At 54.1% G+C, this 51049-nt stretch overlaps 1 protein-coding gene across 3 annotated transcripts; it reads right to left on the minus strand.

The window, feature by feature from the left end:
* Nucleotides 1-8030: 8030 nt before the first annotated feature.
* Nucleotides 8031-31824, minus strand: RBPMS2 (RNA binding protein, mRNA processing factor 2). 3 transcript variants are annotated; one of them, XM_056499476.1, is made up of 8 exons: nt 31518-31824; nt 20561-20638; nt 19871-19909; nt 19310-19372; nt 18389-18539; nt 17685-17833; nt 9505-9574; nt 8031-9266 (listed from the first exon to the last, which is right to left on the minus strand). In XM_056499476.1, the coding sequence occupies exons 1-7, from the start codon at nt 31575-31577 to the stop codon at nt 9512-9514; spliced, it is 603 nt and encodes a 200-aa protein (XP_056355451.1). In that variant the 5' UTR covers nt 31578-31824; the 3' UTR covers nt 8031-9266; nt 9505-9511. The 3 variants fall into 3 exon arrangements, 1 of the variants encoding a protein (XP_056355451.1); XR_008841277.1 differs by lacking the exon at nt 8031-9266 and adding an exon at nt 14938-15100 and having other exon boundaries at nt 31518-31809; XR_008841278.1 differs by lacking the exon at nt 8031-9266 and adding an exon at nt 14933-15100 and having other exon boundaries at nt 9530-9574; nt 31518-31809.
* Nucleotides 31825-51049: the final 19225 nt, after the last annotated feature.

Consider the following 51049-nt stretch of genomic DNA (forward strand, 5'->3'; position numbering starts at 1 on the left):
CCCCACCTGCCTGCTCTGATCCCCTTCTCCTTGAAGTACAATTTTATTGATGATACAGACACCTTTCATTCCAGAGTCTGCTAGAATTCCTCTCCAACTTCATCTCTAGCCTCCATGGGAGTCAAGCACTGTCCCAGTTCCTCAGGCTCACAGGTTGCACATTGTGGACTATCACCAGAAGCATTTGGACAATGATCTCAGATGCATGGGGTGATTATTGAGTTGTCCTGTGCAGGGCAAGGAGTTGGACTGCATCCCTTCCAACTCAGGATATTCCATGATTCTGTGATTCAATGATCTACTTGTTTGTTCAAACCACCAGAACAAGGCTTTCAGCCCAGGCTCTGCTCCTAAAGGCCTTAGTCAAATAAGCATCAGTGCTGATGTAAAGCCTGTATTTGCCCTAGAGGAATATTTTCTAAATTATCTTAACCAGCTGACCTGTTTCCCCCACTAAGAGTTTACATCTTTCAATAGTGACCAGAAATATCACCGTAGCAGGAGATCCTAGAAAAGGAGTAAAAGAGTGTGATGCAAGTGATGGAGAGAAGGGATATGAAAATCCATCCAAAATCCATGGGAGAGGGAGGTAGGGAAGGTGTAGCTAGGAGCACTCTCTGGGCATGAGCATGTGTGTCCCTCCACCCCAGAACTTGCACTGAGCAGGTTGGGTTTGCCTGTGTTTACCCAAGAGCTCTGCTCTGAGCAGCAGTGGCATTTCTGTGGGCAAGCCAGGGCACATCTCCTAAGTACAAAACAAAGACTGCTGAGTGCTTTGACACCAGTTGGCATTTCCAAGGAGTGTCCATCCTTGAGATCTGTTACTGGGCACAGCTTGGGCCCCACATGGTTTGCCAGGGTTCACCCCAGTCCTCTGCTCTTTCTGGGATGGTTTTGTGGCACAGCTGGTCCAAGGGAAGGTGTTCATCACTGCTCCTTTATCTCAGGGGAGATGTCTCCTGTCCTTGCATGTCATCACAGGTTTGGAGATGCTGTTCCTCACTACTCCCAGCAGTGCTCCACCATTTGGCTTTTCTTCTGGGGCTGTCCCAAAATGCTGCCTTGCACCCTGCCTCATCCATGCAGGGCTATCCTCAGAGGAAGAGACACTAAATTAAATGTAAGTAGTTACAAAAATACTATTTTCCACAGCCCACTGCACAGAGCATGGTGGCTCAGGGATGTTTTAAACCTGAACAGCTCTGCCCAGCTCTCCCCTCTCTCATCCTGGTGTTGGCTGGGATCAATCCCTCTCCATCCTTGGAGCTCCAAGGTCTGACATTCATGCCTGAAACTTTGCCCAGAAAGGAAAAGCTCATAATTCTGATTATTTCCACTGAGAAAAACATGATAAAACCTTTGGTGTTTTTTCAGTGCTCATGCCAAAGTGCTCACCAGCACTTGCTTTCACTTTCTATCTCAACAGCCTTCCATGCAAATTTGCTCTGATCCCATACACAAACACACACTGCTGGGACATCACCTTTTCCTCACCACAACATATTTTCTTTAGAAACCCAAGGTGTACTTACTGGCTTGGGATCTGTGTGTCTGTTTGCAATAATCTTTTTAAGAATGCAAACAGATTAAAAAGAAGTTGTCACCTTCCAGTTTTGTATTATATTATGCTTTTATTTAAGGGCAGGCATGAAGAGAAGAGAACAACAAAAAGTGCTCAAACACTCTGGAAAGGTTTAAACCTTCTGGAAAACATTGTCTGCATTCAGTGTTATATATTGAATCCCTAAAACAATAGAAAATTTTCACTCAGCTAGAAACATTTTTAAAGAAAAAGTATCTGTTCATCCTCTTTTATTGAGTGATAAATGACTACTGACTGTGGCCTGAGAGACCAGAGTTACCCCTCTCCCATGCAGTGTCCCCTAAATTGCAAGAAACAAGGAATTTTTTAGTTGGGGGCAATTCTGGAGGTCTCCAAGGATGAAGAGACCCCCTCCCCACTGCTCCATACCCTCCCCAGTCACTCTGCTGTTCTCAATGTAAATTTTTTCTCTTGGATCCAACTGGAATTCCTCCCATTTCCCATTCCTCCCATTAAATACTCACATAGTCTTTGAGATTCCATATTAATCACTTTAAAAAAAAATTATATATTGGATATAGGCTTTCCATGTCTGTTTAATAAAGCCAAATCCATCACAGGAATTCAGCATATCATCCCAAGAGATACCCTGGAATTTTTAGATTAGTGGCAAATTTTTCAGAATTTGCTTTTTTTTTCTTTTATCTTTTTTCTTTCCCCCTCCCCCCACCTTTTTTTTTTTTTTCCCTGCTTTTTTGTTTTTTGTGGTTTTTTAAGAAAAGAAACCAAGACAACAGGCACAGTGGTCCCTTGGGTTTCCAGGTAAAGGTTTCCTTGGTAAATATTGAGGAAGTAGGCTCATGTCAAAATGGTCTGTTCAAATCCAGTTACTGCATTTCAGGAGGATACTGGCACAGCCAGGCTGATCCACATGAGAAATATTTCTCTCAAATTCCCAAAAATTGCCCCTAAAGAGGCAACTACCTACAAGCATCAACTTCCATGGAAAAGCAGTATTTCCTTACTGATTCCCAGCCCACATCAATGTGCTACACCAGAGGGCAACCTAAAATTGGGGTATTTAATTAATCAAATTTTACCCTGTTTGGTCCTCATCAGCATTTAAGTGCTTGGGGCACAAAAGCAAGGCTGGAACAGGATCACAGAATTATGGAATTGTTTGGGCTGGGAAAAGCCTCTGAGATGATCCAGTCTGTTCTCCCAACACTCCTGTGTTCACCACTAAACCATATCCCCAAGTGCCTCATCCACACAATTCTTGAACATTTCCAGGGATGGTGACTCCATCACTGCCCTGGGCATCCTGTTCCTGTGCTTGGCCATCCTTTCAGTGAAGAATTTTTCCCTAATATCCATTCTAAGCCTCCCCTGGTGTGACTTGAGGCCATTTCCTCTCATCCTGTCCCTGTTCCCTGGGAGCAGAGCCTGATCCCCACCTGGCTGCCCCTCCTGTCAGGGAGTTGTGCAGAGCCAGAAGGTCCCTCTGAGCCTCCCCAGCCCCCTCAGCTGCTCCTGGTGCTCCAACCCCTCCCCATATTTCCCTGGGAAACTCCAGCACATTCTGAGTGACTCCAGTGGAGGGTGGGTAGGTCTTGCTGTCTTTCCACCACGGAGAGAAGAGCACTTGTAGCTGTGCCATGAGGGGGAGCACATTGTCACACACAGAGAGCCCTGAGCAACCAACCCAGCCCTCAGCACTGTGCCAAGGACAGCAAGAAACACATCAGTGGTGGGACCAGCCTGTAACTGCTGCTGTAATTGCCTTTAACCAGTTGCTCCTTTGGCTTTAACAGACTGGCACAAGCTGCCACTCTCCCTTTGCCTGCTGGAGCTCCTGTCCTGGGAAAGCAGCGTGCAGACTTGGAGCCCAGGAGAGATTCAGGAGGTCAGACTCACTCCTGGCACCCAGAGGAGCATGAAAGGAATGTGCCCAGCAGGTGAAGCCAAAGGAAAAAGCCCAGGGATGATGCCCAGGGGATGAAACCCACCAGGTGAGTGTCACTGGATGATGCCCAGTGGATGGAGCACCAGGTGAGTGTCACTGGATGATGCCCAGGGGATGAAACCCACCAGGTGAGTGTCACTGGACGATGCCTAGTGGATGAAACCCACCAAGTGAGTGTCACTGGATGATTCCCAATGGATGAAACCCACCAGGTGAGTGTCACTGGATGATGCCCAATGGATGGAGCACACCAGGTGAGTGTCACTGGATGATTCCCAATGGATGGAGCACACCAGGTGAGTGTCACTGGATGATGCCCAATGGATGAAACCCACCAGGTGAGTGTCACTGGACGATGCCCAGGGGATGAAACCCACCAGGTGAGTCTCACTGGATGATGCTCAGTGGATGAAGCACCAGGTGAGTCTCACCTGAAGCCCAGGAGATGAGGCATGCTCTCCATGCCTAGGGAGCCTGGGAAATGGAGGGAATGGGAGAGCTCTGGCTTCCCACAGCAGGACCAACACTCTGGAGACTCCAGCCCATCTGCATCCTGGGGGAAAAGCTGGGATTTCTCCCGACCTGAGCACCCAGGAGAGCAGCACATTTTAGATGTATCTGGAGAAACAAACCTTCCAGGTTTTCATCAGGAGCTGGTGTTCCCCTGTCCCAGGGGTGGCTGCAGCTGCTTCTTCTTGGTCTCCTGCCTGTGCAGCAGTGGCTTCTCCTCCCTTCAGGCATCCCAGCGTGTCCCGAGCCGCCTCCCAGTGCCATCTGCTGGCTGTCCCCACACAGGGGTGACACTGCTGCTCCTGCCCTCTCACTCGCCAAAGGAGCTGCGCAGCTTGTCACTCCACAGAGAGCCGAGTGTGTCATGGCTGTGTCATCCCAGGAGCCACCACACTTCTTCTTTTTGAGTTAAATGAGTAACAGCAGGAGCTATGCATGGGAGAGGCAAGCAGAGAGGGACAGCAGCAGCCTCAGGGGATTCCCAGACTCAGCTGGAACAAGCCAAGATTGGCCTGAGTGGTGACAGTCCCACCTCAGCAACACCCCCATCCTGTCCCGTTCCAGCCCAAAATCGGTGTATTTTTGATAACAATAACAGTGTATTTGGTGTATTTTTGATAACAGCTGACCTGAGAAAATAAAATATTTTCCTCTATAAACTTAATATAGTGCTTTTTTGCCTAAAGCATCTCTGCTCTCCCCATCCCAAGAGGAGAAGAAAGTGCAGGACAGAATCATGCAGGTTTTCCTCCTCTCTCCATGCAGACTGCTGTGGAGCTCCTGCTGGAGCGCTGTGAGTCCTGTCTCAGGTCTGGTATGCCACCTCCTGGCTTTCCTGCCAAACTGCCCTCTGGTGACACTGCAACCGGGAGTGTCCCATCACACCACCCCAAACAACAACACTGCTAAAGCCTGACTGGCTCAGAGCAGCTTTTGTTTGTGGAACTGACCCGATGGATTTTTTAACCGTGATGGAATTACTTCCTGTAATTAATAACCCATCAAAGCAACAACTTGAGTCCCAAGGCCTCTCTGGGATGTCATCTATCACTTTGGGGTGGGACCTGCTCCCCCTCACCTTTCCCCAGCAGTTATTTTTGGGGTGTATTTTGTTACATGATCCCTTTGGCATCAGTTGTTTATCACCTGTGTCATTCCACGGGGATGGGATGCCAGTTCCAGGTCTCTACAGACTTGTTGCTGCATTAGAGAATAATTGGTGCTTGGCAGGGAGAGAGCAGAGGTATTTTTGGAGCTGTGAGAGTGTGGAGAGAGGGCAGTAGTGGAGTCACCATCCCTGGAACTGTTCAAAGATGTGGTGCCTGGGAATGCTGGTTCAGTGGTGGACCTGGCAGTGCTGGGAATGGATGCACTCCATGGTCTTAGAGGGCTCTTCCAGCCTTCCAAAAATTCTGTGATTCTATGATTCCTGGAAATCAGCAGGGAGCAGTAGCTGCTCAATCCTGCTGCAGAACAGAGCTGGGGCTCTCAGACATTTCCTTACAGCTGAGGCCATTGCTCTCTGCCTGGTGGATAAACAACAGGCAGTTGGATAACAACATCAGTAATGTTCAAAATGATCTCCAGCCATTAAAGGCTTTGGCCTGAGACAGGACAGGAAAGGGGACAGTGGCAGCAGTGCTGGCACAGACCAGCAGATGAGAATTGCTGGGGTTTGACCCTTTACAAAAGCCTTTGAATTTTCTTCATTGCATTTCCTGAAGAAATGGGGGAAAGGCACCAATCATCACCTGCATGACTGAGCTGCATCTGGGGACCCTTAACTGTCAGCAGAGGTGTGTGGGACACAAGGGGAGCTGAGTGCTGTGAGTTGCCCCTGACTGAGAGACAGGAGCTCCCGTGACCAGCACATCACTGGATGGACCCAGGTGTGAGGTGACCTGAATCCCTTCCTGCCTCTCTGGTTGCAGCAGGGGCAGAGTTTTGGATGTGCCCATCCCAGGCTGGCTGTGAGAGTGTCTAATCACCCCAGTGGGAGTAGCTTATCCACTGCAGCCATGCCAAGAGGCCCTTCTGCATCACGGCAGCTGGAGTTTCTGTTCCCACTGTGCTGCCTCAGTGCCCAAACCACACACTGTCCAGGCAAAAAGAGTCCAAAAGCTCCAAGATTTATCTTTTGTCCCACCTTCAAAACAAGGAAAAGAGGAACATGACAAGAGCAGCCTTTTTGCCCTATCCATATTTTTTCCAGCCTCAGTCTCATCTCTATTCCCTAGTAGGTTTTTCCTTTGGCTATTGGCACCAAAGGAGCCAAGGGGCTGCACCCTCTCCCTGGTGATGCCAACAGCTTGTGCCCCACCCAGAGCTTCATCCTGTCTGCTGATGTGGATATTCTGGGGACATGCATCAGCTCCCAGAGCATCCCTTCGGGCAGCCAGGGTGACACACAGGTGGCTGAGCCATGGCACATGTGGCTGAGCCATGGCACACGTGTGGCCACACCCTCCAGCCAGGGAAGGGACCCCAGGGACCCTCAGAGCAGACCTGACCTACTTTAGCTCTGAGCTGAGCAGGTCCCTGAGTAAAAGCTTAGTAGAGCTGAGTTTAAATTATTCATGGCCTGGCCATGTTAATGCATGTGCTAAAGGCTTAAAAAAAGCAAACAAAAAGCCCACAAAACCCTGCCAAAAACAAACAACAAAAAAACACAAAGGGAAAAATTCTGCTCTATAATTTAAAGCCTTGTGTTATAAATTACTCACTACAATTGGGTAGATCAATCAATAAGGCAATTTATTAGTTTATTGATAAGGAATGGGCAAAGCAGCACTGGGGATATGGGGAGTCTGTGCTCTGCCAAGACATCTGTCCTATTCCCGATCACTGCCCCTTTTATAGGCAGATCCTTGGTGGGCTGAGGTCAAGAACCTCCACTGCTACAAGCCCCCACCAGGTCTGGACAAGGCTTAAACACGTTCTCAGGTCACACTCCTAGCAAGCAGGTGAGGGACAAGCCTGCTCATGTCCAAACAAGCTCACATTTTCCTTACACATAAAAGTGGGTACAACTAAAATAATAAAAATACATTTAAAAAAAAAATCAACAATTTACAAAGTGATTTAAACAAATATAATGAAATTAGATTTTCCTGTGTCTCATGTTTATGCTTTACTTTGGATTTAGTATTCTTGTTTCTATTGATGATAATGACACAAATCACCGTGTTACATCTCACACTTGCACACTGTGAGTGTTTCCACTCAGGGGCAGAGCCAGAGGGAAGAGCTGGCCTGCTGGAGCTGGGATTGGGGCAGGAATCCCAGGGGAAGGGGCTGGCAGCCCTCCCCTGGTGCAGGCAGCCCCCAGCCAGTCACTTCCCGCAGCAGCACGAGTCCATTCCCAGGCACTGGGGGCTATTTTTAGACCTGCCTTTTTTCTTTTACTAGTTTTTTTTCCTTGCTTTGGCTCAGCACTGCCCTCAAAGCGCTGGGGAGAGAGGAAAACACTGATCCCTGGGGTGGGAAGCTGCGTGGGAGGGATGTGGAGTGGCCATGGGGACTCCTGAGCACAGCAGGGACAGCCCGTGGCCCCTGCACGGAGATTCCCAGTGGGAAAAGCAGCCCCTGCCCCAGGACTGCCATGGATACAGATAAGGGCACAGAGAGGTTTGGGCAGTACAGGCAGCAGAGCAGGAGCTGGGCAGGCATAAGGCCAATGCTCCAGCCATGGAGAACGTTTGCCTTCTATGGAGATTCCTTCTGCTGGGATGGAGGAGAGGCTCTCAGCCTCCTCAGACCCTGGGAAAGGGGAACAAAACACCCAAAACAGCTCAGGGCTGCCCCTGCAGCAGAGCTCTGCCCCACCAACCCCCCAGCACACACCCATACAGACAGGGACTCGCCCTTCTCCCATCCCCTCTCTGGTCCTCAGCTGCATCCCAAAGCAGCCTGCATCCTTCCAGCCTGGGAAACAGGACCAGGAAGGGGCCAGGCCAGGCCTGAAGCATCCCACACCATTCCCACAAGAAAACACCCAAGAGCACAGAAAAAGTCACAGCAGCCTCTGGGTATATTTTTGTTGTTGTTGTTGCATTTCATATATTATCCAGTTTCACATTCTCATAGGATCAGCAATTATAGAGCAACTTATTCTCAAATCTTTTAATACAAGCGAGACAGCCATGGTCAGATAATACTTAAAGCACTTCAATACCAAGCAATAAGATGCAAAAACAAAAATTGCACAATTTCTTGTTTACTATGCCTGACTGAATCATTGGTACAGAAGACAACCCTTCTTTTTCAAGCTTTTAACTAAACATTAACTTATCTTACACGATTACAATTTCTCTTTAATAATAACAATAATTAATTGCACACAAACACACAAGAAATTCTTTATGATGCATAAATATTTCCTTATTACACATGGTACAAAAATACTCGTACTTTTTTTGTTCGGTATTCCCATAAGGATGGCTGATTATTTGGCAAGACTGGATGCTCTCCAATCAGAAGAATTTGGGAAGAAAAAAAAAATAAAAAGAGGTTAGATATTTTACAGCTGTTCTATATATAGAAGTCTGAAGAAGGAAAAAAAATATAATAACCCTGACTTTAAAACGAGCAGAATGGATGAGAACAAAAACCCAGTGCATCATACTTTAAAAAAAAAAAGAAAAAAGCATTTTTCAAATTTTTCTGGTCATCCTGGGGAGGGGAGGGTGGAGGTGGGAGAAAGGGTGAGACAAGGACAGTTAGTATTTCTCAAAGCCAAGTCTTCACCGAAGCAAGAGGAAAACCTTGATGGATCAATCTGTTGGGCCAAGACCTGTTGCTAACGGTTACACAAACGCTAGAACAAACAAACTTACATCACACAGACACAAGTTAAGTGTTTTAATTCATGCCAGAAAACATGCAAAACCCATTTTGCCTTTCGATTCCTTCGGCCCAGCTGCCCCCAGGGCAGGGTGAGCCCGGGGAAGCCCAGGACCAAGCCCCCAGCTGGGTTTCAGTGCAGCCAGATGGAGAAGCTCAGTCAGGGAGGACGTCCTGGGGATGGAGGGACAGAGAGAGGGATGCAGGCAGCACACAGCCCGTGGCTGGGGCTGCAATGGCTTCACAGTCCAGGGAAAGGGGTTCTGGCAGCCCTGGGGGCAGCGAGGTGGGGCCAGGCGCGTTGTCCGCTGGCCACGTACCGAATCCAGAGGGGGCAGAGCAATCCTCCCTGGCACGTCCCTCTGCAGAGAGGCAGGGAGCAGCAACACAAGCCAAGAGGAAACACTGTGGGAGAGGAGTGTGGTCAGCAGGGCCAGCTGGACCTCCCTGAGTGTCTCCCACAGCCCCTCCTCAGCCCAGGGCTCGGGGTCTCCCTGCTCCCTTCACCTGTCCAGGAACCCCAACCACATCCTTGGGCGTGGGGCTGAGCCCAAGCTCCCATCCCTTCCTCCCCCCAAGAGTCCAAAGCAGCCCAAGGAAGAGCAAGACAAAGACCTGACTCCAAGAGTAGTTAATTACTTACTAAGGAACTAACAAAACTGACGAGACTTCCATCCTTGCTGGGTAGCTTCAGAGGGAGGGTACCAGCGCATCTGGAAAAGAAAGCCACAGTGGAGGTCCATGATCCAGGATTACCTCAGCAGAGCACAAACCTTCACCTCCTTCAAGCCATGTGCAAGGTCCATGGAGCAAAGATGGCTCCAGGGTGAGCTCCAAACACTCCTTGAATAGCTGCACCCTCAGCCAGGCAAAGGAGGCAGCTCAAGACCACACATTAAACCCAGACACAAATCTCTCTATATATAGGTGGTTCATCCACTACAGCAGATGCCCATGGAGTTTTCCAGAAGTGACTCCATGGCAAGGACTCAGCAGAGCTACAAACCAGCAAGACTTGGAGGCTTCCCTGGCAGGTTCTTGCTGCCACATCTATTTCCCAGACCTGCTCCTTGCCAAGGAAGGAGCTGGATGGGCACCTAATAAGCAAACAAGGGACAGTAACTGAACAGACACTTTCCAGCCCCTTAGGAGACACAGTGAGCTGGCAACACCCAGCCCCCACAGCCTTGGACATCCAGATGATCCCATTTGGTCAGCAAGGCCAGAGTGTCCAGCTGGGCTGCATCAGCAGCTCTGGGCCTGAGAGCAGTGGGAGACAAGCCCGTGCCACTTGGCTGAGCACAGATCCAGCAGTTGGAATAACTTGGTCCTGCTGCTGGGGTACAGCAGCCACCCCCCACTCCTCCCTCCCCAGCTGCCAGGAGAGAAGCACAGCCTCAGCACTTCCAGGGCTCTGGGAACCAGCACAATGATGGACTTGGCTCTAAGATGGGGAGAAAGTGGCAGAAAATCCCCTGGAGCTCCATGTGGGCCATTCCCCTTGTCCCATCCATCCTGGTACAGCTATCCCCTCACCCAAGCCTAGCTAGATGCTTCTCTCCCAAGGATGTGCAGAGACATGCAGCAAACTGCCACAAGCTCAGCACTCCTGCCTGCAGTGGCCAAGTTCTCCCCCCACAGGCATGAGGGCTGCAATGCCAGGATCTGCAGCCCCAGGAGCTATGTGCCTTGAGTCCCTTTCCAGGAGATGGCTTCTAAGTGAGCCCTGCCAGGCAGCAGCTGCCCTGTCCTCACAGGAGCCTCTCCTCAGCTCAGAACAAGGCTTTGGAACAACCTGGTCTAGTGGAAAGTATCCCTGCACATGGGATGGGGGTGGAATGAGATTGGTTTAAGGCCCCTTCCAACTTGAACCAGTCCACAGTTCCATAATCTGCTGGACTCTTTCCAGACACCTTCACAAGGCAAGTGGGTGCCACTAAATCAGCTCCAGCTGGCCCCACACTTCATGGCACAGCATCCCAGTCAGTCCAGCCATGGGAATCAAGGGCAGGGACATGACCAAGACCCTCCTCCCCAGGGAGGGGTCCCATCTAGTGCCAGGACTGAAGTGCCACACAGAGTGTCTTCCCTTCTCCTTTAGCCTGGGAGAAGGACCTTTGCTGCCCTGTCAGGGCCACCACACTACACAGGCACCACCCAGGAAGGCTTGGAACAGGCAGCAGCATCAGTGACAACTTAGAGGGCCACCACAGCAGCTGCAGAGCAAGGACAGGGGTTTCTTGCTCCCCCCTGCCACCAGAAGGTGCTTGCTCAGCAAAGCCACATCTCCTGTGCAGCCCTTCTCCCTGGCAAGTGTCTCCCACTCCACACCCCTCCCCTTGACAGCTGGAAGCAGTTTCCTTCTGCCCAGCAGCAACAGGAAACTCCCACTTCATTCACAGGGCTGTAAATGCTTAACCCTGAGAGCCACCTCCACCCCACACAGGCTCAGTCAAGCAGCACAGCCAGGCCATACAGGAGCCAGTGCAGACCAGCCTGGTGGCCCTCCAGCCTGTCCTCAGAGCCACCTTCTGGCCCACCTGCAGAGCCTCAGCACCTCCACTTCCAACAGAAATCATGGTTTTCTCCTAAAACACACACTGTTTATAGCTCTGGTGCTAATCAACCACGACTGCAATGGACCACCCCTCCCTGCCTTCCTCCTGCAGGCCTGCAATGCTCACACACCAAACCCACCCAGCCCTGTACTCAGAGGGCTCAGCCTGGAGCCCTGCAGGAGCTCTACAGATGTGACAACTCTGGGAGCAATCCAAGGCTCTGACATGCTGGCAGGGTGAGGGAATGGTCTCCAAGTCTTTTAGCCTACAAAAAGATTAAAGCCTTGATGGGATGAGGCAGAACTCAGTAGGAGTGATGTTCCCAGAGCCAGCAGAAACCACCACAGTGGAGGCAGCAGATAGCCAAAAGGACACTCACCAGGCACCTGCCAAGGCAGCTTTCCCTTCACACCCCTCAAAATGCTACACCCATCAAGGAGGGAGCTAAAAACTAATGGAGATGTTCAGCACTGGGTGAGGAAAGCAGAGCAAGGGAGGCTTTTACTGGAAGAGGCACAGCTGTTTCTGGAGAGGCATTAGCTCACAGTTGGAAAGAAGTCTGGTCACACCACCAAAACATCTCCTGCTCATGGGGATGAGGCAGCCACTGCTGGCCTCCTCCTGCTGCCTTCAACATCTGTCCCAGAAAACAGCTGGAAAGGAAAAATGTGTGCCTCTGCCTGCCACCTCCCAGAGGCCAGGAACCTCTCCCTGCAGCACACCACCAGCAGCTGCCTAAAAATCACAATGATATTATAAATGGGGCAGAGAAACAGCCCATCACAGCTTCACCCTCCTTATCAAAACCTCCTCTGTCTCTCCCAATTGCCCTCAGAATTCAAGTATCCAATTCTCCACCATCCTCATGGAGAGGAAGTCCTTCAGAAGGAAAGAGGGGAAGCAAGAACCAAGTACACAGACCACCTCTGGCTTGGAGGAGCTGCTTTCCCTCCTTAGTTACCTCTAGGTCTGCAGCCAGCCCCAGCAACTCTTTGAGCTCAGATCTATCTATAGAGCTGGAATGGTCCCCAGGGACCAGAATGGCTCCTGGTGCAGGCAGGGACAAAGCACTCCTTGTGCTCCTAGGAGCTGGCAGGATCCAACCATCACATCCAAGAGCTGCATCTTGCTGCCAAGCTGCTTCACTGGTGCTGCTGAGATCCTCAGCCTGGCAGCACCTCAGGTCACTGGGTGCGAGCCCTGGGCAGCCCCTGCTGGTGGCTGGCCAGAGCTGCTCTGCTGCACCTGGAAATGCAGCCCATGGGAATGTGACCTGGGCAGGCAGGGACAGGCAGCAGCTCACACACTGCTGTGTGCTGGACACACACTGCTGCCCCAGCAGCAGGCACTGCACCCAGGCCTCCTGCTCAAGGGCCCCTCAGGGGGTGGAGCAGAGCAGCTTAGCCCACCACCAGCAAAACCAGATGCAGTGGGATGGAGCACATGCATGTCCCCAGGCAGCTCTGGAGGATCAGCACATCCCACACCAGAGCATGCAGGACAAGACAGGCTCTGATTCATCCTCTTGCTCAGGAACATTTTAACAAGCAGGCATCCATCCATCAGTCCAGTGCCTTGGACCCCTATGGCTCAGGGAGACACACCCCTCCCAGACTGCAGCAAACAAGCATCTCCCCTTCTACAGCAAGCTGTGTTGCTTTCTTTTGGATTGAGCCAGCCAGAGAGAGCAGCTGTTGGCCACCAAGTCTTTTCTGATGGCATATTAGTCCCTTTCACCTAGCACTTAGCAAGGACAGCTGCTTGGAGGATGCTCAGAGCATCTCCTGCCTGCTTTTCCCTAGCTAGGAGGGAACTGCTGGCTTGGGGCTGCTTGGCCAGCTGTGCCACCACTAAGTCACTGGAGTTTAGAAAGTTACCACAACCAATAACATCTTGAACAAGAGGCTTCACTTCTCTGGAGAGCATGGAGCTTGCCCAGAGAGAAATAATCCTGGGAAGTCCCTGCATGCAAGTTCTCCCCAGTTGGAAGCACCAACAGGCAACAAATTATTAAGGACAGAAAATTCATCATTCTCTCCAGTCTAGGGCAGGTCTGTCAGCTTAGCTGAGAGGGAAAGGGAGGTTGGATCTCTGCTTTCATCAACAGGATCAGCCTCATCCCAGTGCTAGGCAGTCCCAAGGTCCTTCCAGGCTCTTGCACAACCACACAGCCATGATCCAGGACTGCTCCCTCCACCCACCACTCTGGACAGGTCCCAGAACCAGAGACCCACCTCTGCTATCTCCTCAAGGTCTGCAGTGGATGCTTCAAGGGAACCTTGGGCAGCCCACTCCTAGAAACACTGGTATCTCTATGCCCTCAGGCCTTGACCTGTCTGACTGCCTTGGAAACACCTACCAGGGACTCCAGGTACCCAACACATCAGCTGTGTCCCAGCAACACCACCTGGCCATGCTTTTATGAGCCAACCCTGCATCCAGCCCCTGCTTCCCATGGCAAGTCCTGCTGAGAGCAGAGTCCTGCCCTCATGGGTGCTGCCACAGCATCTCTGCAAAAGAGCTCTGGAAGCATGGATAGCCCTGCCCACTCAGAGCCTGGTTTAGAGGCACCCCAAAAACAGTGGGGAGACACAATGCAGCCCAACTCCATCCAACCAGCAATGCATGGACCTGTCCACCAGGACCAAGCAGAAGACAAGCTGTATCATTGTCTCCATGCCTGTGGCAAGCTCTTCCCATCTCCCCAAGAGGCTAGCTCTGCACATCCTTGCACCTCACAGATTTCTCAGGGCAAAGAGAAATCTGGCCCTCATGTTCAGTAGTTTATTTTCTTATCATCACTTCCACAGAGATAGGAAAAAATCTGCTCAGAACCACTGCAGGGAGAACTGACCCAGCTCTTTTCCTTCAGTCAAGCATCAACCATCCCCCCACCAACCAGCCCCAGGCCCTTCCCTCTTCCCTACACCAACCCCTTTCCCAAGGCTGCTGATTCCCTCCATTACAGTTCACACAGCCTGAGTGAAGCCGAGCTCCAGGCAGGAACTGGCTCTGTTTCCATGACCAGAGAGGAAAGTGGTGAGATGAGAGCCAGGACTGGGGCAGGCTCTGGAACACAGTGACCGGCAGGTGCTGTTGTCTACGGTGCCCACTACAATTTAGTCGTGTGCTGTCACTACCACGTCACTCACCTCCCCCACCGTGTGCCAAGAGTGAGGTCAAGGTGGATTTCTGGTTGCCCTCAAAGGGTCAAGGCTGGGGAGTAACCAGGTTTCTTTGGGCTGAGTGGCAGGGTGGTCCCTGCCCAGCCCAGCCCGGCCGAGCCCAGCGCAGCGGGAGGAGCTGCTGTAAGACGGTGCCATGCTGAGTGCGCCATGTCATGTGCTGCAGAGTTGAGATGTGGGTTAGAAAGAAGGCCTGGCATCTCATTCCCCAGGCTCTGGTGGGTGGGTAGCGTGAGGCCCATGCACTCGGTTGCCAAGGAGGTACGGGCTACAGAGATGGGCAGAAGCTTGCAAATCCCACAGTGCACCTTGGAGGAGAGATGGTTACCTTACCAGTCCTTCCAGACGTGGCTGCCATCATGCTTAACACTTGTAGGAATGGAGCTGTGGCACAGCCACTCCACTAGCTGCAATAAGGCATCACTAGGGCGTCCCATCTCCAGGGACAGCTCTGAGCTTCGGGGCTAGCCTGCGCTGGCATCATGGCTGGAGGTCACTAGGGACATCAAAGGAGGGGTTTGAGACAGTGTGGGAAGGAGGGAAGGCAGATGGGACAATCTTCAAGTAACCAGAGTCCCCAGTGGGCCAGGGTCAGGCTGCAGGCACAGCTAGGGCAGCCTGGTGCCTGCCCAGGCATGGATGTGCCAGGAGCAGCAGCCATCAGCTGGGAGTGGCTTACCAAGGGCTCCCAAGGCCAGGCCAGCCTCTCACCACCTCCTGCCCCTCATCCCTCCTGCCAGCCCTCTGAGCAGCTCTTCAGGAGGCCAGGTCAGGCCAGCTCCTCTCCCCCTTGCTGAACTCAGTGCTGCAGGAGGATGAGCCCTTCAGGTTTAAACCTACTGTGACAAGATCTTGGTTTAATTACATCCTCCAACTCCTTGCCTGCCTCAAGGCTGGTCACCATGGAGCTGCTACAGCTCTGGCCATCCCCTGGATGCCCTCCAGCCAACACCAGTCACCAGGAGGAAGAACTGACTGGTACAGGGAATAACCCACAAGCCCACCACATGAGTGAGCCAGCCCCTCCCAGTGAGGGCAGAGGGCTCAGCACGTGGGGACTAAGGGCACAGCTTTCAGCCCAGCTTGTGAGCAAAAGTCATCTCCCTGCTGTGCTCCACCCTCAGCTCTGCAAGGGACAGGGTTCCAGCCCAGGGCTGCCTGCATGAGTAATATTTAACCCCACTAAATTTTATTGGTAACATATCCTGTGCCAGGACATGTCCCTGCAGGGTCAGCACTGGCTCAGCACAGCCAGGAGCAGCTGGGACTGCCTGGCAGCCTCTTTGGAAAGGAGCTGGGTCCAGCCACAGCCTGGAGGGTCTGCTCTGGCTCCCTAAGGCCCATCACCACCCATGGACCCCATGGGGCAGGGAGCTCTGCCTACACAGGGAGCTCCTCAGGGTCTTGGGTGAGGCCAGACAACCTCTTTGGAAACCAGCAGCTCACCAGCTGGAGGGCAGGAACTAAGACCCCAGAGGGAAAAGCTGTAGCTGGAGGCCTCCATAACACCCTCCATTCTTCAAGAGCAGAGTATACTCCCCCACTTTTCACAATAAAGTTTTGGTGTCTAACCCTCACAATCCAGGGTACCCTATGCAGTCACCAATGACCATCCTGGAAGAAACTGCAGTAGAAGTATCACCTCCCTCAACCACCTCAGATAGGCCAGAGGGATTGATTTTTTCCTGGTCCTCCCTTTCAGGGCCAATTCAACCTTGCCCACCACCCTACACACACAAGGGGCAAGAAGACCCCTCTCTCCTGGGCCACTGGGGAGCACAGCACAGCCCTGTAGTTGTAGACATCACTACCAACTTTTGGAAAACACCAGCAAGCACAACCTTCCCAGTGAAGAACCAGCCTGGCTCTGAAGGTCCTTGGAAGAACATTCCAGTGCTCTTCCTGGTCCTCTACCCCCCAAGGAATTTCAGCCAACAACAGCTCACCTGCAGAAGGGCAAAAGCAGGGGAGCTCTGCAGGTGTGAGAGGGGCAGGACAGAGGATGGGAGCTGGCATCCACTCCACTGGCATTTGGGAAGCAAGCTTGGCTTGAAGCTGGGCAGTTACCATCACAAAGCTTGCAGGAAGCAACAGGATGCCCAAGGGCCAACACAGCTCACTGCCAGCCAGGATGGTGAGAGGACACAGCTCCTCTTCCTCTCCATTGAAGCAGGGAAGAGTAGGAGTCAAGCCCTGCCTGGCAGGGCAGAGAGCAGAGGTTAAGCCCCAGTGCTCAGCCCCCAGTCTCCCATGGCACCACTACAGGAGCAGAGACAGAAGCAGGCAGAGCACAACTGGCTGGTGACACTGAGCAGGGCAGGGACAGGGGTTCCAGCTTCTCCTGGACAAGTGCTTCAAACCAAGCACCTCAACTTGAAATTAGGACACTGCTACTCTGTTTTGACTTTCCCTTTGAATGTTCATGGTTTCAAGGTTTATGTGGTCTCTGTACATTAAAGCACCCATGTCAGACCAGTGCAGGCATCCCTACATCCTCAGCTGTCAGCAAGCAAACCTTGGGACACCAGGCAACTGGTTGCACCACCATTTGCACTTCAAGAGGCTCATGCATGGAATGACTCTCCTCACTAGCCTGTACTGAGGGTGGCTAACATTCTGTCCCACCAGTTCTCACTCTGGCAAGGCTCTAGTCACTCATCTCCTGCAGGACACTCCAGCTTTGGAATGTCATTAGGCCTATGGGGTCCCAGCTGAGGCCCCCAATTTAGCACAGAGCTAAGCCCACGGCTTTTGCTGTCACTTGGGGTGACACTTCATAGCTGTGTTACTCACTGGTAGGAAGTATTTCCTCAATGTAGTTCTCTGGCCATGGGGAGCAACAGGACCAGCCAGAAATCGAGCCCTGACTTCCTCCCACCCACTTTGCCCCTTGCAGGAAGGCAGGGTCAGAAATCATCCCCCAGCTCTGCCTGCTCCTGGCCACACAGACCCCTCTCTTGGGCTGGCAGGAGCAGGCTGTGCCCAGGAGCCAAGGTGCAGAGGCCAGAGTCAAACCAGCCAAGCAGAGCCCACCGGGCTGAGAGCAGGAAGGGCCCAGCCCAGCCCAGGGAGGGACTCACCTGAGCGTGAAGAGCAGCAGCTGCAGCTGCAGCCGCCGGGTAGGTGAAGGCAGCGTGGGGGATGGCAGGGGTCAGCTCCGTGGTGTACAGGGGGTAGGGAGCCCACGCTTCTGGGGAGGCTGGGATGAGAGCTGCTCCAGTCAGGTCATCTAGACAGGAGGAGACAAAAGGGATAGTGTCCCAGGAGCTGGCCCCCACAGCCTGCTTTAGGGACTGGCTCCAGATTCCCCACCCCAGGCCAAAGCTTTGCACTGCCATCCTGATGGGGTATAAAATCTGTGTGCACAGCTGCCCCTCTGGCCTCCCAGCCTGGCCAGGAGAAGTCAGGAATGTGCTGCATTACAGCCCCATGTGGGCTTTGAACAGACTGGTCTACACAGGCAGCAGGACAGGGGGCTCAGAGCCACATTACAGCCCACCCCATAAGCCTCAGCAGGGCAACTCAGCCCACAGGTGATGGCACAGGACTCATCCTTTATGTTTCACACTTAGGGATGCTTTAAGGATTTACAGCACCACTTGAGCTACCAAATCCAACTTTCATGTCTCAGCATCTCTATGTTGGCCAGATGCCTGTTATCCTCCTGCTGGCCTCCCTACCCCAGGCAGATTTCAGGCAGAGCAAAGGTGTGTCTGGGTTCTTTCCATCGTTGGGCACTCTCAGGCTGGAGCCATGACCTCCAAGCCCCTCCCAGCATACTCACAGGGGTCCCGTGCAATGAAATGTGCCCCCAAGGCAGGGTGGATGTTGGTGGGGTTCGGTGTGGCCATCAGCTTGCTCTTGGCCATCTTTGTGTTGGCTTTGGCGAATTCTAACCGCAGGGTCTGGGGGTTCTCGGGGTCGAAGCGGATGCCCTGCCACAGGAGAGAGCACAGGAGGTGAAGCTCCAGTCCAAGCACAGCCTGTGGTTATTCATGGAGCAAAGCCCAGCTGAGGAACCAAGGCCACCACACTGCAGTCACGTGCCCAGATTTTTGTCACCTCGCTGCAACACTCAAGTTCCCAGGTGCTTTTATTTTCATGTTTAGCTGGCCCAGGAGCACTGTTTCCAACAAGAGGGATATGAGGGATACAGCTCTGCCCCTTATAAGCAGCTCACCAACCACTACAGCAGGGATGGCTATGAACACAGGAAAACTGGGATAACTGTCAATACTGGAGTTGGAATAATCCCCACAGGGAATGGGGGGTTATTACAGCTCTCCCTGTGGGAGCTCCCATCTGTGGTGCCAACCTGACCAGAGGCACTAGCAGGTGTCACAAAGTGCAAGGCAAGTTCTACAGCACAGCAGAACCACATCCTGCTGACCAGATCCCACCAACACTCCAGCAGGATGAGGATCATTTTGGGTGTCCTTTCCATGTTGACCATCCCCAAGATATTTTCTTGAGTCACAGCAGGTCCCCACACCCTCAGAGCTGTTGTCAAAAACTCCAGAGACAGCTTGCATCCATTTGCCCAGGCTGATGTCAGCCTTGAACAGGTCTCCTGCTCCCCTGGTGGGATGCTGCAGGATCATTTCACTTTCACATCTGGGGCACAGCTGGCAGGCCCTGCCTTTCTGTGCCCTCAGCTCTGGGTCCAGCCAGGCACGTGGCCCCAGCCCCCACCTCTGGTACTCACATTCAAGGCGTTCTTCGCTGCTTCAGCGCCAGCCCGGCTGTCAAAGGTCACAAAACCCACTGGCTGAAAGAAACAGCAAAACAACAACACTGATTCCACTCTGATTCTTCCAGCTCCTCAGCCTGCCTTGCCACCCCCTCTGTCCCAGACAACCAGCGGGAGAAACCATTCTAAACTGCAGAGGGGCTTCAAGCAGAGCTTGGGTCATTGGCTTAAGATTCTGCTCTGCACCTGCTCCCACCACAAATGCTTTGGCATTCCTGTGTGTAGGGACACCACTCACCCTGACAAGCCCCCAGCAGGGCACCCCTGCCCTGACCAGCATGGAGTGGGGAAGGCTGATGGCAGCACAAGGTTTGAGGCTGAAGCCTCAAGTCTTACCCAGGGCAGCAAGGGAACACAGAGACATTCAGAACATGCTGGGTCAGTAGAACCCTGCTGTGTAGCTGGTGCTGGCCCAGACAGGGCTTTACACAGTGAAATGGCATTTTTCCCTTCTCCCCTCCTGGCATGTTCAGTTTGCTAGCAAAAGTAAAAAATACACAGGCTGGAAGGAGGTACCTGCTTTGAAGTCAGCTTGATCAGTGACCCCTCATAACCCTGCAGGAGAGAAGGAAGCAAGTCAGTGTCAGGCTCCTGGAGAAGCCATGCTACAACCTAGACAGCACAACAGCTCCAGGAGCTCCTGTAGCACCAAGCCCTCCATGGAGGGGAGGCCACAGTAGAAACAGGGACAATAACACTTTCCACTGGCAGGGGAGACTGGGGGCAGAGGAGGTATTTTAGCTGTTCCATCCTGGCCCTTTGGGAAGGAATCTCATTTTCTAGCTCTTCATCCAGCTACACAGTTGAGCACCCTGCCCTGGCTAGTGCCCAGAGAAAGCAGAGCACCCTCCTTGCACTCGAGGGGCACAGAGAAGGGAACCCCACTTCCCCAGAGGCAGCCTAGGTGGGTTTTACAGAAGGATGGTCAGTTTGGGGGGGATGAGGACACATCCTCAAGGAAAGGCTGGTCCAGCTGAGCAGCAGAGCTGACCAAGCAGGTTCCACCAAGCTTAGAGCCAGCACAATTCCAGTGGCAGGCTCCAACTGGAGGTTTTCAGCTGAGCACAGGTCATGAGATCCCATGGTGGCTTCAGGTTCCCATGTCATCCCTACTTCCCTTGACAGACCTTTGCTGCCAGGTCATCCACAAAACAGCATCTTTCCCTCAAAAAAAAAAACAAACAAATGGACTGAAGACCTTCTTACCTTGAATGGTCGGAAGAGAAGGTAGAGCTCTCTGGGTTTGATATCCACTGGGAGGCCACTGACAAACAGCGTCCGTACCTGGGGGAGAGGCCAAGCAGCTCTACTGAAAGGAGAGGCTTGGGGCCAGAGCAGCAGCACCAGCACAGCTCAGAAGATTAAGTGCAGTAAGAGCAGGACACCTTGCATCACGTTCCCTGCATTAGGGGAGTGTTGTCCAGGATAAAACACACCCAGTCCTTTCATCCCCTGGCACCTGGGTTGATCAAGGCATGGACACCAGCTCCACAGCCTGATAGGAGCTTGATGGCTAAACTGGAAAAGACCACAAGAACTGACATCTCCAGAAGGGACCAGTACAAACCCTAGCTCTCTCCAGATCTTTCTACAGATCACATACTAGAGCTCCTCTCCTCAACCTATCCTGGCACTTTAATTCCATCACCAATTAAAGACAGCCCTCAATTTTGAAAAACACCTCACTGCCCCACTTATAGCTTTTGACTTCTGCAACAGCCCCAGAACATCACTGCAGGAAGATTTCTGGGTCCACCTCAGCTCCTTCCCCAGCACACCTCTGACCCTTCAGAAGTTGCTCCCAAACCCACTCTCAGAGCAGTTACTCTGCTGTGCCCAGCCAAACCCCTGCAGGCATCTGCTCTTCCCAGGCTGTTCAAGTCATGGACCAAGTCCAAACACACTCATGTCAAAGCAAAAAATGCAGTGCCAGGGAGGATTTCAATAGATAATCCATTAAAATTATAGATAATAGTTCACTCGAATAACCAGGAAAAAGCAAGTGCTGAAGGCTCAGGGCCTGGGAGAACTCTGCTCAGCAGTCAGACCCATCTTGAGCACCTTCTCCCTGCACACTGGCTGCCAGACTATTGCCATAGGAAGCAGCAGAGACTTCTTGTAAATCAGCACAGAGCTGGAAAGGGAAGTTTTGCACAACCAAGGTCATGAAGACACTTATTATTAACAAATATTGGAGCAGGAGCCCCAAGCCAGAACTCATCTCCTGGCCTGCTTCCAGCACAGAGTGACCCCATTAAATTTGCAGGGCAGAAGGGCTCTGCTCCCACATTTTTGTTTTTGCTCAGCCATCTCCCCTTCTCCAGACACAGTGGGCTATATCCAAAACCACTTTTACCACCAAAGTAAGCATCATACCCTTGTCCTGCTTCTAGGCTGGAGACAGACCTGGAAACACTCTGTAGTTATTTGGGGGCAGCCAGACAGAGTCCACCACACAGGGAAATTTCTTTTACTTACAGATGGAAACACCTCCTTGAGCTCCTGTGCCCAGGACAGACAAATGCCCTTCCCAGAGTAAAGCCCCCAGGACAAACAGTGATTGTGAAAGACTTGGGGTGCTCCTGCTCTCTAGTGCATGCTGAGACTAAGGGCTGCCACTGTCCCCCACAAGACTACTGTGAGGAGCCCTTCTCCAGCCCAGCACATCCCAGGAGAAGAACCAGAGCAGCCTTCCCATCCCCTGACCCTCCAATATGGACAGCTCTACCACACACTCTTGCTTTGCCCTGCCTTGGGAAGCAGGATGCCATGAGAGGCACTCCAGGAGCACTCTCCAAGTCTGACAGGCTGCCCAATCATCCCACCCCACACCTGATGCTTTGGGGCACCACACCAAGGCCACCCCATGCCTGGGCAGGGGGGACAATGCCACTGTTTCTTGGCTGCTGGCTGCCTCAAAGACCTCAGCACTTGCACTTCAGCACGAGCTCCACAGTGCACTCCCAGAAAACCCACGACCATCCCTTGCAGGGGAGGACTGCAGAGCGTGGTGGCACACATGTGCCTCAGCCATGTGAAAGCAGTGTCCCTTTTCAATATTTCAGGATCCAAGAGTGCTCAGCCCCCAGAATGGATTTTCTTCCGAGCAGCCACATCCCTGCTGGGTCTCTAAATGGCTCTGTGATGCATCACTGGGTAAGTCCTTGCGACAGGCGTGACAGGATGGAAGATGTGTGGTGGCTCAGGGAAGGGGGAGCCAGACCTGGAGCCCTCACATCAGCCTGAGCACCTGTGAGCAAGGCAGGTGCCCAGGAAAGCTCTTTGTCAGAGGTAACAGGCTGCCAGTGCCAGCCCCAGCAGCTGCTGCCAAGGACAGCAGCAAGAAATCTCTCACTGGACAAAAGTTTCCCTTGGCCTCCAAGTCCTGTTTGTCCCCATCCACAGCATTGAAAAGGCACCAGAAAGCCAAGGCTCAGCACCCAGCAAGGGCTACCACTACTCCAAAGCCCAGGCAGTTCCAAATGCCACCAGCCAATCTCTCCAAAGAGGGTCTCAAGACAAACTAAGGAAGTCCCTGCTCACAAGAGCTTGTTGGAAGTGACAAGACCAGGCAGTTGGTTTTACAAGAACTCTGCAATTCAACACATCCATAAGTGGTCTAGAGAAGGGTAAGGAAAAGAGGGAGACCAAGTTATTCAGTGAAGGGAGGTTGAGGCTGAGACCTGAGCAATATTTTCAAGGGACAGAGGGAGCTCACTTCCAACACCAGGCATAAAGCAAAGGAGATTTAGGTTACCCCACAGGAGAAAAGCAGGAGGCAGCTCACCAGTCTGAGCCTCTTGTGCACTGTGGGCAACCTGGTCCAGCCTCTTCCCCTGCTCCCAAAGAGAGGAAACTCTAGATGAGAGCAACAGGGTCTAGACAAGCATCTTCCAGTGGATTAACCAAACTGGGACTCTCCAGTCAACTGAAGTCCTGCAGGCTTTGAGAGCCCTGAGGTACCATCCAGGGCTGACAAACCCAGGCATCCAGCCCTTACACTCAACATGCCATGACAGGACAAGTTCTGATAAAATGCACCCTACTTCAAGACCCTGCCAATAAACACCAAATCCAGCCTCCCCACAGTGCATCTGGAAAAGTCACAGGACAAAAACCACCAAACCAAAACAAACAAAAAAACCATCAAAAATATCTGGACCAGGGCTGGACCAGGAGCTGCCTGGGCCAAACTACATGTCCAGACATCCAGCAGGAAAAGATCTCTAGGAATACCACATTTTCTGCTCATTCTTAGGCTCTGCTGCCAGCAACTCAAGAAGAGATGCCAGGTGAGAGCAGTCACATCCCATCCAGGACTGACCTGAACTGGACACATGGGCATGGGGGCAAGCAGGGCAGGGAACAACTCTCACCTAGGACAGCCCACATTGTTTTCTGCAGGGTCTACAGCATTCTCAGTATTCTCCCTTCCCCATCCCTGCCCCTCTGCGAATGTCCCCAGTCCAAACACCTGATAGAGATGGAGAAGAACCATGGAAAACAGGATTCATGCCAGGAGGGACAAACCATCCAGGCCATCTCTTAGAGAGGGAGGATCCCAGCACAGCTTCCCACGCAGGGGGAGGGAGGGAGATTTAGTTCTCAGTGTCAGCTCTTACACAGCTGCATCTCCCCAAAGAAAAACACATCTTGGGCCAGCACAGCCAGGAGCTTTGCACCGAGGCTGTGAGAGCCAAGCAGCAGCACCTGCCTTGTGCTGCCAGGAGACAGGCACAGCTCCACAGCTCCCGGCCACAGCTGCTTTGGAGCTAGAGCTCTCAAAAAGGAGTTCTGAGCTGCTCTGCTGCCCAAAAAGGGCTGAGTTATGTCAGAAGTGTCTGATGCAAGGGCACTCCCTGAGGCTGCAGTGATTTGGGTTTTTTTTTTTTGTTAGAAAACTGCTTCAAATTCCCCTCCTGGAGCCAGCAAGGGCAACCCTCCCCTTTGGGGGGATCAGCCCTTTAACTACACCACCCACAGCACAGCTTGAGCTACTCCAGCCCCCCAAAACCAGCCTGGTCTTGGACCCACATTTCCAGCACACAAGCTTTTACCAGCAGTGCTTCAGAGCCACCTGAGCACTGGTACAGCAGGCAAGAGCTAGTGCCTCCCCCACGTTGTGCCATTACACATTCCCCCTCTCCAGAAAGCCACTCCAGCCACATTTCCTAGGAATGAGCCACCAATATGCCCACCGAGCCTTCATCCTACGCCACCAGCCCCACGCCATCCTGCTGAGGGACAAGCTCTGCCACAGCACCCACAGGCACTCTCCAGGGATATGGACACAGCTTTCCCTCTGCACAGCATCTCAGCGGGGTCAGCAGCGAGGCCATCGGGGGACAGCGAGCCCCGGCCCGGCCGCCGCATGCAGCCAGGGCCACTCGAGGCGGGAGCGCTGGAATGCGCTGCCCGAGCGGGACTTATAAGGAACGGGAGCGGAACGGGGCGGCGAGCTCGCACACAGGGCTGCGGGGAGGGGACACACAGCGGGGCTGGGAAACGGGCAGGAGCCTCCTCTCGGTGTCCCACACGGGCTGCGGAGTCCTGCCACTGCAACCCGCGGCTGCTTCGGTGCTCAGGAGCCGCAAGGGAGGAGAGAGATGCGCGGTCCGTGCGAGGGACGGCCCGGCAGAGCACACCGCGGGGCAAGAATCCCGGGAGAAGGGGCTTGTAAGTGGCTACTGCACCGCTCCCTGCCTCATTTCCCCTTCACCGATCACAAGAGCCGGGGTCTGCTGCCCTTCAGCCCCAGCAGCGCTCCCGTCTCCCCAGGCAGGATGGCGAAGGCAAAGAAGCTGCCCCAAGCAGGAAGGCACAGAGCTCCCACCCACTGGAAAGATGTTCACCATCCCCAGGGGGGAAAGAGGGTCTTGAACTCCCCCAGCACTTGAAGCAAGGCAGGCTTCAGTCATTTCCCTCTAGACACAGCCTTTTGCACAAAAGGAAGAAGGCTGACTGACCACAAGCCAGCCCAAGCACACCAGCATCTTGCTCCTAAGGCTGTGGTGTTCCACACTGCTCAGCCCCTCCCCAGCACTGCTGTTCCCCCTCATCAGGCAGGGATGTCAGCGGGGCTCAGGCACCCCTGCGGTCAGGGGAGGAAGACACTGCAACAAGCGGGAGGCAGCGAGAGGCACCAGCCCCACTGGGGAGAGGAGGAAGCACATGGCAGCTGATAAAGCCCAGGACAGCGTTCAAGAATAGACCCTGGCCCTGGCAGAGGAAGCTCTGCTGGTGTGGTTGTGCCATGGCTGCTTGCTCCTGCTATCCATCCCCTCGCCTGTGCCTCTGCAGCATCTCACAAAAAGGACAGCACACCGATGGGCTTGGGGCTCAAAGCTGAGGAAACATTTGGAAAGGTCAGCCCCACAATTCCCAAGAGATTACTGTCCAACAGGGCAGCTCCTCAGTGCAGAGAGGTGCTGGCTGAGCACCCCCAGGTTGCCTGCATCACCTTCCACCTGGCCAAGAGGTCTGCTAAGCCAGAGGGGACAGGCACAAGTGCCACAGCCAATGTGCTGAAGGACACTCACGCCCACACTGCCCCATCCAGCCACCACACTAAGCCCTGGTCCCCAGACACCCTCATCTGGTGCTGGGGACCTTCAGACACCTGTCACCATCAGCTGGAGCCATGGACTTCACCTGCTGTGGACCAGCTTTTCCTGCCCACACCCAGGCACCTGCTCTCCTGGCAGGGGACAGTGGTGAAACAAGCTCCTACCAGGGACTGCCAGGAGACACAGGTCTGGAAGCAGGACCCTCACAAAAAATGTCCTCACCTCAGATCTTGCAGTGAGTACATCAGTATCTGCTTCACCCCACCACACAGTGATCCTGGGCACTCTGCATAGTGACACATCCAGACCCAGAGCAATCTCTCCTCAAACCAACCCAATTTGGGGCAGCACACCAATGCCCATGTCCCAGCCCCGTGCAGCATGGGGTACCTCCACAGTCCAACAACCAAGCACTCCATAAAACCCAGGTGATGGGGAGCTGGAAGCTTGCAGCAGCCCTTCACTGTGGACAGCATTATGGGAGTGTCACCCCCAACACAGAGACCTCTGGGGACACAGGGAGGATGACAACCACCCACAGGACTAAGCCAACACTGCATCAGCCCAGCTCTTGGAATGACAATGCCACTGGACAGCAGGGAAGGGGCTGTGCCACCAAAATACAGACCAGAAGTGCCAACCCATACTCACAACATGCCCTCTGGCTGCTCTCTCCCAATCCATGGCTCACCCTGCACTTCAGGCCATGGCTACAGTTGACACAGGGCATTGGGGGAGACACAGGCCTCCTGTCCTTGGAAGCAGATGGGAAGGACACACATCCCCAGCCAACAGGTTCTGATCCATGGATAAACAGCAAGGCTGACCCCACAGCAATGTCACCCCCTGCAGCACAGGAGGGAAGGCACCATCCCAGACTGGGAGGTCAAACATTTCCACAGCTTCTCCTGGGCTGTGCAGCAGGGCTGGAGAACCTCCACAAGGGTAAAACCACCCACTGGGCCCTCAGGATTCCAGCCACCCCAGCACATCATCACCCTATGGGGCAGGGGCCAGAGCATCCTTGCCAAGCCTGTAGCACCCACTTCTGCCATGCCAAGGGCAGCACTACCTGGTGCCACCACTCCCTCCTCATCAGATGTGCTGGGCTGGCTCAGGATCACACCTCGGCACGGGCCAGGTTCAGCAGCTCCAGTGCCAAAGCTGTCCCCCACTGCCCTGACCCTCATCAGGTCCCTTCACAGGGCCAGGCACACAGGAGGAACTTGGTTTTCACTATCCCACATAGTGCAGGAAGATGCTGAGTATTGTAATGGGGTCTAATCACCTCATTTCTACAGTCATGCCACAGTGAAGCTCCAAGCCGAAGCCTTTATTTCAGGCAGAGCTCCAGAACAGGAAGAAGCATTGCTCTCTGCTCTGTGATCCAAGCAGCAGTCCCCATGATTTGCCATGGCCAAGACCAGCAAACTCAAAGGATCTTTCACTCCACAACCTTCCACATTAATTCCAGCAAGGGTCACTCTTGAATTCCCACAGTGCCAGATCCTCAGAGCTCTGAGGAAGAACAACAAAGCCTGAACTACCCTTAGGTACCTCCCAGACATCTCAAAGGGAATCCTTCCTACTTTAGAGATGAAGGCAGACACCTAGCAAGGGAACCATTGAGTTTGGCCCTTCCTAACTTCCACAGGCAGCACCAAAAACCCATTAATTCTGAAGCTAAGAAGTCCTCAGCAGCTCCTTAGATAAGCCAAGGAGGAAAACTAATTTCTGAAGCTCATTCTCATTTAATAGCCTAGGTGGCAGGAGAAAAAGTTACCCCATCACAGGGACTAATTGGGTTGGAATGTCAACACTCAGACTTGTGCCTAAGAAACTTGGATTTGAAAGGGTGAGAAAGGAGAAGGAAGCTTCTTCAGAGGGTATTCACAGGCACCAGGACACATGGAGATAATGGGGAGATTCCCACATCCCTTCTCCTGTCAGAGCAACTCAGTGCTCAGCTCAAGACCGAGAGGATGCCTGGGAACACATCAGTTCCCAGAACCCCTGTGTGCGTGCTGACTCCAGGGTGTCTGCTCAGCCAGCAATCTGTCACTGACAGAAAGCTGCATCTAACATTTAGGGGACTTTTAGGAGGCATGAAAACAGCTCTGAGGCTGCTTCAGCCAGGCCAGTGCAGGAGGATTAGTGAGTGGTGACTGTAAGTACTACAGCTTCATGTTCCTCATGGTGAGGAGCAGCATCAGAGGAGATATTTGACTCCAGAGCTCACACTAACCTTATTTGTTTGCAGCTGTAGAGCTGGAATCCACACATGCACGAGGTATGTAGGTCCACTCAAGCAGAGATTACAGAAGTCAAGAGATGCCTGGCACCAGTCCATGAAGTGCTACAGACATCCAGCACATAACACAGCCCATTCACCAGCAGCATTCCCAGGCAGCCCTGGAGTGCAGCAGCTAAGGAAAAAGGGATGTAGGACTTGCTACTGAGAAGGTTGTGTGGAAGCCAACAACCTTCTGCCTCTCCAACACAGAGTTTTCTAACCCACAGCCTTCCATGGATCAACAGGGAAGATCACAGAATTACAGAATGATTTGGTTTAAAAGGGACCTTAAAGACCATCTTGGTCCAACCCTGCACGGGCAGGGACACCTTCCACTAGACCAGGCTGCTGGAAGCCCCATCCAACCTAGCCCTGAACACTTCCAGGGATGGGGCAGCAACAGCTTCTCTATGCAACGTGTGCCAGGGCTTCACCCTACCACAGCGAAGTATTTCTTCCTAAGATGATCCTCTCTGGCAGAGCTTAGCCAGGTCCTCACCTGGGCTCTCCCAGCACAACTTCACATTTAACACTTTCCACCTTCAGCAGTCCAGGATCCCAAGCTGTACCCCAAGAACAGCAGCCACCACCCATGGAGCTGCAAACAGGCCCTTCAGAGCAGCCAAAGGATGCACAGGATAACCACAGACTTCAGCTGCCACTTTGGGCATTTACACAGCCAGCTCCAGATTCCTTCTGCTCCTGGTAGACCTACAACTTCCCAGGAGAGCAAGAACTAATTCCTAGAGTAGAACCAACACGTCTACATTGGGAAATCCAGAGAGCAGGGTGAACACACAGGGTTTTAATGCTATGCAGCCATGGACACAACACAGTGCCCACAGGAAGCATGAGAGCTCCTCGAGGAGCTGGAAAAGGCTCTGCCTGCCCTAGGGGTGGGAGTGCAGCACCTAGGCACTGCCTGTCCCACAGCACCCTTCGGGACTGGCAGCAGAGATGCAGCCACGCAGATTGGCGGCTGCCTGGAAAATAAACAGAAGATAGCAGCAAGTGGGAAGGGACGGCGTTTGGGGAGGTGTCTGGTGAGGAACAGCAGGGACTGACATTAGGCCCTGTTTGTTTAACATTCCCGTTAACGACCTCGAGAGGAGCGAGAGGCATTCCTGTCCTCCGCATGTCACCAGCCAGGAAGCGGCTGCGAGATCCAGGGGCTCCCAGATAAGATAAAGGGAAAGGCTGAATTTGGGAGCATCGCCCCGCTGTATCTGGGGCACACAGCACCCTTCTGTGAGCCTGGGGAGGCACTGAAGGAGGTGCATGGTGGGGGGTGGAGGAGTGTCCGCAGCGCCGGGATCTGGCAGTGTGGGAAAATATTCCAGCACAATCTCCTGCATATGCTGGGACTGAAGGATTCCACTTTGCACTGAATTTATTTATCACTCGGTATCAAAGGGAGCTTCTGGGAAAGAATTTGAGCCCCCAGACCATGCTGGGCTCCTGAACACGAGATAACTCCCTATGCTGAAATCAGCCTCTGCAGTGGGGAGCTCCTGGTCAGCCAGGAGGGACTGGAAAAACAAGCATTCAGAGTAGGCTCAGGGCAGCCACCACGGAGCCCAAACTGTGCTCACCACCCACAGCATTGTTTCTGTTGGATTCTGGTGGAGAAAGAACTTTCCAGCAGCAATCCCACCAGGGACTGGGACCTTCACCCCCAACCAGTCCCAGCCTAGCCAAGGTGGTGAGTCTTTTGCTGCAGCCCTGGGTGCAGGGTGACAGACACACCCAGTGAGCCACAGACCATCCTTCCCCACACCGGTGCTGCACCACGCAGAGCAGGAACCCCTTCTGTCCAGCCCCTGCCCACTCTCCAGGGATGCCATCTTTAACTCAGTTTTCCAGCCATCAAGCTCCACTCCCGGGAGGACCAGCCTCTCCAGAGGGTGAGGATTTCCAGGCTCCTGAACTGCTCCATCACCCAGAAGTGGGAAACAGCACCAGGAGCTCACTACCATCACCTGTGAGGCACCAGCCCAGCTGGAGCAACGCCACTGGGATGGGATGCACCAAGCAGCATCAACCTCAGGGAACCTTGCAAGCCAGTGAATAACTGGATCGAGGAGCCACACTGAGTCTTCTGTACGCGCATGCAAAGCCTGTAAAACCCCCAGGTACCAAACCTCCTCCACCCTGAGCAGCACAGGGCCCAGGTGCTCAGTCTCTCAGCCCACACACCAGAACCACCCAGCGACACTGGGCCATCCCACCAGCAGCTTCCACATCACTTCTGCCCTGCTCCACGCCGCAGACAGAATCGCCACCTGCCAATCCCTTCCAGCCCATTACCCGGGTCCCCTGGGCTGAGGGACGCGGTGGCCCTCGGCCAGCCGGCGCTGGGGCCTGCAGCCTGCGGGCGGCGGGGCGAGCCCGGCGCCATGTTGCGGCGGCGCGGATGCACGGAGAACAGCGAGGGGAGGGGACTGAGCACCTCCCCGGTCCTGAGGGCCAGCGCTGAGCACTGCAGCAAAACGTCTCCAAGACCAGGCGTTTTCCAGAGCCCTCTCCAAGATGGAGGGCAGCTAGGAACCCGCTGTGCCAGTACCTGCTCTAGGGGTGCAGAGATGACACCAGCCAATGGCTCCAACAGCCAAAGGGCAAACGTGGAGGGCTGCAGGCTCCGGCATGCGGCTACTGACAACCGACCCTTACTGGCCTTTCCAACCCCGAGTCCAGCAGCATCCAGGCTCTGGCTTGCAGTGGCATCTGGGAGGTCAGCTCCGAGTCCTCCAGCCCCAGCCAGGCTGCCAGCACGCCGGGAGCAGGGCAGGGGCTCCCACACAGAACAGTGCAGACCCAGGAGCCGTCCAGCTGCAGAGAGGGACCTGGCAACAGGACACCATGCCCACGGGCACCCGCGCTGGATGGAGCCAGGAGCCGCCAGCCCTCTGCCCCACAGGACGACAGGGGCGCTGCGCTGCCCAGCCGCTCCTCGGGACGGCCCGAGGGCTCCAGCACCAGCTCCTCGACACCTCCGCACTCTGGCTCCCACCAGCCCCGGCATCTGCGCCCCGCTTCCCCGACGACCCGGGGCTCCAGCCCTGACACCAGGACCTCTGTTCCCCAAGAGAGGCGCTGCGCTCCTTCCCGGTGTCCCCGAGGTCCCCGTGCCGCCTCCGCGGTCCCCGGTACCGCTCTGCTCCACCCCTAACACCCCAGCCCCGCTCCCCGACGGCTGCGCTCCGCCCGCGGAACCCCGACACCATCGCCCGGGACCCAGCCCCAGCCTCAGCCCTCCAGCGTCCCAGCGCCGCTCCGGCCGCCGCCGCCCCGTCTCGGCTCCCACCTCCTCCTCGACGGTGCCGCCGCTGTTGGTGTGCTCGGTGTCCTTGTTGAGGTTGCTCATGGTGGGGTGCCGGTGCGGTGCCGGTGTGTGCTGTGCGGGGCGGTGCGGGGCGGTGCGGCGCTGCCCTCCCGGCTCACATGCGGCGTCCCGGGACGGCGCCGCTGTTAAGGGCCGGGCCGGGCCGGGCGGAGCGGGGCTGAGCAGAGCGCAACGAGCCGCAGCTGCGGGGCCGAGCCAGCCCCAGCCCCAGCCCCAGCCGCCGCTCCCGGTGCCGCTCACCGAGCAGCGGGGCCGGGACCCGCCCGCCTGCCCCGCCCGGGGCCGCCCCCGGCCGCCGCCGCCGCCAATCCCGGCCCGGCCCGGCCCCCCGGGACCGCGGGGAGGGTTTTTTTTTGTTGTTGGGCTCGAGTTATTTTAATTATATTTTCCCCCTCGTTTCCACGAAAAACTTTTGTCAACTTTGATGAACTTTCTGGTTTCGACTTTCTTAAAGGGCCCGCCGGGCTCTGGGCTCACGGCGGGGACACGCCGTTCCCTCCGGGCATCCCCGGGCGGGGAGACGTGGCTGAGCCCCGGGACTGCAGCTCTGTGACCCCCGATGAGAGCCCCGAACCCCAAGAACAGCAGCCTCAGAGCTCAGGATGAGATCCTGTAACCCCGGGACAGCCTCGGGAGAGCCGCCCCAGATCCGCCCCGACAATATCCCCGCTCTCTTGGGGACAACAGCCTGGTTCCACCTGCCAGGTCAGCCCCACAGCTATCCTCACTGACATCGGTGTGCAAAGCCCTGTTCGAGCAGGGCTGAGGCATAGAATCATGGAATCTATGCGTGATTGGGTGGGAAGGGACATTAAATTTCATCTCGTTCAACCCCCTGCCATGGGCGGGGACACCTTCCACTCTCCCGGGTTGCTCCAAGCCCCATCCACCCTGGCCTTGGACGCTTCCAGGGATGGGACAGTCACAATTTTCTGAGTAACCATTATCCATCTTCTTTCCTTTCTCCCTGCCCACATGGGTGCCCAATCCTAAAGCACAGCCTGTGGTTGGATAACATGAGCACAAAATGGAATACACAGCCTATTCCTCCAGCTTGGTTCCTCTCTGAAGTATAAGTGTAAAACCCCGAGAGCTTGGGTCAACCTACCAAGTGAGAGATGTCCAGGGATCTGAGCTCTTTTATCATAACCAGCATTTCTTGTGCTCATAGCTCCCCACACTGAAAAGCCAAGTGTGTTCCCTGTCCTCCACTGGCCTGGCTGGAGACACCTGTGTGTCCTCAAGGCACTGAATGTCACTTCAAAGTCAAACTGAGTCCACACCTGTCTCTCAGTGACCATTTCTTTCCAGCAGAAGCTCAGGGATAATCTAGTTTTGCTCATGTGCATGTTGTGAAGAGGTGTGAGCCTGGCTGGGGCTAACCACAGCTGAGTTCCCACCACACCTGGGTCCACTGCCCTGTTCAAGCCCCAGCCTCTGACTCCATTTGCCACCTGGCTGAACCTGCTCCCTGCCAGGTCCTGCATGAGGGGAGAAAACTCCCAATTTTTGACTAAAAAACCCCAATTTATTTTTTAAAATGCTGTCCTACAGAAGGGTTTTTGAGAGACTTCACATACCAGCTCTGAGCGCCACAGCCAGAGCTCCCCCAAACTACCCATGGAGTTCAGCACAGACAGATCCAGATCAGAGCAAGGACTTTCTCCACTCTCCAGGGATACTGCCCTTCTCCATTACTTTGTCCCCAAGCCTGGGAAAGCACTCTCTGTGTTCAGGCTTGGTGTTTCACTCTCTATAGACTCTGAGTGCGAAGCCTGAGGCACGTGGAGGAAGGCACAAAAGGGTGGAAGTCAGGAGCAGCAGGGTTTTCATCAGACCCCCAAGCACCCCCATGCTGCACACACAGGCAGAGGAGACATTCTGCCTCTTCCAGAGCAGGAAAACCCTGGCCACAGGCAGAAGAGTTTCTGTCTCCATCAGGCTGGGGCAATAACAGAATAACTATGTCACTACCATACTGATGGCCACAAACTCTGGTTTATTTTGTAGACAAATCCATGGTATTGGGAGATAAGTATTCTCCTTGCACAGCCATCCCTCAGAGTTGTATGTGGTGGCAGCATTCCTGCATCCCAGTATCTTGTGGCTCACTGTCCTTTTGCTATCTTCAGAAACATCTCCCCTCTCAAAGCACTGCAGCACATGTTTCAACACGTGGAGCCCCTGATGGTCCAACCAGCTGCACATGGAGGGGATGCTTTCTCCTCCCAAGAACTTAAAGGGATGGACAGAACTGGGGACAATGAAGCCATCACTCCTACCAGCTTGTGCAGGTGAGCCAGTCCAGCAGAAAATGGTCATGTCTCTGCAGAGATTTTGGCTGGGGATTCCACTTTCACCTGGAGATGCTCAGCTTTGAGTATGTGATCCAAGGTCACACCAGCTGAACCAGTGCAAGAGCAGGCAACACTTGACTCTGGACTTTGCCTACCCATGTCTTACCATGATGTATTTTTACATCAACACTTTTCCTCCCAAAGTATCTTCCACTCAACAGCATCTGGCTCTGCAGGCTGGCCAAGGGCTGCACCACAGCTTTGTCCTTGCCATACCACATCCACTACAATGTGATGGTTAGAAGAGCAGAGGTGATGCTGTGACACCTCCACTTACCTCTCCACATCAATTCCTCATCAGGGTGGACAAGCTGACAGTGAGCCTTGTGATAATGTCCCACACAAGCAGCTCCAACCAAGCTGTCCTGCCTGCAAATGATGGCAATGACAGAGCCTCACCAGGGAAAAGGAACAAAAGCTGTGAGGTGCCCACAACCAACAAGGTTGGTCTAGCAGATCCTGGAAAGGGGGTTAACAGAGTACTTGAGACAGAAACAGGTTGAAATCAGCTGAGAAATCAAGGTGAGACTTGAAATAACAGCCAGTTGTGGACAGTCTTATGTTTTCCCACAGTTTCTCAGCTTTGCATTATCCAAGGGCTCTTTCCCATTCTTGAACGAGCAGGTTTTCAGCTTCTTGGATGCTGGTTAAGGTGATAACGAGGGATGTCTCTCTCCAGCTGGGCTCCTGCATCCTGCCCATTCATTCTGTGACCCCAGACCTCCTTCACCCATCTGTAGAAAGACAATGGATTTTATTTGGGCCATCATGGTGGTTGTCATGGGGGAACTTTAGGCCCCTGTTCCTGCTGAGCCCCCCACAAGCAGTGCCACACTTTGGCTGAGATGCTGGATTGTTTTTGCTGTTTCTCACTGCTTATCTGGGAAACAACTGAGCCTTGGCACTAGTCCCAGGGCAGAGAGGATGCTCCCATGCCACTTCCAACATTTCTGAGGTATGGAGAAGGGAGGCTTTCCTCTGCTTGCCACTGGCACCAATTTCTCCACCTCCAGTCCTTATCCAGGAGATCCCACATCTCCCCAGACTGCTCTGCTGCTTTCCTCCATCCTCTGCCCATTCCAGCTGCTCTTCCCTCATGCTCTTAGTCTTTCTAGTTAATTATTCTGAACTAGGATTTGCTATGCTGGCTGGAAAGAGGCCACCAACCATGGGAGATGGAAGAACACTGATTTCTAAGCAAGAAGTGAGACCAGACAACACCATGTCACAGCTCAGACCAGTGATGGACACATGCAAGCTGAGTGCTGGTGTCACCAAAGACCCTTTACAGGGCCTCAGATGAGTCCTCAGAGAACCTTTTGGCTACAAGCAGATGAAGGCTGCTTTTGGTATGGAACAGCATCCAAACATCTGGAGATTTGTCGCAGTGAAGGTGGGAAGGCACCTCAGAACTCAGCCATCCAACATCCTGTGTGACTGTCACTAGCACTGAGTCAGGTTGGCCCTGCCTTGAAAACCCCCCAGAATGGTCCAACCCCACCTCTCCAGGTGTCCACCCCAAGGCTGCACATCCAGAGGGAAAGAAGTCTTCCCTAACACCTGACTGACTCTCTCAAGCCACCATGTGTGGCTGCTGCCCCCTGTTACATCATCTGCTGCTGCTGTCAAGGAAAGTGCAACTCCACCATATTTGTAACTACCCCTCTAGGGAGGTGCAAGCTGCAAGTAGACCTCTGTTCAACCTCTTTTGGCCAGACTAGCCCAGCCCAGTTCCTTGCTGAGCCCTCACTAGCACTTTCTGTGGTTCCCCCTCTCCCAGTCTGCCTGATACAGAGCCTACCCAGCCGTTCCTCCCACCCTGCAGCCTCTTTTGGTCTGTCTGTCTCCAAACAGCAGGGATGACATTTGGTCAAGGCCAAGCTGAAGAGGAGTTCCCAGCCCCTTCCATGGATTGGATACTTCCATTGGACCAAATGCCATGTGGCTACAACAGCCCTAAGCACCAAAAAGGGCAGAGGATGAAAGGTGTGGCAGAACGATTAGTGACGTTTGGGTACCAAATCACAGGATGCAGCTCCATCCTGGGAGCTGTGCAGGGCTTTGGGTGGCCCAGTGGGTGCAGGGCAGAGACAAGCAGCAGTGGAATTGCAGGATTCATCCAGCATCACATGCCTGGAGTGGCTGCTTTGAGGACGACAGTGAGCGCTTTCAAATTTTAATTCCTTTCTGTACGTCAGTGCTCATCTTTCCCAGCTCCGCCTTCCCCCAGGAGGACAAACTGAAGCTAACTGGGAGAGACAGGGGCTTGGAGGTGTGTGCAAATGTTTGCTCAGACGCACTGGATGGCTGCAGAGCTGCTTTTATGGGCATTTCAGAGCAGCTCCTGGCAGCGCCGCCCAGGCCGAGCTCCCTGGGAGCTGCAGTGCCCCATGACGTGAGCCCACCAAGTGGGCTCCTGACCAAAAACGGGTGAGCAGAGCTGGTGTTTACACAATTTGAATAAAGAGATAGCACCAAACAGAAAAGCCTGTTTGGAGCCAGGAGCAGGAACAATAAACCCAAACACTTTGTCTGATGGGTTGCAGATGCAGCATTGCTGGCGATCCGGTGGAAAAAGCAAGGATTCATGGAGGGATTTGTCACTTAGTCATCTAGGAAATGCAGACAGGACTTTAGTCTGCCCCAAAACTCATACTCCTTTTGCCTAGAAGATGAAATACAGAGAAGAAAGAAGGCAATGCTCCTTGCTTGTGCAGCACTGAAACAGTGCACTGTTACCTCTTTAGTTTCATAATTAATCCAGGCATATTAATTATGAGGGAATTAACCAGGGGGAATCCTTTATAGAGAATTTGTTAACTAAAGGCCCCAAAGCCAGTTCAGTCCTGTGCATGGGATGGCACACACCTGGCTCTAGCACTGCTGCACTGAACTGCTGCCCAAGGGGCATCCATGGCTGATTTTTAACAAGGACTTTGTCAAGTGTGGAGTGCAGGCTGTCTCAGCTCCAGGTCCAGGTGTGCCCAGACGTGGTGGACATGTGGGAGCATTGGGGCTCTCCCTCTGTCCATCCCCTGCAGCTCCTTCCATACTGTTCAGCCCTGACAGCAGCTGAAGCCACCACCATAGTGGTCTTGTGGGCTGAAATTCTCACAGTGTAGCGAGACCTCATCAGCCACAGGATCATTCCACAGAGGAGCTGGGAGCTGCCCAGGTTGCTGTGGTCCCACGCCAGCTGCAGTGGAGGGATTTCTGCAGTTGGATCTGTCCTTCCTCACTGGAGCCATGTCAGGAGCTGCCCCAGTGGCAGAGGACAGGCTCAGGGCTCCCCAGCCACCCTCCCTGCCCCTGGGCAGCAGACACAGCTCCACTCCAGTGCCTGGCATTTGGCATTAACATAGTCTGGCAGGAATGGTCACCAGACCTGTCCCAGCAGCAGGGAGGAGGCACAGCACCTCTGGTGAGTCCTGCCGGGTCAGATCCTGCCCCTTCCCAGCTCTGCAGTTGTTTGAGTGAGGTTTTGACCAAGTGTTTCAGTGCCAACAGGGATGTGGAGCAGCAGGGCTGGGATGTGGCACTAAGAGACCATCAATGTTTGGTGTCCTGAGACCTCATGTGTGGTCCTATCCCCAGGATCTGGCCCAGGCCCCTCAGGGTGTCAGCAGATCCAGCTCTGGATCTCTCATCCAGGTGCTACCGAGTAGAGCACGGTGTCCCATCCTCTCCAGAGCTACCTCTGACCATCAACAGGGCTCTGCAGGCTTCATCCTCTGCTACATCATCTTCATCCCTAATTAACAGACATTATGGAGGGGAGAAATACTCCCAAAGTCTGCCATTAAGCATCTGGACAGCCAAAGAGGGCCACCTCTGTAAGGGAGAAGACAGGCAGCTTTGAGCTGTGCTACGTCCCCTGGTCACAGCAGAGCACACCAACCCCAACTCCCCAAGAGGAAGGAGTCCCATTTTCACCAAGGTTATTAATGTCCAGCCCCTCTGCACACTAGAAACCTTGTCAAACAAAACAAAAGGACTTGTTGTGGAGGAATCCTTGGCAACACGACCAACATACACATGACCTTCCGACTTAGAAAACAGATTGTCAAAAACCCGAGTGCGCGATCCTGCCACACGTGGCATGGCTCAGCTCCTCAGCCACTGGCGCTGGCCTGGGGTGCACAGCGAGTCCCAGAGCACTAAAGGGGATGTGTGGGATCAGCATTGCTCTAGCCTGGATGTGGCACTTTCACTGTGGCAGCTGCAAGCTTGGGAAAGCTCTTTATCAGTTCACTTATCTCGTCCTTCCCCAGGACACTCCCAGCTTCCATGGGTTCTCCTCAGGCATCCCTCTGCACATCCACCCTGGGGTATGTGTCCATGGGTGCCCCCAAGGGTAGGAAAGAAGTCTCCTTGCAACTTCCTTCCTCCTCCCTGCTGTTCTCCTGGTGCTGAGCACTGTGAGGACAGCCAGGGACCCCTCCATTATTAAACACCCAGTGATTCTGCCCAGCACGGGGAGATCCCAGCGTGGACGTGGCACAGAGGAGATTCCTGCTGACTGCAGCCTCCCATATCCTCTGGCCAAGCAGGACCCACTCTCTCCTGGAGATGACTCTGCCCATTCAAGGGTGCAGCCTGCTGTGTAAAAGGCAGAACTGCCAGAGCTCTGAGGGCTGTTCCCAGTCATGTGAATAATGAGAGGTTATTAACAAGGTGGGGGGATGAGAGCTCAGTGAAGTGTCTCGTTGCAAGAGGTTGCTCCATCCATCCTGCTTGTCTTTGGGCAGGGAAGGGAAGGTGGGGAGCAGCACAGGGGCAGGCCAGGGATGGCAGCATGGCTCCATTGTCCCTCCTGGAGCTGGGGCCACAGTGAAAGACAAAGTGCCACAGCACTTCCCAGTGCTGCTGCCTTATGGGGATGCCCCACAGCCAAGGCTGCTGCAGGGTTGTCACACACTCCTCAGCTTGGCCACAGCCCAGAGTCCCCAACGAGCACAGTGACCTGTCCCCATCCCCAGGGTACCCTCAGTCTCACCCCCTGGAATTTCCAGCCTTGGCAGGAAACTAGCACATCTTCCCAGTTTTCAATCCCAGCAAAGCCAGACTTGTTTAAACTGGGCTGTTTAGATGGCTTGGTGTATGTTGGACACCCAGCCTGAAAGATTCAGCTCATGAAGAAAGTTTGGCAAAGCCCTGAAACCAGGGAAAACAAAGAGTTTTATCATGGGAAGCACTGATCCCTGAGATGAGCTGTAATTATTTCTGTCCTGCTTTGACCAGAGTGCATAAACACTGAGGACTGATGGCTTGAGGGCTGGTTTTCCAGAGCTGGTCCCTTCGGCTGATGGGGCAAACTGTGGTGCAAAGTGCCCATGTTCCTGTGAGGAACATGCTGAGCTCTCACCTGCAGTCCAGCCATTTCCCCCAGATCCCTATGAAACATCCATTGCATCGCTGGCCATCACCAGAGCAAACTTCCCTGGAAAAATTAATTTTCACACAAGGAATACAGCTTGGAAAATTCCAGCCTCAGTGAGGAATGACAAGCAAGGGGCTGCGATGGAAACTATTTTGCAACCTTAATTATTTCATTCCAAAGGTTGGCAGCCTGCAATCACATTATCTCCCTGGGAAAGCCTGCCCCAGCCGAGCCCCTCTTGCCCTCTCATCACTCCCCAGCCCCCAGAAAGAGCCGGCAGGGCAGCTGGAGGGGCTGCTGCAGCCTGCCAGCCCATCCCGGGAATGCCTGATTTACAGCGTTCTGCTCCGCTCTGTTTACGCCAGGCGAGTTATTTAAAACGAGGAGAGCGAGAGGAGCCCGGGTTTTGTTTAAAAGTCCGGCAAAGAGATTTTCCTTAAATAGTCAAGAGCTGAGGTTGGAGGGGAAGGCGGCCGGCAGCTCCGGGGTGGGAGCAGGGGAGAGGTGGCACAGCCTCGCGTTAACCCGTGGGGTTAAAGCAGCCCTGCCTTTGAGAGACCTGCGGCAGCAGGGACACGGGACACCTCCACAACACCACACACAGCCTAGAGGAGGGACAGCGCTGCTCTCACAGCGCTCTGAACCCTGGTGATGCAACCCAAAGCCGGAATTGGCACAGCCATCCCGAACTGGCACAGCCCCAGCTCTGAAGCCTCTGGGCAGCCCCTGCCAGCCCTGGAGCCTCCTCCTCCTCCTCAGAGCAAGGCTCAGCCTGAGGCCACACTGCTGGAGGGCCTCCCTCAGGGGACACACACGGGCTTGGTTTGCTCGGTGCTGAGCACAGATCTGATTGCTCTCTATAAATACATCCGGGGTCAGCACCAGGGACGGGGAAGAGCTATTTCAATTCAAGGGGGATGCTGGCAAAAACAAAAGGCTATATATAAACTTTCCATGAGCAACGCCAGGCTGGAGGGAAGGCTTTAACTCGTCGAGTGGAGGGTGAAGAAAGAGCCCCACAAGGAGTGGGGTGAGGCAGTGGGATAGGGCCAGACACATTTCACTGTGTCCCAGGGTGGGCAACCTCAGTTTTCTTACATCCACAAGACCAGCAAAACCAGCTGAGGGGCCAGCAACTGGCCTTGGCACCACAAAGAGAGCTGCCAGCCCCACCCAGGCAGGACAGCAAGGGGCAAGAAGCTCTTCAGATATTTTTCCACTTTCTTGACTTATTTGGTCAAAACTGCTGAGGAATTAATCAGAATAATGAGTAACTCGGGTGCCTCAACACACTCAGCAGCGAGGGTTGACTGCTGAAAGGCTGAACTCTTGCACCAAGCCTGGCATCCCTTGCTTTCCTTTCCCTGCATGGCTGCTAATGCCTGTACACCACACAATTCCTGCTCCTCCTGCCCATCCTGCACCCCAGAGTTCTGCACCCACTGTTAGCACATGCATCATCTGCTAATCCCTAATCCTAGCAAGCCTGTCCCTCTCTGAGCCTCTCTGATCCCTGCACCCCAAGGAGCCATGGTCCTGCTCCCAGTGTGCCCACTGGATCCACCTGCCAGATCCCTGAACACCAACAGTGGCTTGTGGGACCAGCAGGGGTCAAAAACATTGTGTTTGGGAGGTGTTATGGAGATGGTGACAAGGAGCTACATGGTGGGGCAAGCTGGTGTCATGGCCTCAGTTAACAGTCAGGTTTGTGGGACACTAACTTTACTTTTTTTTGGAACTTGTCTCAGATGGAATTGAGGCCGGGACATCACCAACCCCAACAGAACCATTCATAGGGTGGGGGATGAAATATTCAGAGAGGTTTAAAGCAATTCAGTGTCTCCCATGGAGGAAGGATGAATATTTCAGAGGAATTGGCACCAAAAGAGGGCTGGGAGCCAACTGAGCACTGCAGCAAACAGCCACCCAGTCACCACAGTGGCCATGGTGTGGTCTGGCAGGGATGCTGCTGGGGACTCAGAGCAGCTATTGGAGCACTGGCCAAGGAGGACATTCCTCTTCCATGTCTTCCCACTCTGCCCCCAGGGGTGCAACAGCAGTGAAGGTTTGTTCTTATCACACAGCCACCCATTAGGTGTCCCAGGCCACTGCAGAGTGGATTCCTGGCAAGCACCAAGGCAGATCCCACCTTCCCAGCTCCACCCAGCTCCCCCATCTCACCCATCCCCTCCAAGCAGTGTGGTCACTGTGCTCCCACACTGTCACCACGTGCTGGGCTCACAGTGAAGGGGAGGTGACAGTGGTTGGTGCAGAGGACATTCATTCCACCACAGGAAATCCCTCTCCTCACCCAATCCACACGGTCTGGTCCTTTCCAGGCTGTATGAGGAGAGATCTGACTACATGAACAGTGAACTGTGGGCTGTACATAAGGCCCATAAACACTTGTCACTGTAAGTTAAAGCAGAGCTGCCCATATCTGCCACTCTACCAAATCCCCTAAGCCACAGCCTGGGGAGCAGCCCCACCAGGTTCTGCAATGACCAGGGGAGTGTGGGGAGTCATGTCCTGGGTGAAAAGCTCAGGTCTGAGCCAGGAGAGCTTCTGGGGTAGAGTAAAGGCTGTGGGGTTTGGGATGCACTGCACCCCACTGTCCCTACCTGGCACAGAGCTGCAAGCTGCCAACAGACACATGCCCTCTTTGCTCCTAGTGGAGTCAGTGCAGGCAGCACTCCAGTGTGCTGGGAAGGGGCTCTAACTCCTGCTACATCTCCCAGGAATGGCAGCAGCAGGTCTGGGAGCCAGCAGTGCAGGATGTGTCTGGCTGATGGGAGCTCTGGGGTAGCAGGAGGGAAGGCAGCACGGCTGTCGGCGCTGCCGCCACAGACTAGGCCAGCACTGGGGCCACATTCCCCAGGGACAGATAAAGGCAACCATAAAAGGGGAGACTTGTCACTCAGGCTGGCCTGGCTTGTCTCAGCACAGCAGGGGGAATGGAGCAGCACTCAGCAAGCGGGTGCCACCACAGCTCTGGGAGCTGAGAGCCACCTTATCAGCTGCATGTCCCAGCCCGGGTGTCAGGGACTGCTGAGTGACACCAGCGAAGGCACCAGCTCACCAGGCACCCCTGAGCAGCCTCAGCTCCCTCCTCTCTGCCATGGCAACAGCAGCCTGTTGGAGCATCACATCCCATCAAGCTGGGATGGCCACCTGGTCCACACACCCTGTGCCACTGCAGCCCTTCTCTGGGAAGCTGGGATGGCTCCTGGGTGAGCTCAGGATTTCCAGGCTTACAGCAGTGCTTGGCTCCCTCCAGCACCCTCTGCACACAAGGGAGAGAGAGCTCAGACAAAGGGAAGGCAGGAGAGAGCAGGCCCCTCCAAAGCAGTGAGAAATGAGACCCCCAGTGCTCCCAGTGCAGAGCAGGAGCTGGGGGGAGGCCACCGGCTGCAGCAACTTCTGCTTACGACAAGCAAAACACTCAAGATCCATAAGCAGGAAGAGGCTCTTTTGGAGTGAACTGCAAAATATTGTCTTTGCACAGCTCAACTCCCCCGCTCGTGCCTTCTCCTTGAGGCCTCAGCTCTCGGGGAGAGGCTCCTTCCTGCTCCCAGGGCTCCTCCTCGCAGTCAATTAGTGAGCCGGGGTCGGGGGTCAAGGGGCTTCCCGAGTTCATGGGCCGGTGTCTGAGCCCTGCCGAGCCACACCAGCACCGAGGGGCACACGCAGCACAGCCCCCGTGGCTGTCCTGGGGCACAGCCACATTGTGTGTGGCTCCCGGGGGCTGCAGCTTCCCCTCCTCACCCCCAGCTGCTGGATCCCCCCTGCACCCAGCTCCTGCTTCATTCCTCCCTCAACCTGACAGCCTCCAGCTGCCGCTCCGGCCCCCACGCAGCCCTCAGAGCCTCGCAGCTCCATCCCATCGCCGGCAGGTTTGCAGGGCTGGAGGAGGAGCCCACATCTCTGCAGCCCCATCCCAGCCCCACTGCATGCCAGCCCCCCACGGCCCAGCCAGCCCATCCCTTCCTCTGCAGGCCAGTGGCTGCCATCAAATATTGATGGCACTGTGTGGTAAATAAGCATTATGAATTTATGACTTGCTGAATTAAACAGGCTGGCTGCTGCTCGGCGAGGTGGAAGGAACAGTGGCTCTGCTGGCACATGCAGCAGCAAAGGCCCCACAGCTGACTGCATTCAGACCCAAACCGAGCTCAGGTTTTGGGAAAACCCCTGCAGCCCTGGAGAGCCTGCACCAGGCAAAGGGTTCCTTCCCCTCCTGCAAATGCCTCACTGTCCTTTGCATTTCAGCTCTCCCCAAGGGCAGCTGACAGTAAGAACTTCCTTTCCTCAGACCTGCAGCACCTCGGAGCAGAGAGAAGAGAGTGAATTGAGGCTCAGGTTCACCTGATTCACAACAGTGAATCCAGCACTATGGTTATGTGAGTAACTGGGTTAATTAATAACACAGCAACTGTTGCCCAACACAGGAAAGAAGCACAAAATGATTCTGCTTGGTACAAAGGGGCCAGTGGAAAGTCACCTGTGAAAACCCCAGGTAGTGGGAAGGAGAGATGTCTCCTTGAAAGAGGTTGGTTTGCCACAGCCAATCCAACATGCTGGATCCTGACACTGGTTTGGGTTGGGAGTGACCTTAAAGCCCATCTCCATCCAATGCCCTGCCACAGGCAGGGACACCTTCCAGCGGAGCAGGCTGCTCAGAGCCCTGTCCAACCTGACCTTGAACACTTGGAGGGATGGGTGGGAGAGGGCTGACATCTGAGCCTGGCTGCTGATGCTGTTATACTGTGTCTTTTTCCTAATTACTTAAGATCAGACACAATATCGCATCATGGATGGAGAAGGATACAAAAGACGCTCTTTCAGTCTCAGTTTATTGCATGGCGATGGCGTGGCCGGGAAAGAGGCCGAGTTTCTCTGGGAACCAGGTATTCAGGAGAGGGGAATGGGAGTGGCCTCGGCTAGCTGCTAATGGGATGAAGACACAGAGGGGACAGGGACCGGAATACCCGACCCCCGGTGGGTACAAGGACACAGGGGAAGGTCACAGGACCGGAAAGGAAGACAGGAACTGGGGTTTGCAGGAAGGAGGTTACAGGATCCTGATTTCAGTTCTTATACCTCATATACCGAATTACAACAAGCTGCCTCTCTGGAAGAGGTTTGGGTGTCCTTGTGAACGTCTTCACAAGCAGTGAGATGTAAGGACAGGATGGGGGGAAAGGAGATGGGATAAACACTGCAGCAGCATGGGAGACATCACCTAATTTGGGCCAGGGAGGTCAATGCCAGAGAAAAAGTCAGGGGATGGGATTTCCAGGATTGACACAAGAGGGAGCACAGGGAAGCACAAAAGCAGAGAGAAAGGCTCCCTGCCAGCACCATTTCCTAAGGGAGCACCATGCAGGGCTGGTCCTGTTTATCAGGACCACAGAATCACAGTTTGGCTTGGAAGGCACCATCTCCTTCCACCCCCCCTGCCATTGGCTGGGACACTTTACACCAGATCAGGTCACTCCAAACTCCTTCCAGCATGACCTTGGATCAAGCCCAGAGAAGGAAATATTTTTTCCCATGCAAATATGGCCCTTTACAGCTCCTTGCCACACCACAGACTGTCCACTCAGGCCTGGGACATTGCTGTCACCATGTCCCCTGTGAGGTGGCAACTGGGTGTCACCAGGCCTGGCTGGTGCCCATGCCTAGCAGGTGGGACCCCCACCCTCACTGTTAATACAGCAAATGATCTCCTCAGCCCCCCTGGTTTGCCAGGGCTGGGGCTGGTTTCAGCACAGGGCACATCCTTCAAAGACCAGCATGGCCAGGCCCTGGTGTGACACCACAAAGCCACCATCCTGGAATTGCAGAGTACTCTGCACCTGGGTGACCTGCTTCAAATCAGTCCTGGCATGTCTTCTCCAAGCTTCTCTTCCTTAAGTGACAGTGGAGCCACCAAGGAGGATTGGCTGGGGTTGCTTTGGGTCACTGCTACCCCCTTCCCACCCCATCTTCCTATCCCCATCGGGTGTCCAGGGCTTTGCCACCCAGCAGCAGGAGCCACAGGCACTCCTGGCACACTTGGCTCATCACACATCAGGCAGAGCCAGCTCTTTCACCACCACTCAATTTATCCCTGCAGACCCCCCCAAGGTACAATCAGCTCCCATCACTGGGTGATGCTTCACTCCCACCCCACAGTTCCCCCATCACCCCCCAGCTCCTCCCCCAGGCCAGGACATTCCCACAGGGCTGCACATGAGCTGCTTGCTTGGGAGCAGCTGCATTCACATGGGACAGCAGTGAGGCTGGACCCCTGGGGATGCTCCAGCCTGACTACCAGGGAGGAGCCTGCAGGCTTCAGCCTGGCACCAGGGGGACACTGCTGTGCCCCCACAAGCCAGCCCCACACACCACCACAGCTGGGCAGGGTGCACAGGGTGGGTGCTGGCAGACCTGGCATGGCTTTGGTGGGTTGGTGCCCTGCTCACACCAAGAAGAGGGGGAAGCCAAACAGGGGATAAGACCTCCTGTCCTGGTTTGGAGGACAAGTGTCTGCCAATGCAGGCAGAAGCTCCTCTTTGAAATGCAGAGTGTAAATCCCCTCCCTCCAAATTATTATAATTTTGAAATTAAGGGGCTTTCAGGCAAAGATATGGGAATTAGGAATAACAGTTCTTTACTAGGAAAATTAAAATAGAAATGCAGTATTACACAGAACAATCCCAAACCCTGCCAGAGTCAGAATCCAAGCTGACACCCGTCAGTCAGTCAGGGTGTTGGCACAGTCCCATTCAATGGTGGCTGCATCCTCCTGCAGGGGCAGATGTGGTTCAGCTGGAGCAGTGCTCCTGGAGAAGGTGCAGTTTCCTCTGAAGGTGCAGGGATGATGTGGAAAGGTCTGGCTTTCCTCTGGAATCCAGTGCAAAGAAGGTCCCTTGGTGTCCAAAATCTCAGTTTTTTTCTGGGTAGGAAAGGCTTGGCTGCTGCCCTGGCTGGAGCATCTCCCAGTGGGATGATGGAATTTTATCAGTCACACAGTGGGACTGAATGGGCCAGCAGCAGATGAGATCTTCCTGGAGGGAGGATGGGCTGTGGGAAAGATAAAGATGATTGCTCCATCTTGTCCTAAAGATGGCCCATTAGCAGATGGTATGTGCCACAGATGGTGACAGAATACACATTTCTGGCCACATCAACCCTACACACCTCCTCACAGGAAGCCCAGCAGGGTCCTGACATCACCTCCCACTCCCCCTCATGAAACCACAGCGGGTTTGGGGTGCTAAGGAGGCTGCAGTGAATGCCAAGGCACGTGCTCACATCCCAGACCTGTGGATGACACCGTGAGCTGGAGCCACATTGTTCCCTCCCCACTGATGATGGCTGGGAACAGCCAGACAAAGAGCAGACTCCAGCTCCCCTGCTGGATCCACACCCAGAGAAGGCCAGGGAGCTTGAACACTAATTTATCAAACTTCCAGAACAACAGAAAAACTTATTCCTGCATGGCTGCAGCATTAAAATCAGAGGCATTGCTGACCCTGCGTTTGTCCAGTGAGGAGTTCTGGGAGCTTGAAATCCCGGCCAGCACAGGATGCAATGCTCAGAGCTCAGAGCTCGTCCTGTTGGAAAGCACGGCCGGAGCTCAGGAGGAAAACGCTCCTGGTGAAAGAGTGACCCCAGCTGTCGTGATGGAAGGAAACCATTGCTGGAGGGCTCAGCTGGGAGCTCTGCTGCTGCTCAGCTGTGTGACAGCAGACAGGGAGAGCTGAAATCTCTGGGGCAAGGCGTGAAACCACTGTGGGGAGACACAAGACAGGAACAGAAGTCACAGGGTCTCTCAGGGGACTTGGCTCCCTGTCCTCCTCTAGCAGGAGTTTGCTGAGGGGAGAGTAAAACAGGAAGGTGAGAACTTGGTTTGGTGTTAAAACACGGAAAAATATATTTGAGTCCTAAAAATTCAGCTGGGATTTAAATGCACTGAGCTCTCAGTGCCAGCAGCACTGAGACACAGCACTGTTCCTGGTGTCACCTCCTGGGACTGGGAACCCTCCTGGCCCACACCAGCCACCTGTGCCCCTACAGAACCACAGGAATTGACAGAGGACCAAGGCAGGGACAAAAGACCAGGTCTTTTGTCACCATGGATGAGGTGACAGGGGCTGCCTGGAGATGTGACACAGCAGGAACAGGGTGACTGTGGGGTGAAGACGAAGCTTGGGTTTGGTCCCAAGGACCCCTCACCCCACAGTGCTCCCCTCAGGCTGCAGGGCAGATGGGATAAAGCCCCCTCAGCATCACTGTCTCACCTGGATTCACACCATCACAGCCTAGGACACCCTCAGCAACTGACACAAACCAGGGAAATATGGACCAGCCTGGGAACACTGCAGAATACAATCCACCAGCTGCCTGGAAATCCATCCCACACCTCCCAGAGGCTGTGATCATTGTCCCGTGCCCCAAGGACCAATGAAGAGGGCAACCACAGCTTTGGGTCAGAATTTTTTCACCACCATAAATAGAAATTTCTACAGGAAAAGCTCGGCATCATGCCATTGCTTCCCTGCTCTGTTGTTGCTCCCTTTGGCTTCCAAGCAATCCCACATTCCTGTCCCAAATAAGCCACCTTCCTCACATGCATCCAGACCTGTTGCAAGAGAGTGACTTGGAAATGCATGGAGAAAACAGGTGGAAGATGGTGGCTGAGCTGAGTATCCCATAAAAGCCCCACAGGGCTGCTGGTGGAAGCATGCCTTACAGGGCACTGCTGCATTCATGTTTCCAGGCTCTTCCTGCAGGATAATGGCCCCAGCAAGTCCTGGGAGATCTGGAGGACAAGGAACTCGGACCCACAGTCCTTTTTGATCAATTGAAAGGAAAGCTTGGCAAATAGTTTTTAAAATGCTTTAACAAAAAAGGTTGTCCGGGCTAAAAGCAACATTTTAATAATTCTCAAGTACTTGGAGGTTTTAGTGCTCAGAGGCACCTCCTCACTTAATAAAATGAAGGAAAACCCTAAAAAGCACATGAGGCATTTCAGGCGGTCCATAACAACCTGCCCAGCTTCACGCAGCCCCCAGTGCCTGCTCAGACAGGGGCTGGGGAGGGAACAGGCTGAAGGGTGGGCTGGGGTGAGGAGCACACAGGGTGCGATGATGGGACCCGGGGCGGGCAGGGAGGGGCTGTGCTGAGCTGGAGTGTGTGCAGCCCGCGGTCCCTGCCCGGGGCAGCGCAGGCTGTGTGCTGGAGCTGTTCCTGTGTGCTGGAGCTGCTCCTGTGTGCTGGAACTGTTCCTGTGTGCTGGAACTGTTCCTGTGTGCCGGAGCTGCTCCTGTGTGCCGGAGCTGCTCCTGTGTGCCGGAGCTGCTCCTGTGTGCTGGAGCTGCTCCTGTGTGCCGGAGCTGCTCCTGTGTGCTGGAGCTGCTCCTGTGTGCCGGAGCTGCTCCTGTGTGCCGGAGCTGCTCTCGGCTCCTGAGTGCTGGAGCTGCTCCTGAGTGCCGGAGCTGCTCCTGTGTGCTGGAGCTGCTCCTGTGTGCCGGAGCTGCTCCTGAGTGCCGGAGCTGCTCCTGTGTGCCGGAGCTGCTCACGGCTCCTGTGTGCTGGAGCTGTTCCTGTGTGCTGGAACTGTTCCTGTGTGCCGGAGCTGCTCCTGTGTGCCGGAGCTGCTCCTGAGTGCCGGAGCTGCTCCTGTGTGCCGGAGCTGTTCCTGTGTGCTGGAGCTGTTCATGTGTGCCGGAGCTGTTCCTGAGTGCTGGAGCTGCTCCTGAGTGCCGGAGCTGCTCCTGTGTGCCGGAGCTGCTCCTGAGTGCCGGAGCTGCTCCTGAGTGCCGGAGCTGCTCCTGTGTGCTGGAGCTGCTCCTGAGTGCCGGAGCTGCTCCTGAGTGCCGGAGCTGTTCCTGAGTGCTGGAGCTGCTCCTGTATGCTGGAGCTGCTCCTGAGTGCCGGAGCTGCTCCTGAGTGCCGGAGCTGCTCTCGGCTCCTGTGTGCTGGAGCTGCTCCTGTATGCTGGAGCTGCTCCTGTGTGCCGGAGCTGCTCTCGGCTCCTGTGTGCTGGAGCTGCTCCTGTATGCTGGAGCTGCTCCTGAGTGCTGGAGCTGTTCCTGAGTGCCGGAGCTGTTCCCGGCTCCGCAGCAGCGGTGCCGGGCGGTTCCCACGCCCCGCTGCCCTTCCTGAGCGGGCGGCGGGGCCATCTGTGGGACGTGGCGGCGGAAGAGCTGTGACCGGCTGGAGGACAGGCCAAAGGCCGGCCCCAGCCTGGGAACAGCCTCCGTGCGGCGTTCCCCACGGCCGACACCGCGCTGGGATCCGCTGGCGGCCGGGGCTGCTCTGCCCGCCTCCAGCTCCTGGGCGGGCACCCCGGGACAGCGCATCTTGGGAAGCTTTGTTATAGATAATGAAGAGATCCAGCCAAATTAACCATAATCAAAATAAGCGATAATTTATTTCGTGACCGGGATACGGTCCACAACAGCCACAATCAAAGAGGGACAATGATGAGCCCGGGATCGGCGCCGGGTGAACACACAATGATCCGAACTCTACCGCTCCGGATCCCCCAATGTTCACAAAACCCCCTTGCTCAGCCCAGTTTTATACAGTTTTTTAGCCCGGAGCAGAGGTTTTTGTCTCCTTTCATCGTTCTGCATATTCATGTGGTTTTCTTTCTCTGCTTTGGGCTGGACAAAACCATATTCTGGGAGACGGTGAATTCTGATGAGTGCAGATCTTGGTTTATGGGAAGCTGGTATTGAGATGTATCTTTCCCAATAGTCTGGTTATTTTAATCATACTTGTCCAGCGCTCATCTCTTGGGTGCTCCCTGGACACTATTCAAGAGAGCCATCTCTTTTTGGGGCTACATCTATTTACTTGTTAATCCGGGCTTCTCAGCTTTAGTTGGCTGTCACAATGAAACAATCTGTGTCCCTTGTCCGCGGTTTTCTTTTTGGTTTCCAAGTTTTTATTATTTTATTCATACAAAAATTACTTATTCTACATTAATTTACAAATTTACACGAATTACATTGTATCGTATATTACAATTTGATCCTGAGTAATTTCTGCTACATGTCCAGCACAAGGCTGTGCCCCAAGCAGAGCCATTACATGAGTGTGTAAAATGCCTAGGGTTTGCTCCAGCCCAAAACCACTTTCCCCTGCTCCAGATGGTCCAGATGAGAGGGGGCAGGTGCTCCCAGCCCTGCAGTGGTTCCCATCCCTTCTTCCAGAGTTGTGCAGGAGAAGGCAGGGAGCAACAATGCTTCCCTGCTCACACTGGCACCAGAGCTCAACAGGCATCTATCTTAGGTATGTTCCACACTGACCCATCACACACATGGCAGGACAAAGCTATCCAAAAACTGAATTTGGGAATGCCCTCCATTGGTGTGTCTTGGGAAGCTTTTTATCAGTGTTCCAGAGCAGCTCATGAATCCCTGACTCAGCTGTTTGATGGGTGTGTTCTTGTGTTTCTTCTTGCAAAATATTTAGATTTTCTGGACCTTTGGATCACTTGGAGGTTAAAGCAGGAGCTCTAGGACACCAGGCTGCCCCTGCACATGGTGATGACAGTTACAGCCCAGCCTGCACCTCGTTCATGTCTCCTGAAGGAGAAAATCTGGAAATCTGTTTAGCTGTGGGCTCTTGAAGAAAAACATTTGATTTCTCAGGGGCTCCTCCTGATGGTCAGCTCACCAGGATGAATCCAGCTGGAGTCACCTGCAACTCAAAGGTGTTCCTGTCCCAAATCACAGGCAGAGCTGTGCAGAGCCTGG

The sequence above is a fragment of the Oenanthe melanoleuca genome, chromosome 10, assembly GCF_029582105.1.
Source record: "Oenanthe melanoleuca isolate GR-GAL-2019-014 chromosome 10, OMel1.0, whole genome shotgun sequence".
Classification (NCBI taxonomy): Eukaryota; Metazoa; Chordata; class Aves; order Passeriformes; family Muscicapidae; genus Oenanthe; species Oenanthe melanoleuca.

What these genes read in the sequence shown, in the direction of transcription:
- RBPMS2 (XM_056499476.1), bottom strand. Translation starts at nt 31,577, where the DNA reads ATGAGCAACCTCAACAAGGACACCGAGCACACCAACAGCGGCGGCACC. An exon ending in GCGGCACCGTCGAGGAGGAG is followed by an intron (nt 20,639 to 31,517) that starts GTGGGAGCCGAG and finishes CCTCTCCCCCAG; the next exon opens with GTACGGACGCTGTTTGTCAG. An exon ending in TTTCATTGCACGGGACCCCT is followed by an intron (nt 17,834 to 18,388) that starts GTGAGTATGCTG and finishes CCTCCTGTCTAG; the next exon opens with ATGACCTGACTGGAGCAGCT.